The sequence below is a fragment of the Lichenostomus cassidix genome, chromosome 7, assembly GCF_008360975.1.
Source record: "Lichenostomus cassidix isolate B80296 chromosome 7, HeHo_3.0, whole genome shotgun sequence".
In the NCBI taxonomy this organism is placed as follows: domain Eukaryota; kingdom Metazoa; phylum Chordata; class Aves; order Passeriformes; family Meliphagidae; genus Lichenostomus; species Lichenostomus cassidix.
Genome location: NC_139488.1, coordinates 11890237 through 11961385, shown reverse-complemented (window position 1 = coordinate 11961385; position 71149 = coordinate 11890237). Strand labels below are relative to the sequence as shown.

At 43.1% G+C, this 71149-nt stretch overlaps 2 protein-coding genes across 4 annotated transcripts; one reads left to right on the top strand and one right to left on the bottom strand.

The window, feature by feature from the left end:
• The first annotated feature begins 17169 nt into the window (after positions 1–17169).
• Positions 17170–57754, top strand: CREB1 (cAMP responsive element binding protein 1). Of its 3 annotated transcripts, none has more exons than XM_085066201.1 (8): positions 17172–17625; positions 36489–36610; positions 39957–40103; positions 42067–42167; positions 45013–45155; positions 46556–46738; positions 48165–48315; positions 51260–57754. In XM_085066201.1, the coding sequence occupies exons 2-8, from the start codon at positions 36497–36499 to the stop codon at positions 51402–51404; spliced, it is 984 nt and encodes a 327-aa protein (XP_084922327.1). In that variant the 5' UTR covers positions 17172–17625; positions 36489–36496; the 3' UTR covers positions 51405–57754. The 3 variants fall into 3 exon arrangements, with proteins under 3 accessions (XP_084922330.1, XP_084922327.1, XP_084922329.1); XM_085066203.1 differs by lacking the exon at positions 17172–17625 and adding an exon at positions 28816–28836; XM_085066204.1 differs by lacking the exon at positions 36489–36610 and having other exon boundaries at positions 17170–17625.
• A 3920-nt stretch (positions 57755–61674) lies between these two features.
• Positions 61675–64882, bottom strand: METTL21A (methyltransferase 21A, HSPA lysine). Its single transcript, XM_085066205.1, has 3 exons — positions 64603–64882; positions 63371–63482; positions 61675–62320 (listed from the first exon to the last, which is right to left on the bottom strand). Exons 1-3 carry the CDS (start codon positions 64747–64749, stop codon positions 61923–61925), a joined length of 657 nt encoding a protein of 218 aa, XP_084922331.1. The 5' UTR covers positions 64750–64882; the 3' UTR covers positions 61675–61922.
• Between the last annotated feature and the right edge of the window lie 6267 nt (positions 64883–71149).

Sequence of the window (71149 nt, the reverse complement as noted above, 5' to 3'; positions counted from 1 at the left end):
CCCATGACAGCTTAATCAAAAGAGCACTTCCCCCCAGTCCTGGCAGGTTTCAGGTTGGATGTCATGGGGACAGACTGAGAGAGGAGGACTGACTCCTCTGTGCTGCCCTGTGCCTTCTGGGCACAATTTCCTTGGAAATAAAGCCCCTCTCTACCTCCTCACTGATTTTGGAGCTTCCCAGTGCAGGCAACACCCCATATGCAGGGACCTCTCGCCATCTGGGAGTGCAGGAGGAAGCCCATGGCTGTGTCCACCTCCTGAAGACATTCCTGACAGATGAATGCTCGTTTCCCAGTGCTCCCAAGGGAGCCCTTCTCATCTGGGCTGCTCCAGGGACTGTTTTCCAAGTGATCTATAAGGAATAATTTCTCAGGCTCTTCTCCACCCTGTCGTGTACCTGACAGGCTGTATCAGCTCACACACCACCATGAACAGATCCCGTATTGATGGAGGCATTATCTCCTTGTTGCATCTTTCAGGGAGGATGCCCCACCAGGGTCTAGGGATCGATGGAGATCTGTATTTTGCCAGGGTAAAATTACCTCAGCTCACCAATGAAATGCACAAGGATGCCAAATTACAACTTTCCCTTCTTGCTGTCTGCGATCCGAAGTGGAAAGACAGCTCAAGGTCTGCAGCTTCCCAAGGCATTGAGCAGCACAGGGGTTTGGACAGGAATGTCCCCTATGAGCATCCTCCCTCCAAAATGAGGAGAGTGCTGGGGGCAACAGAGCTAAGCACTGTTGAAAAAGGCTGCTACTGCTTTGTGTCACTTAAAATAAGCACTTTAAATCCATGCCTTCCTCTGAGGCACAGGGAAAGGAAATCCTGCAGAAGCAAGTGCCCCAGCACTGCGTGTACTGCTACAAGAAGTTGCAACAGTCAAAAAAGGCACGTGTGTTTTGAGGTTTGCCTCATTTAACCCAAAACTTTATCTCTTTGAGAGGATGGCGGCAGCCAGGGAGCAGGATGAGGTGTCCACTCACTGTAGAAGCAGGAGTGAAATAGAGTTGAGATGAAGATGTAGCCCATCCTAGAGGAGCACTTGTACCCTCTCATTGCCAGGTTCAGGCACCACCTGGGTTTTCCACCTTCCCCCCATCCCCTGCCATCCCACCCATGAGAGGTGACAGAGAAATCTGAAGGAGTGCTCCATGCAGAACACTGCAGATCTGCAGCAAATTTCCACAAGCCAAGGTGTGATCCCAGATTTATTCAAATTTGAACAATTAAGGCAATTAAAGGCAAAGAAGTGCTTGGGGAAGGGGGGAATCTACTACCAAATAGACTTGCTATTACAGTCTATCAAATTGACACAAAAAGATTAAAAATCTGATTTACATTTAAAAAAAAAAAAAGAAGAAAAGGAATAACAAAAAGACTAGCATTCCCTAAAATAGATAACACATCCTGCTGAGAAAATCACTCCACACATAAAAGAGAAGCAAAGGTGATTACATATAACAAAACTAATCTTCTCTATTGCTTTAATCACCTCAGACCATTTCACCTGCTTATTTGGAAACTGTTAACCCAAGGAAAAAATTATTGTAAGGACGTCCTCATTTCCAGTGCTGTGCTCGAATGGGCTTGCTTTCCTAGACATCCATCCCCCGTGTCTTTAACAACAGCCATTGCTCTGCAAGATAAATGTTTGCTTGAGACTATTCTGTAGTTAATACATATATTCATGACTCAAGCGTAATGCAGCAAGGAAAGAGGGTACCGGGAAGCCATGAGTGACCCACCGGGGCCATGGCAGGAGTCTGTCTGCCCTGCTACTGCCACAGCCAGCAGTAAATTTTGCCCAAATTTTATGGGTGTGTAGTGCAGGGGCCTGGTGGGTGGCCTGGGCACAGGGTGCCCAAAGGTAGCCCTGAATGTTTTCTTCCTAAAATCCTGAATGGCAAGGTCAAACGGAGCTTACCCGGGGCTGTTCACAGAGCTAGTTACATGAGTGTCTGTGGGATGAGCAAGATGAGAGATGATTGTCTCTCCTTTCATGGGGTGCCTTCCACCCCAGCACCTCTGGGATCTCCTTGCATGCCAAAACCACCATTGCTGGGACCTGCAGCTGGTCAGCAGCTCATACCCACACCCTGTCACAGCACAGGAGAGGGGGAGAACTACATGTGGCGAGCGGTGAGAGAGGTTTTAGATTGGCAGAACGGATTTATCATGCCAGGGCCGTCGGCCAGGGTCAGTTTGGAGGAGCAGTGCTTGCATGCCCCCCCATGCCCACCTGTAGGTGTGTGTGACACACAGCAGTGCCCAGGTGAGTGCAGAGCCCCTGTGTGCCCATGGCTGGCCCCCTGCACACGTCACCAACACACAGCCTGCAAGCAGCTGTGGCACAGCTGGCGCTGACCTGGCAGCTGGGAGCCAGAGGCTCACTGCCACACTCCAGGGAGCAGGAAATGGCAGTGACTGGCGCAGGCACAGGGAAAGAGGTAATGGTAAAGCAAATGGGTTTCATGCATTGATGCTCTGCCTCTAGTCGGGGTGAGCTGCAAAGAGCCCCAGCTTTCAGGTGCACATGGTGTATCCAGGCTGTGGCCTCGGCACTGGCAGTGAGAGCAGGAGTGCCTCACCTGGCTGTGGGAACCTTAACACACTGAGTCCACAAAGCTGAACGTGTTTGCCCTCTGCTACACGCGTTTGATTGTCTTGATATTAATTGTATTTGATGCTGGGATGCAACACCTCTTGCTAAATCAGACACAGTACATTAAGTGATGGTTCTTTCTTCGCCCAAGTAGCAGCTTGTGAGATTTTACAGATGGTTCATTGTTATATGTCACAGCTTTGATCCCACTGAAGCCATGGAAGCTCACCGACACAGCAGGTTTTGTGTCAGAGCTAAGTGAGTAAATAAACATGCAGAGAGGAGGCTTCCAAGCAGCAGCAGCCTGGAGTGGCACCGGGTGCTGCTGCTGTCACTGGCAGCTCCGTGTTGTGGCGGTAAATTCTCACAGGTGTCTATAATTCACCCCAAACACCTCACTCATTTTTCTTACAAATGCAGTTTCACCATGATCTGCAAATTCAGGGCTGGCATGAGTGATATGTGTTATCCTGGGATGTCAGCAAGAACAGGTAAAAAAATTTCCTCTCCCAGTTACTGCTTTACAAATCAGTTCAGGCAGGAAATACATGCACTGCCCTTTCAGAGACTCATTACCTCCAACAGCTGGGATATTCAGAAGAGAAGACATCAAGCCTGGGTGCATGGAGGGAATGGGTGAACAGCAAGCATCGTCCTCCCAGCCATAAAGCACAGAAATCGAATTAAATCATGTCAAATTGAGGGACAAAAAGCCAGTTATAGATCCATTTTGCAATGCCAGCTGACATGGCTTCCATTTGTGACTCGTTGAGTGACATTACTTATCCTGAGTGCTTCTCTGGCAATATAAGCTCCTAATGTGAAGACATGTGTAAAAATTACAGTAAAATGAATGAAACCCAGGAAATTATGTAAAGTTTACAGGGTTGCTATTTTTTTACTTTTTTTTTTCTTCCTTTTTTGAGGCCTCCTCTCAATTTCTGCCTTCTAAATAAGGATCTGGGCAATGCATCAGCTGACAGTGCCCTGGAGCAATGAGCTCTTCTGCTTTTGATGCATCTGAGCAACTTGAAACTAATACCAGCATGCACTGTACAGTGAATAGACCGTCATGTTGATGAGGCAAATCCTGCAGCACTTAAAAGCAATCTATGCTGAAGTGTCCCATGTATCTTTGTCTTCAAAGTGCAACACACTTATGAAAATTGCAGATGCTGTGGTGCTATTTGTCTGGAAGGAGACATTACAGGTGACATATGAACCTGATTTCTCAAACAGATGAGGTCTGTGAGAGGATTAAGGAAACATCAATAAATTAAGATGTAGAATAAAGTTCCTGCTGTTTCCTTGGCCTCTCTCTTGTTGGCTTGAGAGTCAAGTGCTCACGACTGCAAACTTGGCAGAGCACCTGGCATCTCTCCTTTGCCTACTGCTATAATACAAGCAGATCTTATGCCATGACTCCCCCTTGATAGAGCAGGCAAAGCCCCAGTCCCCAGTGCCCTTGACTGCCCCAGTGCCCCCTCCTCAGCCCCTCGACCATCAGCCCTTGGCCATCATTGTGCAAGGCATCCAGCATGCAAACGCGGATTTGTTTTGAATTTTGTTCTTTTTCTAGCTGTGCACTGCAAACCCACATGGTGCCCCTTCCTGAAATCCATCGGAGACAGCATGGAGATGTCAGTCTGTCCAGGAGCACAGGTGTGCAGGCAGCTCATGGGTCTGGGGTTACAGCCTGTGTCCCTACATCAAGTGGGGGATCCCTAGGGAAGGCAGTCACCTTAGTTCAAGACCCACATGGAGATTTCTATGTTTCTTCAGTGTCCTTTGTGCATGAAATACGGTTAAATGTAAGGGGGAAAATGTTTCCTTCTCTGCAGTGACCCCAGGAACAATGTAATTAAACCCATATTGCAGCCCCATTGCAGCAGCCCCTCTCACAGCTGTGCTTCCCAAGGAGACAAAACACGGGAAGAGAAACCAAATTCCTGCTGCCATCTTCAGCTCTGCCCTGATAATGCAGTGCAGCAGGGCTGTGCAGGGGCAGCACACTGCTTACCCACAGCCCCAATACTCCTGCAGGCTCACCCTGTCCTGGCTGCTCATGGGAAGACCACCGGGCACCATGTTAGGAGCAGGTGCTGGCTGCCCACCCAGAGAGCTGCACTGGATGGTACCACCCCAAAATCAGCACCCAAGAGATAAACTGTTTGAAGTCCCAAGAAGTGCGTATGTCTCTCATAAAGCATTCACAGTGGCACAGCAAGGCATCAAAATATTTTGCCTTTTCTTCAAAACAGATTTTTTTGGCTGTTGCATTGGATATAAATGGAATTTTTTAGAAAGGGTGAAATAATTGCATGAGGGTCTATACCAGCTAAACAATCTGGACAGATCTGATCTACATCTTTTTTCTGACTTGGTTAGAAATTGTGTGACTCCACAGACTGAGTGGAAAAAAACACACAGTAAGAAAAGACTGGGTTTTTTATGAGCACAAATGCAGGTGGAGAAGGTTAAAGATAGCAAGGCAGATAAAGGGAACAGACATGACCTGGTCTGACTGAGGTTACAGCAGATGCTATCACCAGTAGCCATGTTTGGTTGAAGCAGCTGGCCTGTGCTATCCCCTTGGGACAGCACTGTCCACACAACGAGTTAGGAAGGAGCAAGAGGGGAAGGAGCTTGGCTCTGTCTTTCCCAACTGCAGTGGGAGCAGGGCAGCAGAAGCCAAGCCCCAGAGAGCAGTCTGGGAGCGTGCAGGCTGCACTAGCAGCATGACTCCCACACTGAAGCCAGCTGCAAGCCATTTTCCCCTTTTTCAGCACAGTCTGCTTCAAAGGAACAAGGGACATCTCCAAACTTGGGACATAAAAAAGGAATCAAGGGAAGACAGAAGTATTTCCATTTGTTTCACTGCAGATAATGGGTGGCAGCTACCACTCTGAAGATCAAGTCTTCCACTGCTGAAGACCTCCAGCTGACACATCACCAGTCATTTACAACCCACCATTAAACATATATGGTCATTATAACTCCTTTCTCTGCTATTTGCAGCCTCAGGACTTTTTGCTTAGGCTGCACATAAGTTCTTGTTTGGAAAATTTAAAAGGAGGGAAAAAAATAACAATCTTGATCTCCCAGAAACTGTCTCAGTGCTGGGGAGAGAGATCGTGCTGGCGTCCCAGCAGGGTGGCACACTCAAACAGAATTATCAGAGCAACTCAAGGTACACATATAGCTTCTCATGATAGTGCTCCAAACCACAGATACCTATGTCATCCTACATACTTCTAGGCATGGCACTCCATTATTTCTTGCATTAAACCCATCTTAAACAGGACTCCAAGAGTTTGATGTTGCTTGCAGGTACTCATAGGAAAATTTAATGATTAACCAAACCTTTTTCCAAAGCAGTTTTTCTTCCCTGTAGCAGTAACACCTGTGTTTCTCTAGCTATTAAATATATAATCCCAGAGGCACTACCAACCTTTGTTGATGGGCTCAGCTTTGGCCAGAGGCACATCCATCTTGGAGCCGACTGGCATTGTCTCCATCAAACGTAAGGGAAGCTCCTGGCAGCTTCTCAGAGAAGCCACCCTTGTAGTCCCCCACTACCAAGACCTTGCCATGCAAACCCAGTCTTTCCCTCCCAAAAGCAAGACCAGATCTGCAGGGAAAGGCGATATCCTCTGTTAGACCCTCTGCTGTGGTAAAAGCTGGCAGAGGAGTTTTGGAACCCCTGGTATCCCACAGACCCCTCAGCAGCCACCCCTGCTCTGCAGTGCACAGCAGCATGAAGGAGGGCTTGACCAAAGTCTGCCTGGCTTTTCCAACGGTATTCTTTGTTCAGATCAGAAAAACTGCCTCTCCCTACAAACCTTTCATCACTTGAGATACCTCCCCACAGAGATGACATGGAGAAATGATGGGGAAAGGAATGATCAAAGAACACTATTATCAGGATTTTTGGCAGCTGTGCTATCATTCCAAATGTAGGCATGGCAGACACTGCTCTGGAGCACTGGCAGGCCCGTGGCTGCATATCAGCCCATGCTAAATGAGATGTCCTTAACAAGCAGGGATGCTGCACAAAGACATCAGGGCTGGAAAAAAACAGACTTCCTCCCCAACGGTGTCTGACCCAAGGTAGCTCATGTGAGCTTGCCTAACAGAGCAGACACCATCACCTAGATTTTAACTTGGTTAAGTAACTGGCACGCAGCCCACTACCCTCTGCAGATGAAACCAACCCCAGGTTATCTGGCCTTCACAGCTGTTTAACCTGAGGTTATTCCTCTTGGACTGGGGTTGGCACACTCTGTTAGAGCTCTGGCACTGTGCTTACAGAAACAGCTTGTTTCTGTTCACTAGGAGTTAGTGCTGTAGCATGGTGCTTTCTCTTGCATTTTCAGGCTCCTGTGGCTCCCACATTTCTGCCTTGCAGAGATGTTTGTGTCAGCCAACTCATGGAAATTTGGCACAGAAATGGTACTGTGTTGCATTGTTTTCTCACTCTACAGTTCATGATCCCTCCCGGTCCTCGCAAATCACAGTTACAATTAGGGCTGCCAAGCCTCAAAGACAAAAGCAGCTTTGGGATATTTATCCCACCTTCTTGTTTGACACATAGTTGGTATAGCCCTGAGGGAAGTGACAGTGAAGGCAAGATCAGAGAATGAGAGGAGGATGAAATTCAGAGCTTAGGAACACAAAAACCGCTGTAACTCAGGGCAGGTCTCATGTCCACCATGAGAATCTGTGGTGGGAGATATCAGGAGCAAGGTCAGACCTAACTACAGCTTTGCAAACTACAAAATTACTACTGCATTTCCATTTTGCAGAAATCAAGATTCATCCAGATGAGGTTCAGCAGAAACTCCAAATTGAGGCAAGAAACCCTGGATAGGCAGTGTCCAATTTGTTCACTGTCTGCTAAAAGCATCCATGAATGAAACCAAACTGGATCTTTTCATTGGTTTTACTTGTTTACTTATGCTCCCAAAAGAGCTAAATGTATTTGGCAGATTGAGACAGGTGTGATGGCATAGGGCTAGAGATCACCCATGCCCCAGAGCTAAATAAAAGTGAGGAAATATTCTCTGCTAAGCAACATCAGCTCTCCATGTGCTGCATCCTGATACAGCAGCATCCTTCCCACTGTTCTTCTTAATCTCTTCCTACAGACAGAAACGGGCAGGAGAGTTCCTCTCCCAGAATAACTTACTCTCCATTCAGAGCAGAGTCTTTCCAAGGTGAAGCTATTCAAATTAAACTACAAATCTTCTCATCTAGGGATAACACTCTGCTGCCTTCCCAAACCTGTTCTCATTTTCTTTTGCCATTTTGACACCATTAGCCTTCCACAAGCACTAGCACACACAGAGATAATTCTGTTAATTTTATCGTGCTTGGAAAGGCAGAGAACAGCCTAAACTCAGCCAAATGCTTGGCTTTGACTTTTCCCCATCGTATAATAACCTTTTGTATATAGCTCTGCATGGCAACTCATTTATATCAAATCTTACCAGTTAAGGGAGAGGGGAAAGGGGGGCAATCAATAGTTATCTTGCCAAGGGGATCTGCAGTCAGTAGCCTCCAGTTTTCCTGCATGCAGAGCCAGCTCCTGCCTCGCTGCTGCCCAGCCAGGGTGGTGCTGTGAATCCCATGGCTCCACACCCACAGTCAGGCAGCAGGTACAACCCATGGCTGGACAACCAGGGAGCACCTCACAGCCAGCTGTGCCCTGTGGCTCCCGGGGCACCACCAGCACTGCAGGGCTGCTGGAGACTTGGAAACACAAAGCCTTCATACCCTTGGGGCTTGGGGGAACCACGGAATGGGAGGGTAACAAGCATTTCCACAGCCGTGTGATATGAGCAGGGTCTGTCCAAAATTAAAAAAGGATGACTTGTATATAAGTTGAGGTGAGGAGCTGCTTTTCGGATACTGATTTCTCGTGCAGATTTTCACGCAGACAGCCCCAGGGCCATTTCCCCAGCCCTCAGCAGCGGCTCACTGGGGCTGCCTGCCAGCAGCAGACAAGGCAGGTGCAGCACCAGGAGCCCCCAGGCAGTGCTGAAAATGCTTCTCAGTGTGTTCCCAGCAGTGGCATGTGAGGGTCACTTCAGTGGGACTGAGGGTCATCATCCCAAAGAAAGGGACACCAGGTCAGACAGGGTCCTCGGGGAGTGCTGGAGACCACTTCCCACCTCAGCACTCACCTATGCCCTGAGGAGATCAGCCCCAGAGGGAGACACAGAGGAGAAAGAAAACATTTGTACTGCAATTAACTGACTTAAGATTTTCTAAATTGGTAGATTCCTTCTCTACGCAGTTTTTGCTTCAAGCACAGTGTAGAAAAAAATCGATTTGTTTCTCCCAGTCCAATTCCCTTCTGTCTAATAGGTCTGTTGTAAATGTCAATTTTACTGTCATTTACACTGTGCCCATCTGAGCTATTTTATCAATAGCTAAATAAGAATACTTTAAAGTAATGTGATTTTTTATTTGAATTCCAATTTATGTTCAGATGCTTTGACACAAATCTAGTAAGGAAGGCTCACTATTTTCATAGAACAAATTAAATCGTATGTTATATAGCCACACAAGTAAATATGTTATATCACTGGATAAATAAATACTTGTGATTAGATACAGTATCTCATTCTTACCTACACATAACAGCAAGGCTGATGGAAGTATTGTACAAATCACTGTGCTTTAATAGTTAGCAGTCCATTAAAATGAACCTGAAAGACAATAGGCAAGAACAAGCACACACACACAAAAAGGCGAAACCTAGTTATCTGGACCAAGACTTCCTGCTTGCCGGTTTCCGATTCAAAGCAGCTTAGACTCATTTTTCACTTAAGCCAGTGCCTCTGGGCAGAGAGGTCAGAGCGTAATTAGTTCTGCAGAAGATGTCGGAGATGGATAAAAGGTGATAATGGACCCTGCTGGTGGGATGGATGATGGGGATGGGGATGGGGATGGGGATGGGGATGGACAATGGTGATGGGCTGCCAGAAATAGGGCAGAGTTAAAGCTGCAGAGCCAGAATCAGTATCTGGACAATCCAATAGCCAAAATTGCCCATTTGCAGGGAGTTTGGGAGAGAGCATTGATCTTGGTTCATGTTGTCAGACAATGCTTTCCTCCTGACTGTGGAAGAGAAAATCAGTTCTTTTTAAGCTGATAAACACATCCCAGCTGGGACCCAATTTGTTGTTTGGATATTACAGGCTGAGAGACAGACTGGAGTCCTGGCATGTTTTAAAGAAATTGTGGCTCCCTCATCAGCTAAATTAGTAATAGATAGCACACGCCTGTTATGGAAACCAAAGAGGGCTAATGCTAATCATTCTTTTCTTCCACCCACCCCCTTTTTTGCCTGCATTTTGCTTCAGATCAACCTGCACTACTTTTTAAGTGCTGTCACAGTATTTTTTTTCTAAACAATCTCTCCCTCCTTCCCCTAACTCCTGCAACCTGAGTTTATACTAAGTGGACATGCTAAGAAATGGAGCTGCTGAATGTCCATGGACTTCTGTTTAATCAAGACTGTGAGATAGTGATCCTGAAACCAAACACTACACACAGGCTCTTCTCTTTCTGCCAGCACCAAAATTATTCACCAAATTAGTGTTTGCTAGCTTCTGGAGGGGTGGTATTAATTTTTTTTCAAATTGTGCTAGTTAGTCTAAATAATATTTTCTGTATGATAGGAACTGGCTCAAAACCAGCAGGATGTGCCAATAGAAATGGGGTATTTAACATCAGAGTGATATAGAAAATACCACCCTGAACAGCCACCTCTGAGTTAAAATGTAGGCACTCAGGGCCAAAGCTGAGGGCATTTCCAGGAATTATTGCCTAATTTCCCTTTCTCTTCCCTTTTCACCCTGACAGAATTTACTGTGTTTGGTTTGGTTTCTCATTTCAGCTTTCACTTCCACTGTGTCTCATCCAACAGCTTTTTCCTCCGTGTGCAGCTGATGAAATCCCATTGCCCTCTGAAAGGAAAAGGTCTCCAACTGGTGTGTTACTGGGAAGCCCCAACTCCTCCTCCCTCATGTGTAGGGCCAATGCAGCCCCATGACAGCAATTGCTTCATAGCATTCAGGGTCCTAGGTATACCACAGTGCTAGGTCAGTATCCCATTAATTTTATATTGGCCATGCCTGGTACTTTATTGAATGCTAATTATACCAGTCATAGCTTTTTCTAGCTCTTGAAGCAACAGAAAGATTTTGAGTGTAGCCAGGCCCACAAGCCATGAGGTATGTGATAAAAGGGCTCAATAGACAAAAAAACAGTCACCATTGTTTGGAGAGATACCAGGTATTTACAGCATCTCTAAGCCCCTCCCTGGTCACCATTTCAATTCTCCCTTCTGTGTGACAATCTGTCACATGAAAACACAAGATGCTCTTTAAAGCTTACGTGACCTTTAGAGGTTCAGCCCGAAGCAGTTTTGCTGACATCTGGCACATGAGGGACTTGCCATAAGATAGGATAACAACAACAACCGTGCTTCTGCAGGGCCAGCATCTGTCGATCCCAAGGCAGGGAAAGCAGCACGGAGGAGGGAGGCTGGCAGGTTGTACCTGAGCTGGCACTGCAGTGCTGAGCCTGAGTGACACTTTGCTAAGTCAGAGGGGACAGACATAGAGGCAGAGGAGGCAGCCTGGTGAAAAGGGGGTTTAGTGAGAACACAATTCATCATTTATCTTTGGATAAGGAGTGGGGGTCCCCAGAAGCCTGGGACTACATGAGCTAGGATGTCTCTGCAATGAGAAGACACTGTGTAAAGAATCTGGTCTAAATTTTCAGAACAAAGTAATCCAAATGAGAAATGGTTAAACAGGCCTCAAGCAAAGTGAGAAGAAATTCAGCTTAATGAGTAAGACAAAGAGAAGTGAAGCTATAAAGGGAAGAAAACCATGACTTTCAGGAGGAATTTTTCATTGATTGAACAAAAGCCTAGACTTTTTCCTATTCTGCATGGAGTTATAACAGGGGGCTAGGCTGGGCTTTCTGCAATGTGCTCAAGGAGCCAGAAGATTTGTATTTCTGGCTATCCTTAGAAATCACAGCACACTGTCAAAGTGTCAAAAAGCTGCTTGTGCTTATCTGTTCCCATACTCCTGCCCTTGAAACATCCCCTCTGCTTCTGGGAGAGGTGATATTTGATAATTCAGAAATGGGCTGCTATTTAGCACAGAATGTAACCAAAGCATTCGGAGCTCTGTAATCAATGGCTACACTGGCCAGAGTGGGCAAACCCTGCTGCAGCAGCCTGGGAGCTGGGAAGGTCCTCTGCTCCACACAAGGAAACGTATGGTGGGGAACAGCTCAATCCCTGGCTCAGGGCAGAGGATTTCCCCTCCCTGGCTGCTCCATCAGTGAAAGAGACGTGATGCTGCTCCAGCAGGATGGTGCAGCAGTGGGGCTCCATATTTCAAACAGCAGGGGTTAAGCAAAGTGACCAATTTCCTTGGGCTAATTGAGCATGCAATCTGCCTGCTTGTAAAGCCTGTATTTGGCCAGCAAGATTTATTACTTTTAGCAATGATGAATGTCCCAGAGCAGTAAGGGCAGATCTGAGCTGCAGATCATTAACTTTAAGTGGGATGATGTTGAAAAACCATTTCTATTTTTGGTTACTTTGTTCTGAGTTAACTGTGAATTTAGACCTAGTTCTGTAATAAAGTGCTCAGGGAGTCCAGTGAATCTTGTTCTCTGTGGCAGATACTAAACCTGTAGGGCTTTGTCCGTATCCTGATGAGTAAGCAGTTCTAGCTGATCCTGAGAGGCTATGAAATGATAGAAGACTGCTCTGGATGGGAGCTTGCAGTTAAGCCTCCATCTATCTCAGAAGCAGAAGCCGAAATGGAGGACTGGCATGCCTTTGTCATTGGCTTTCAGAATAACACCTCTTTATTATCTTCATCGTCCTCAGAAAGTCAGCACCAGTTGGGAGCTTGGTCTGTGCTACTGAACGGCCGTGTCCATCACAGGGGTATGTTTGCACCCCCTGCCTTTCGTACATCTGCTTTAAAATCAGTCACTCAGTTTGTCTAAGCTGGAAATTGCAATGCGATACTCTGCACAGTGAAAAGTGCTGGATGCTTTACTGTCTAATGTAACATCTGTCCCCCTTCACATTCATTTTTTGTAAATACTCTGCCTTTCCTTGGGAGAATAGCCATTAGTGCACACAGCTGCAAAGCCCCAGAGCACACCCTGCCTTCTTTTCTCCCCAGCAATACTTGTGCTTAATGTCATATTCGTACAAAACACACTCTCCCTGTTCCTGCACTGCCAGAGCACAGTGGTCCTCTAAAAATTGTCAACGAGTGTTTGATGCTGAGAGATAATTTTATGTTAAATCACTCCCAAAGATCTCTGGGGCCAGTATAAAATACTTTTGTGTTGCTGTCTTTACAGCTGTATGTAGACTGAAAACGCATGTGCATCTGTGTTTCCACTATAAATATTGTCTTTCATGCTATCACCACAGCAGCGTTGCCTGCTCCAGGTGACATCGCGTGCCTTGTGACTGCCACACCACAAACCTTTCTTGATCTCCACATCGCTTGTTAGCCTCTATGAACCCTGGGCCATGGGCACTGAACTGCAGTGCTGTGTGCAAGGAATCCAATGCTCAGAGTAACCAACCTGGAAGCTGCAAAGCTAATGAATTTGCCTCTAAGGCTTAATTGTAAGAAAAGTAATTAATCTTGCTGGGTTTCACTCATCATCAAGCAAACTTCTGCTGATGAAGAAGAAAACTGCTTCTAAGTTAGCCTCTCCCTGTTGGACTTGGTGGGTAATCGGCACATTGTTGCCATCCCATTTTCTATAGATTCCCCAAGAGGCAGCCATGGAAGGAAGGTGTAGTCAATGAGGGAAGGGGGTTTTGCAGCTCAGACTTTCACTCCCTCTCCCAAAGTTCTAAGCTTGCTTAGTGCCCCAGTTTTGCTCAGAAGGGAAGGAGGAACGTGCAAAACAGCTGTTGGAAGGTTCCACTGCATTTGTGTATGTGATGTCCACTCATACAGCCCTGCCACTGAGCCAGTCTGAGTCAAGGATGAATCCCGCTTCCATCCTTTTATGGTTTAAGCCTCTGTGGTGGCACAAGAGATGGAGATACACAACACTGGGTGTAATCTCAAATCCCTTCAGGCATCTGGCCCATAGGAGGCATTTGTTTTAGTTTGCAATGAACTGCTCTCTTGAGCTGTCTGTAATATGAGGAGCCTACACTGGCCAGCAGAGAAGTAGCCACTGCTCAAGATGCCCTGTGCAAACTCATCAGTGAGCTGATGGACTCTCAGAGAAGTGCTGCAGAGCCACCAGGGAGCTGTGAGTGAGAGCAGGACTGGCAGAGAGTTGGATGCCAGACCAGCCCTAAAGGGGCAGCAGGATCAGAGCCACGCTAGGAGCTGTGTAGCTGCGTAAAGGCAGTCCTGGCTGGTCTGGAGGACCACCAGTGGCACTCTCATCACTCAGGCTGAGAGTGTTCCCCAGGTTTCTGATGGGAGCCATATGCTGAGATCTGGTTATTGCACTTCATTTGCCTTTCAAGGAGCAGAATTTATTCCCTTAAAGGTTTATTGCTGTGATTCTTCAGGCTTGCTGCACAGGGGCAAACAATTTAGTTCTGGGAAACATGCATGGGTGGTGAATGTATGTGATTTTTGTCACTTGGGTGAGCAAAAAAAGCTGAGGGAACACAAACATTAACACAAAGGGCAAAGAGAAGGAAGGGAAAAGAGTTAAAGAAATCCATGAGTCAAACAAGAGGCACTCAGATGGCTACATTAGTTCTGCTCATCATAAATATTTTCTCAGACAAAATACTTTACTACTACAAGGAGTACAAAGGCTGAATACTTATACTTTGATCTCAGAATCACTTCTGGAAATGCAGAAGTTTTAGCAAAATGTTCATGTTTTAGATGAATTAAAACATATTTTTAATTACCTAGTTTGATTTATATCTGTACATGATAACAAAATGCAGACAAGATACTTTATTAAACACACATTAAAATATTAGAACTCTGTGCAATGGGGCTAGAGTTCAAATGTCAAAATACTATTTAAAAAAACCCTCTACCTCAGTATCCTGTGAAATGAGAAGGATGTGATGGTAAGACAAGCCTTTTGCACCTCTATTGGTGATTTGGAGTGAGAAGCACTTCCATTCACTGCCAATGAATGGACCAAATCAAGAACACTGATTTTAGATTTCTCGCTTGTCTCAAAAGCTTTAAGTGGAAGAAACATTCTGCTCCCAACAGGAGTTGTAAAAGACCTATTTAGTACATGGAGATTTTCATATCCTAGCAGACTCTCAAAAGGCAAAATAATCTCCAAAAATTATGTCAGCTGTACACAGCAGACAGGAATGGGTATGAGCCAAAGGCATGGCAGAGGTCCAAAACAGCCAGGACAAAAACGGGTGGCAGCCAAGGCTATGCTGCACTGCAACCTCGAAGCTCCTGTCTGCAGGCAGGGCAGAGGGAAAAAGTGTAGTGGAAGCAGAAAATGTGCTGTGGCCCAAGCCATAGTACATGTTGTCAATGAAACAATGTTTTCGCCGTTTAACCTCAGTTACCTTCTTTTCTTTTTAAATGTCAAAGGTAGGGTTCTTTCAGTTTATTTTAAAATAACTGTAATCAACAAAATCTAAGGCAAAGTATAGATGTAATTGCTCCCTGCATCGTGTCTTGCAATTTTTGGTGGAGTTAGATGGAACTCAGCATAGGTAAAATCAGTTCAACCTTTTTGAGAAAACAAGAGCTGAGATGAACTGAACTAAATTGCACACCAGTGATATGTGATGCAGAGCACCTGGCAGTGGTGTCGTGCCAGGCCAGCTGCAAAAATGAACCAGACTGGGAGCTTCAAATCTTGTTATGTAGTGCCATCTTGAGGTCTTGGGAAATGAAAAGCAGCTTTTCTGAGTATGGCTAGTTTTCATTTGCTTGTAGTTGGAGCAGTCTGTTCTTCAGGGTGAATCATAGAGTGCATTCAGCTGTGTTTGTGAACTGGAGAAGATGGGGATGGACTCACTTGGCTGGAGCATCACTGGCTCTTTCTGGGCTCCCTGGTGGCACCAGCTCTTTCAAACACCTTTCCCACAAACAGTTCACTTATCCAGCGTTTAGAACTCCCAGCGACAGACACCATGCTGGCACAGCAGATGAGATTGAGGACCACAGCACATGGCTGCTTCTCTTCTCTGACAAGGCACAAACACACACCTGGTTCTCTGCCCTGCGGTGCCAACTTTTGTCCCTCTTGAGAGGTGGCAAAGCAGGAAGCTGGATCCCCATGCAGGGGTACAGCCCTTTGGGGGCAGGGCTAGCAGGTCCCTCATGGCACCAGTGTTTTGGGGGGATGTGCCTGGTCCTTTGATACCATCTCCCATGGCATACTCCTGGAAAAGCTGGCAGCCCATGATGTGGACAGGTGCACTCTTCACTGGGCTAAGAACTGGCCGGATGGCTGGGCCTGGAAAGTGGTGGTGAATGGTGCTGCATCCAGTCAGGATCCAGTCACTAATGGTGTTCCCCAAGGACAGTGTATTCAATATCTTTATGGATGATATGGATGGGGCGTGGAGTCTGCCATTAGCAAATTAGCAGATGACACCTAGTTGGGTGGGAGTGTTGATCTGCTGGAGGGCAGGAAGGGTCTGCAGAGGAATCTGGACAGGCTGGATCAATGGTGAGATCAATGATGTTCAACAAGATGAAGTGCCAGGTCCTACACTTGCATCACAACAACCCCATGCAGTTCTACAGGTTGGGGCAGAGTGGCTGGAAAGCAGTTCAGCAGAAAAAGACCTGGGGGTGCTGGTCAACAGCTGCTGAACATGAGCCAGTGTGTGCCCAGGTGGCCAGCAAGGCCAACAGCACCTGGCCTGTGTCAGGAATAGCGTGGCCAGCAGGACCAGGGCAGTGACTGTCCCCCTGTACTCGGCACTGGTGAGGCCACACCTTGAGTGCTGTGTCCAGTTCTGGGGCTTTCTATTCAGGGAGAGCATTGAGGTGTGGGAGTGTGGCCAGAGAAAGGAGATGGGAGCTGGTGAAGGGCCTGGAGCACAAGTCTGGCGAGCAGTGGCTGAGGGAGCTGGGGTTTAGCCTGGACAAAAGGAGACTGTAGCCACATGGGGGTGGTCACTTCTCCCAGGCAACTAGTGACAGGACAAGAGGGCACAGTCTTAAGCTGAGCCTGGGGAGGTTTGGACATTAGGAAGAATTTCTTCACAGAAGGAGTAGTGAAATATTGGAATGGGCTGCCCAGGGAGGTGGTGGAGTCAGCGTCCCTGGAGGTGTTTCAGGAATTTGAACATTTAGTGCTATGGCCCAGTCGGCATGGTGGTGTTCAGTCCCCGGTGAGACCCGATGACCTCAGAGGTCTTTCCCACCCTGATCCATTCCGTGAATCTGCACGGAAACAGGCCGGGTGCCCGCGGGGAAGCGGGCGCGCGCTCGGTCACGCGCTCCGGCTCCTCTCGGCCCCTTCCGTGAGCGCTCGCGAGTTTCCGGCAGCCTCGGCCGCGCGCACGGCGGGGCGGGGGCGCGGGGGGGTGAGCGCGCGCTCCCCCCTTCCCCCGCAGCCCCGCTCGGTGCTTCCCGCGCGGGCCGCCCCGGGGCGGAAGCGCCGCTCGCGCCTTCCCGCCGCCCGCTCGGCTCTTTCCGCCTCCCCCTCCGGGGCGCTTCGTTTGTTTCCGCGGCCGCTCGGCTCTTTCCGCGGGGGCCGGCGGCGCGCTCGGCCGTTCCCGCCGCCTGCCGGGCGCTCGGCGCTTTCCGTGAGCGCTCGGCGGTTTCCGTGCGGGGCCGGGCGCGCTCGGCGCTTGCTCCCTGGCTGGCGCTCCTCAGTCGGCCGCTGCCTGCCTGTCGCCGGGCTGGGAGCGCCTGTGTGTGTGAGTGACGCGGCGGAGGTGTAGTTTGACGCGGTGTGTTACGTGGGGGAGAGAATAAAACTGCGGCGAGATCCCAGGCGCGAACGAAAGCAGTGACGGAGCAGCCTGGTAACCGGTAAGAGGAGGACGGCGCCCAGCAAACAGGGGCGGGGGGGAGGGAAGGAAATGGAGCCCGGCGGGGACCAGGGGAGCCGCCGGGCGGCAGGACGCGGGGGCCCGGCCGCGCACCGCCCGCGGGAGGGGCGCCCGCCTTAAAGATGGAGCCGAGCCCTGCAACATCCCCGCCGCCGCCGCGCCGCGAACAAAGGATAATGGCGGATGGGAGCCGGCCCGGCGGCGGCCGCCACGGCCGGGCGGCGGCGGCTCTGCCGGCAGCCAGCGGCGGCGCTCAGCGCGGCGGGGAAGGGGCACCGCGCCCCCCGGCCCCGGGAGGAGGCGGCGGAGGACGACGACGAGGGGGAGCGGCGGCGGGGGGCGGCCGCGCTCCCGCCCGCGCCCCCTCCCCGCCCCGCCGTGTGCGCTCCGGCTCTCGCTGCCCCGCTGCCGCCCCCCGGCCCCGCCGGGCTCCGGGCACCCTCCCGCGGGGCCGCCGCGGCCCCCCGCGCCCGCCGGAGTTCCGCTTGCCCGGCGCCCCGAGCGCGCCGTACGGATAAACAAACAGACTCCCGCCGTGATGGACACGAGTGCGTGGGGCGCTCCCCGGCTCTGTAACGAGAAGCTTTTAATAAAATCTGTGCTCGGCAGCCGGGGCAGCGCTTGGTGTGGTGGCTCGCTGTTGCTCCGTCTCCGGGAGGCCGCGGCGGGCGGCGGTGCCGGTGGTCACCCAACACCGCGCTGCGCTGCGCTCCGCTCCGGGCGGACCCGCGGGCACGGCACTGCCCGAGCCGGCGCGCAGCTCACGTAACAGGGATACAGTTCCCTCTTGCCGCGCTGCTTCTCCCCGCGTAGTATTTTTAACCCAGAGTGAACTTGAGCCAGGCTGCGGCTGGTAAATCTCGGTTTGGGATTTGCTTTTGCCAGTTTTCCACAGACTTGGGTGCTGCACGGCGAACAGGATTTGACCTCTATCCCAGCTTTAGTAGCAAATGTCAGCTCAAACGTCTTTTTCCACCTTACACCAGCCTTGCCTTGCTGCAGCTGTGGGCCTTTTTTCCTGTTTTCTTGCCTAGAATAGAGGACAGTGTGTTGACTTTATTCTACTTTCAAATCCTGGATATCTGCAGTTTTGTGTACAGTAGTAAGTAAAAACAACGTGGCAGACTCAAAAAACTTTTTAAGCAAAGATTGTTACATGTCTTAAATGTATGCAAGGATGAAAAATTTTTAATGGTCATATGACTTTTCTTCATGAAACACTTTTAAAATTTTTGTTTCTTAAATATTGGAATGCCTGCTCACAGTCTGCTTCTGGAATAACACCTGTCTTTTTTCTTTTTTGTGTTTCCTTGGGGTTAGAAACATGTTTCCTGTTTCTTAAATAAAAGACCAGAGACTTCTCAGAAATATAATGTATCACTGTTTAGTCCCATTCTGAGCACCACTAAACACTATTTCAGAATACAGGAATTTTGAGACTCTACTTGCATCCTTTCCTTGTATCAACAAATACGGATTTATACAGTAAAATATGAAGTCACTGGAATAAGTTTTATTCAAAATGGGTATTTGTGACTCACATGTATGCTTCCATGTATATAAATTTCTGTCACTTCCACCACTTCTTTTGAAATGAAGGCCAAAGATGCTCTACATCACTTCACTGAATAATACCATCACGAGAAGAGAGTTTTTAAAGTTTTAATTGATTAATAGACATCTGAGCTGTTGACAGTGATTAAAGAGAGTGTAATTGTTTGTCTATTTCATTCATTCTTGAGTTGATGGAATACACACTACATTTTAAATACAAAAATGGGACAGAAAATCCTTGCTTGTTGTTTTTTTGTAGTTTTAGAAAAACATTTTATTTTATTCTATTTCATAGTAAGAGTGGAAGACTGTCAGATCCATATTTTACAACACAGATCTCCATTTCCTCACCAGCTTTGTGCCCTCACAGGTCAGAGAGCAAGGGGAAGAGAGTGGTGGTTGTATATTTGCTAAGCATCACTTACAGGTGACCTAAAATGCAATAGCTGCATGTAGGAAAGAAGAGAGTAATAATTTGTAAGGTTTTAATTTAATTCATAGAACACCAGTGTTCTGATTGGTACTCTCAGTATGGTGTCCAGATCTGCACTGAACAGTCTGCATCTAATTTTTTTTTTCTCATGGTTTTGGTGATAGGTGTGTCTGCTACTCTGGGTAAAAAAAAATGGAAGAATCAAACAAAAAAACCCAACACAAAAAAACACACCATAGGTCTAAAAGCGGGAGGGGGTTTGCTGAGACAGAAAATTTAGCAACATCTCATTTAGACTGTCAAGTCGTCAATCTGGCTGTTTCTTGGAAACCTGCACCAGCACAGTTATTGCTGTACAAAATCTGTAGATCTTACTCTGTCGAGTAGCTGTTCTGCTGCAGTAAGAAGCAGCCTCTTCTTGCCTAAGTGTAGCTACAGCTCTATAGGTGCATATTTTGATAGCAGACAAGGCCCCAGCTTGGAATTTCTGTTGGCACCATTTTGAAACAAATGGGATATTCACACTCCACCTCTATTTTTGGATCTCTGGAAGCAAGTGGAGATCAGTTACTCATGCCACACTTCTAGAGGTTTTTGTGCAGTGAGAAGGCTGTGTTAGCTTTCTGCCACTAATCTAACTAAAGTTAGTTTCATGGGACGTGACAGCAATCCTCAGCTACAGAAACAACCCTACTCAATTATGTTTGAGCTCTCTAGCACCTTGCCTGCATACAGTTGAAGTTTCATGCCAAGCAGTGATTTTTCTTTTCTCTGAATCAAAAATTGTGTTGCCTCATCTGCAGTCTGTGAGGTTGTATTTCATAGTGATTATGAAAACCTGAGCAGCCTGCTATTAATGATCTACGTACATCTCCCAGCATGAAGGCATTGGTACCTATTTTGCTCTACAAAGCTTTTAGATCCCTTGATTGTACTGCATTTAAAAAGGTGAGTGAGAACAAACACAGCACCTTCTAGTTTTCCAGATTTCTAAAACAGCCTTGCTAGCTGTGCCAAAGGTGAAAATGTGCCAGGCTCTAGTTGGTCTTTCAGGTAAAAAAGCACTTGAAAACAGCCAAGGATTCTCTGCTGCTGTTTTTGTCTGGCAGTGCTGGATTTACAGTATTATGTGTGAAGTGGAAGGAATAGAAAACTCTGTTAGAAGAGCCACTTCAAGGTGAGAGGATAAAGAATTTGGAGGAAGTATGTTCCTGTTTGGATGCATCTGTGTGGTTTACCTAGCATATGTACATAGAAGTTTAAAGCAGCACTGATATTGTTAGGTACAGTGATTTTGAGTAGAGTGCAGAGAGGCACAGGATATTATCCTAAGATGATAAGCATTCCTATTTTTCTCCTGAGAATATTGTGAGATTTGATATTTGTAATAAATCAAGGCCATTAGGTGAAAAATGGAAAAATATTTCCAAAGATATGAGAATCCTGCCAATTGCTCTTCTGGGTTTCGTTACTTCTCAGTTGTTCTCTGACAGGAGACTGCAGTGGCTCCTTGAGACACACTTGGAGGAAGCCTTGCAATTAACTATTTTGAAGCTACCTTAGTGCAGGAAACTAAAATAAAAATCTCTATCCATGATGCTTTTACTCTTTTTGGAGGGGAAGGCTAAAGTGATGTGTAAAAATATCTGATCTTCAAAGTGTTTTCAGTGGTAGCTTGTTTGGTCAATGAGGTTATCAGGCAAACTGCTTTTCCCTGCACATAGAAGAACTAAAGCTGGGTTGTATTTTCCTCTTTAGGCAGAAGCGTTTTCAGGTAGATTTCTAAACTTAGAAAAGAGCAAGTAGCCAAAGAAATCCAGGAATTTTTGAAGCTTATCTACTGGCTGAGGAAACCGTAGTTCCTCATAGCATTTTTTGGTAGTAATACTGGACAAAGCATCTTCCATGTCTTTTCCACTGCAGTAGCACAAATGCTTGGGCTACTGCATGGAGAAATGATCCAGCTGTTTGAGGGGTGTGGAGCCTGGTTCATTTTCACCTGCATCATTCCCTCTCCTGATTGCTGCATGGTTGTACAGTAGCTGTACCAGCATAATCAGGGGAAGGGATGGGGCTGGAATGAGTACAGAGATAAGGGCAGCTCAAGCAGCTGTACCACTAAATGAGAAAATGCAGCCTACATAAAAAAAATTAAATTACTGCTGTGTTTGTAACTCAACTGGATGACATAGATCATGCTGGGGTTTTTCTTGCCACAGAGCTGGATCGTTCATCTAAGTTTAAGTTCTTACATGTGCTAACCATGAGCAAATGAACATGAACAACAGCTGTTCCCAAACTTCAATATCATTTATTCATACTGGTTGTTGTGCTGCTTATTTACTTGGCTTAAACACCTTTTGTGTGGTTTTTTAACAAGTTCTCTATGCACTTTCTTTGTTTTTTATTCTTCACGTTTTATTTTAAGTTCTTCATTGCTTTTCTCTGCTGCTCTTTGCTGCAATATTTTAATAATCTCTTCAGAAACTCTACAACCTCCTGTGACATTTTGGGTCCAGTACTACATGCTCTTTTCTTATAGGTGCTACCCTAAATCTCTCATTGTGTACTGCTGTTCCAGTATCAATTGGATTTTGCTTTCCCTTGCACCTTTCCTGGGGCTTGAATGTCAAATCTCATCTGTAAAATCTCTCTCATCATCTTTTATACCCCATTAAATAATGGATGGGAAGCATTATTTTCTTGCCTTTTTTTTTCTGATGACATGTCATCTGGCTGTGTGTAGCTGGCCAGGCCTCAAAATCCACTTGGTGCCTGTCCATTCCTCCAAGGGGCATGCAATGTGAGCAGGATTTGTAAATTTATACCTATGTAGATTGCAGTTAGTTTTCTTTCTCTTGGGGAAAAAAAAAAAGCCCTGGGTGTTACTGTAGATGTAGAACCCCTCTTTGTGAAACTCATGCAAGTTTTCCTTTTGTGCTGATAGGAAAATACAGGGAGATACAAAGGGAGGGAAGATGTGAAGAAGGTTACTGTGTACTAATGCCACAGTATAGCCAACAGCATACCAGCAAAAGTAGTCTGTTGCTGTGGTTTTGTGTGAGCTGATACAACTGTATGTGGCTCTCAAGAGACAGACATCTTGCTCTCCTCTGCTCCTAGTTGTGTGGTGTTGGACCATCCCTTTACATTGGCTGTAGTGTTGATTGTATGTAAAAAGTAATGAGCCAGTTCTAATCACTAACCCAGGAGAGAACTGTGCGGTTTCAGTAGATTAATTTTCTCCCGCATGAGTGAGCTGAATTGGTTGGTGATTGAGATGCTGTTAGCACAAACACCAGTGCAAATTTGCAGAGCATCTGTAGGGAAAAGAAGGAGAGGGACACAGCTTTCTCCCTTCAGTAGCAGAGAGCTGTGTCAGCAGACCCATCTTGGGGAATGGCAGCATATCCTTGACTTGGAGCAAAAGAAGGAAGAATTGGACTCTGTCCATGCTGATCAGAGCCACATGAGTTTGCCTTTGCAGCTAGGAAAGCTAGAACACAGTAAGTAGAAGAAAAAACAAAACAAAACAAAGCACAAGAGGAAAGTTTCCTTGTTTTAAAACCCTGATGATACCCGCCTCCTTATCAGAGGCAGGTTTCAGTCTTCTCAAGACGTTAGATCAGTGTACCTCTTAGGTCCTTTTCATTATGAGGAGCCCAGTCAGCTGGGGAGAATTATATATAACATGTCTTTAGTGAAGCCTAACTTGAAATGCAGAGTTCCAGAAGGGGTTCAGGTCCAACACTTGGGTGTACATCCTGTGAGCTGGCCCAAGGCACCGGGACAGTGAGCTGACTGTAGTTTCACTGTTGCTACAAACTGATAAATGCCTTGGCCTGTCTTCCAGATTGTGAAATAATTAATGGTGGCTGAAACTACTGGCATGGAAGTTGTAGTGTAAAGTTAACGTGGTGTGTGTAAGTAGTGCACATTACCCTAGGCTGGGAAGAGGAAGAAGTGTGTTACCTGCCACAGATAGCTGCTTTGTCAGTAATGTGGCTGTTTGAAAAACACATCTCTGCCCAATCCTCAGAAAGCTAATATTTATTATATAAAAAATACTCATCCCATTTCCAGCCTCCCACTCTTAAGCAGAGTCATCAGAACAACAGTAATCAAATTACAGAATATAGATGTTTTCTCCAGCATTTTTGTTGGCTTCCCACAGTCTTGTGACACATATACCTGTGATTTGATCTACTTTGCTTTCATTGACAGGCCTGGCTGCAGCAGGGGAGACTCTGCGCTACCTTCCTTGTTATTGTTCCTGTGCCAGTAGCACCAGTACAGCTGCCTGTGAACTGGATCAGAGAGCTGGTCCAGGCTAGAAATTTGTTGTGTTTCCCTTGTGTGTAGTGCAAATTGGTTGCCCAGTCCTATTTACTACACTGCTTCACAGCCAGGTGTAAACATGTATATATAAGAAAGAATTGAGAGGAAAGCAGAGCCTGAGCTGGCAGTGCTGCCAGCAGAAATGCTTGCAGACTGTAGTTGCAGAAAGCGAAATGGAGATTTTGTTTTGTGTGCAACACACTGCTGTAAAATACAGATTCTGTTTCTTTCTCTGGCCCTTTCTTGTTCACAGGTGGCTCCCATTGCTTACTCAGGGTCATTGCTGACCTTCAGCATTACCAGGACATCACACCCCTGTTCCACGGGGAAAGTTATGTTGCCCATAGGTAATGCAGGTCTTAAGCTCCAGTTAAATATTTGAGAAACAAATTACTCTCTGTTTGGAGATTATGGTTTTGCAGAGTAGATCTGCCTGGCAGGCATATGAGAGATCTTTCTCCTTCAAAAGGCTCTCTGGCACTGCCCAGGCAAATTTACGAAATACATGAAAAATAAAGTGGAATCCACTTGGTTGATAACATCAGTCTAAATTATTTTACTACAAAGTTTGACTGTTTCATTTCAGTTGGTTTTTAGAGAGAGGCTGCGTCGTAGATTTATTTTTGGTGTATTAAACAACATAGTCTGATGATGCTTCAAGAGTAGTGCTAATTGACCAAGCAACATAAAACCAGTTGAAAACATAAAACCAGTAAAGTCAGAGCAATTTTAGGATTTAAAAGTACTTCCAAGTCTGAGCTGTGGTTTAAGACCTAGATCTTTAATTTCAATGTTGCAATCAATTTTGTGAATAGAATGCATTCAGAAATTGGACAAGGGCAAGGTTTGCAAGGAAGTGCTGTTTTTCTGGGGCATATTCTCCTCTTGCACTCCAACCTCAGAAAGAATTCAAAGGTTTTTACTTCCTGGATAGCATTGAAGCAAAAAGTATTCTGTACTGCTTGTTAAAAATGAAACAGAGCTATTAAATGATTAAAAAACTATGTTGGTTTTACAAATACAGGTTATTTTAAATTTTTTTCAGACATTTGACTTGATATTTGGTAATTGACAGCTTTGTATTAATAACTCAGTTTTATTTTCAGGTGGCCATTTCTAAAGATACTCTATTAATAAAGCAGTGAAAACATTGGTCTGAAACATCCATTTTGTTGTGTTTTCTTTCTGAACTCATTAGAAGTGTTTTGGTTTTTTTAAACAAGAGTTTCCAATATTTACCAAGTTACATAACTTCATGCTTTTATACTATGGGTTGAACTCTAGAAATCCCACATACGTTCCAAGCATCAAACTGAATGAGTACTGTTTGTTTTAATAGTTTATGCTTGTCAAGTTTGCAGCTTAAATATCTGAAGTGACATTTTTTATGAATTAATGCTTTAGCCGCTGACATTCAGGGGTATGTTAGAAGCATTAGCAACGGAGCTGTCCCTTCTCACCAACAAACAGAATCTCAGCAGACACAAATTCTACCTAAAATTCTCTTGTCAAGTTTAACTGTGCGGCTTATAAATACATGAAACTCCATGCTTGCCCTGAGTTCCCTAACTGATTTGATAGATCTCTATAACAGAACAATATGAAAACAAGTGTGATCTGTGTCACTTTAGGATTCCAGTATCTGACTATTTTCAGTGTACAGTGTTCTGCTGAGGTCACCTACATTATTTAAACTTCAGGCTTTTAAAAAATCATTATTTATTTTTAAAAAATTTATTATTTTTATTATTATTACATAAACAAAACAAATGTATGATGAATTATAGGTATCTAATTTTAACATTTGAGACCATACATAGAACTTTAAATACTGACAGTTGCTCTCCTTCGTTACAGGGTGGAAAACGAAACATTTACTTTATTCATGGGAAAGTCCCCCGAATATCTGGGACTTCCCAGAAGATTTGAGTTTCAGAACATAAATTTACATTCACAGTACTTTAGAATGTCATGTTTAATCAGTATAATCTGTAAGAGCCTTTGGTCCAGTCTTACAGTATTCTATTCTGATAAATTAGATGTGTCTATTAATATTTTCACACTATAAAATTAACAGAGTCTCTGGAAACATTTCTTTGGAATAGAAAGATTACAGGTAATAATAAACGTGTTTATGTGGTTCTCTGGCTTTATCACATTATTCCATTAAATCGTACCTGGTATGTAATTTAAATTAATACAATTAAGAAAACACCTCTGTGGAGGTGATTGCTTTTTCTGTTACAGGTCTGAGATTACTGTGTGTTGTATTCTTGGCCCTTGGGCTTGGAGCACTCAGGTTTACCTACACTGGTATAGGCCTGTGTAATGCTCTGGTTTTTATTTGTTTATTTTTACAAGTTGTTCCTAATCTGCTCAGAGCACCAAAAGAGAGCTGGGCATCCTGTATAGTTTCAAAGTAGCTTCACTTTTTTTCACATAAGCATTTGTCACAGACCCAGTGACTGAGGCTGTGGATTTCTATGGCACATATGTAGAGTGAAGCCTGTGCAGGAGACAGTCAGATTAAATACCCTTGTCCTAACAACATCTTAGTTCTTCACTTTTAGGAGAGTGGCTCTGCTGAGCAATCACTCATCGCTTCTGTAGTTGTTTGCTGAGAACAAGTTTCAGTCATTCCCTCACCTCAGAGATAACCCTTTATTTAATAAAAACGTGTAGAGGCTCACCCTACAGAGTTGCAGGATGCCCCAGGCTTGGGATTGCAACAGTTCTTCCAGCTGATGCCTCAGACGTGGAATGTTTAAAGGTTGCTTGGCCAGCGGACAAAGATCCTTACAACATTTCAAAAGGTTGTCAAAATATGTCATGCAGCATTTAGGTGGTTCTTATTCTGCCAGAATGAATGTGAGGCAGTAAAAGACCATAAACATAGAAATGCATATGGGGGAGAACCAATATAATAATATTCACCTGAATTACTCTGGCAGGTCAGGTGGAAATTTCAAGTTCTGGCAGCTCTACCCAGTGGAAAAAAAGGAACACATGGACCTTTTTAGATGATCTTTGCCTTGCTAACTTGGCATCATTTTCTGCTCTGAACACTCCTTTAATTACTGTAGTGACACAGTCCTCTTTTCTCCCTGTCATTGGGAAAGGAGAAGGTCTCTGACCTCTTGCAGAATTAGCCCTCCTTTCTGTCACTCTGGGCTGCCTTAGCTCTTCTGCTGGAACACCTTCACATGCCAGTGTTGGCTGTGAAAGGAAGTGGCTCAAAATGTTCTGCTGGGTGACCAGCACAGCAGGGTAAACTATTTATTTGGCATATCTAGATATCTGGGTGGTAGGAGAGAGCTGTTTGTAAATGCTCACTGCCAGTCAGGTCCAACGTGCCTCCTTGCAAGGGGTCATGGTGCTGAGCCCAAGCGAAGAGCCCGTGCTGAGGGCAGGGTGTAGTGGCTCGGGCACAGGCCCTCCTTAGCAGAAAAGGTGCTAGTTTATTGTACCCATCTCTGTACTCATGTTACCGAGGGTCAGGCTGCATTAATAGGCTTTTAGATGGATGCTATTCCATCCAGCAAGCTTTCACCCCGGGCAGAGCAGAACTCCTCACTTGTCACAGTACACATGTAATCATGTCATCCTTTTTCAATAAAGCTGCCATCAGCCTGGTGTGCAGTCACAGGTCAGCACCAGAGTTAGAACGGCAAATACAAGAAGTGGCTGACTTCAGGTAGCTGCCCTCAGCTGGGCTGAGGTCAGCTTCAGATCCCATGGAGTCATGGATTCCTACCTTCTCCACCCACAGCTCTTTCAGTCAAAGATAAAATGAGAATTTGATTAGGGCCGGAAATTAAAGCTTGCCATGAGTGGCTGTGCTGATTATTGACTTGCTAGGCCTGTACCAATTGCAATGAGCCCTTTCCTGGAACTGTGGTGTATTCAGCAGGATCATTAGCTCCCCAACAGCATCATGAATCATTTGGTGACTATTATTTTATGTTGCCTTAAAGATGTCTGCCTGCAAATGCTACTGTTCAGATACACTGTTGTGATGGGTTTTATTAAGTAACCAGCAGCTGCACGTGATGAGGTGAGCCACAGTACTTTGAGCAGACACAGGGAGAAGCATGTATTTTATTTTGGCAGTTTCACATGGTTTCATTTTTGTAAAAAGAAAGCTTTTACAGTTGGTAAGAATTGCGAGAAATCTGCACAGGTTGAAAATTAGGTGATTTTTATGTCCTAAAAATAATGTCAGAACATCTGAGAACAGATGGTAAGCTGTAATAAAGTGCAGTCAGTTTGTAAGTAATTGAAATGCATAAATACTATATTGGCAATGAATGTGTTAAGAACTACAAAATTGGTAGAATTCTCAGAAGTCTTTGTGAATAGATTGAATATGTTGGCCAGGACATTCTTTAAAATGTCTTGCTTCTCTAAAATTCAGTTTGCAGATATCTTTGGTGGGGTTTGGATTTTTTATGGCACATATAAAGGTGTTAATAAATAGTTATCACAATTCTTTTCTGCATGTTGAGGATCACAGACTGAGCATGTGAATTAGTCTTTTAATACCCTAAGTGCCTTCAATAGGAGCACAGAGCATTTATAAATAGAACATATTTATGGATTATGTTTTCAATAATAATAATAGTTACCTAATGACTTTGTAACCTTCCTGGGATTTGTTTTGACATTTTGTTTTGTCTAAGTGAAGTCTCACAGTATTTTGGGGGCATTTCTGAATGGGGAGGGGATGAGACAGTGGAGAGTCATTTGTTTGCTTTTCACTGTTATTGCCTCAGGAAATGCTTGCTCTGGTGTCTCCCCTTGGGCACTTCTGCTGGGCTCTGCAGAATTCATGTATTCACATAAGACCTATCCCAACTATTAGATAAGGTTAGTGAAAAGGGGTATGGGGGTTTATATATATATTTACAATTTATTCTGTATTGAACAAGAAAAGGCAGTATAGATTAAACTTGAATTAAATCATGTGTGTGTGCCAAATGCTCGCTGTATGCTTTTGTATTTATTCATGTAATTTCTGATATAAGAAATAATTGCAGTTAATAGCTGTCAGAGTCTCTTTTAAAAAGCTTGAGGGCAGAAATGCTAGATACAGTGCCAAGAGTGTGGAGTCAAATCAGGAAAATACAGCAATGAAGAGTGTTTACGCGACTTTCACTCACACACCTTACCTGTGCCTACTGATTCACCATCTGCCTAGTAAATGTCAGCTTGCTTGAGTTATGGTAACAGAGAACCAAATCTAGAGGCAATTGTTGATTCGGGTGCTCACCACTGTAGCTGTGAGTTTACATTTTTGGTCTTCTGCCTTTGTTTTAAAATCTGCCACTGCATTTTCTTTAGTGAAAGGTTGAGCATGCAACACAAATACTTTCCAATACTGTCATTACTCACATATCTAAGTCAGGTAGGTATGAGAAATTTTCACTGACAAGTTTTGTTGAAAAAGTCATGAGCCAGAAAAGTTTGTTAGTTTTAAGTAATACTCCTGGGTTGCATTTCTTCTATGTTCTGTATGAAAATACTACCTTGTTCACCTCTTTTGCACTGGCTGTTGCAGTATGTATTCGGTCAGCAGAGAGTTTTTAGACACTCTGAGTGTCATATTCACAGGGACAGAGGGTAGAACTACAGATACTACATGCTGTTGTTGGAATGATTCTGCTTTGTGCAAGATATTTTTACAACGAGATTAAATTTTTCTTGTATGTTCAAGATGAAGTACTTTAACTTCAGTGACAAGAAGAATTTTTCCAGCTTTTTATTCTTCAGTTTGCCTGGCAGATTGCTTTATTGCAGATTATTTGCAGAACACAAATAATCTGAAGACTCTTCTCCATTTTTGACATTTTTAGTGGAGTTGGTTGTTGCGCCCATTCTTTTATTTCCACTTCCACTTGGTTTGCCTGGCCTTTGGGCTTCCCTGACCCAGAAGCTGGTGTGATCATCAAACAGCTTTGTGGAGAACTCATTCAGTGGTGTGGTGAAAGGTAGATTTCAGATGAAGCAGCAAACACAGGTTATGTTCACAGTATGACGCACAGACTTGTCACCCAAGGAAGAGGATCGGGGAGCAAATACCCAGGAGCAGTGGCAGTGCCAGCTTGGGATGACAAAGAGGCTGTGGTGTAAATTGCAATTCTTGTGCCAACCCACTATAGTCATTAGTGACAAAGAGAGATAATTATGGGCCTGTCTTGTCCTGTTAAGCATTTATTACTGGTTATTTGAAGTCCCATGTGTTAGCTGTAAATAAAATTATTTTTCTCTGAACATTTTCATTCTGGCAGTCACTGAATGGAGTCCATAAAGTGGCTGTTGAGCTGTGGCTGAAAGGGCTACCACACTGCAGGGTGACAGTGGAAATGTTTACAGATTGCAGGTCAATATTGTCAGTACTTATGCTGGAGATGAGAAAACAATTGTATACCAGAGTGATGTTTGATGATCTTCTCAGTGCTTTCATGGTGGATCTGTGGCTTTATCAAGCCACATGCAGTAAATACAGAATGAGTCAAATTCCTGCAGCTTTGGATACTGGAGCTGTGCTTGCTTCCTGAACAATTGTGCTGGCACACCTACTGTGAATACAGGGCTTGAGAAACAGGCATTGCCTCAGTTTCCCTTTCCTCAGCTGCTCTGGTCCTTCACTGCCTTGAGCAGCTGGGTGGTTGGATCTTTTCCTGGATCAGGAGCCTAATATGGCGGCAGAGTGACCTCTGAAGGTGTTGGGTAAGCAAATGACTGGGTGTAGTACAATCAGGCTCAGAATGGGCATGAGTTTGTTGGGTCTCTGCGCTGCTTCTGGAGGTTGTAGTTTTTCTTCAGAATCTGTATGTATACATTAATAAAATGAATCCAGCAGTCAGAGGAGGATTCTTTACAGTGTGTCACTTGGCAAAGCTGTGCTTGCTGGGGAGCAGGCGTGACAGTACCTCTGAGGCGTGAAGCAAACCGTGTTGCCTGGAGGTGCAGTTATGTCGTATAGCCAGTGACTGTCAGTGTAAGCTTGAACTTCTGACAGGGAATCGCCACCATAATGCTACTAAAGAGAGAAGAGAAAGGCTTGCAGGGAGAGGTGCTGTGTTTTACTGTGCCAGCTGTCCAACTGAAAAACACAGAAAGCTTTGGGGCATCCAGGACTTCTGCAAAAGGGGATGGGAGGTTTTATCTGCTCTGAGAGCCACAGTGTGGTACTTTGGTTCTTGGATTTACTAGCATTTGGGAAGGGACATCCACCTTTTTTTCCTCCAGTCTGCCTTGGGAGATGAAAAGCAGCCTGTCTGCAGAGTAGGAAAGGTCCATGGCTTGTGAGAGCAAGGAAAAAACAAGGAGCAGAGCCTCATCTTTATGTAACATGCTAAAATTCATGGGGGGTAAGTCAGACAGGAGGTAGAAGAAGATGTAGGGAAGTAAAATAGAGCAGGCAGAGCACAGACATATCATGGGGAGGATACTAGAGAGTGAAGAAGATGAGACCTGTGGGAAGACAATTATATTTTATCCTGACTCTGTAGGCAGGTGGGAGGGGAGGTAGCTAACAGCTCGTGCTCTGAATACACAGCAGTGATGCTCACTGTAATTAACAGGGATTACAGGAGTTAGCGTTATCTGTAGCACCTTGTTCAGCATCCTGTCTTTAAGATACTGAAGATCAGTAGATACCTCAAAAGACTACTGGAACCTCCAAAAATTACCTAATCTTCCCCTCTCATGAAAACATTTATTTGAATTTTTAAAGATTAGAGGTCAATTTAAATTCTGACTCATTAGGTTTTTATCTTCCTTTTAGTTCTGCACATTTTTTGGTATGAAAAACCATACTAATTCAGGGTATTCTTGGATATTGTTTTTATCCAAGTGCCTGTCTAACCCATGTTTGAATTGTAATAAATTTCTTATTATCGGTAGCATCATTGATCTATTTATGCAATAAATGAAGTATCAATTTTCATAACTTGTAATAGATTTTTTTGGTTTTTCATTTTTATGATGAATTTGACAGAATTCATCATCAATTTGACAGAATTTGACATCTTTAAGCTTTTCTGGTTTTATAATCAGACAGTGCATGTTTCTAGTTTACTTACCCTGTTAATAATTTAAATATATTTCATAGGTTTTGAAACATTTCTCTCCTTTCTGGGATAAATGATAAAAATCTGTCTTGTCTCTTCATAGAACAGGATTTCATTGCCCTAAATACTTGCTTTCTCTGAACACCCAAATTCCACAGAACCCATTTTTAATATGGGCTCCCAGCCTCTGCACTGTAATCTAGCTTATGTATAGGGTCCAGCTATACATACATAGTAAAGATTACCCTGTTTCTCTGTTGTTGCAGTCTAGCTCTCTAGCTTTTCTTGTCATAAATGCCTGTCAAGCAGAAATCTCAAGTGATCTCTCTGCAGTAGTCCTTAGCTAAGTGCCCTTTCCAGGTTTATGCATCTGAGGAGACAGGTTTATTTGGATTTTTCTGCAGTGTGTGTAGTTCAGTTACATTCTGCGACTGTTTGTTTTTATTAGCATCTGTCTCCTGTGGTCATGGTGTAAATTCAGCTGGGACAGTTACTTATCCTCTGTTGAACTCCTTCCTCCCAGTCTTGATTTAGCTAAAATAAATGACCATGTGTCAGCTGAATATTTCACTGTTTGGCTCTTTGCCTCCAGAGTTTGAGATGATTAGTAAGTATGTTATTAATAAAAAGTATTAGTAAATATAATATTGCCACTTCTGAACTAACAGAGTATGCTGTGTATTACAAAAGTCACAAGCTAAACAATCTCTAACCAGGGAGTCCCATCAGTTTTCTGGTGTTCAGTGTTCATACCCAGGATGTTTTAGACAAGCAGTGTCTGGTTTTCCAACTTTGGTTGTTAATAGCTGTTTTTTTCAGTTAGTTTCATGTAGAATACTTGGTTCAACTATTGGAGTTACGAATCTTTCCTCAAAGTATGTGTGTGTGGGTGTCCTTTCCTCAAGGTGGAAAGTAGCCTGGAAGCAAGGAAAAATGAGAAGTGTGCTCCCTTTGCTCCCATGTGCTGTCCATGGCCTGGAGACTTGTTCCCCACTAGGACACTTTCAGATCACTGTCTCCAGCTGAGAAGTACTGGTGTAGTGGCTGCCAGGGAAATCAGTGCCAGGGAGCAGGGTGGGCCACTGTGAACAGGGCAGGAGGAATAAAAGGAGGGGGTGGCACCCACAAGAACAGAAAGATGCTGGGATACTGGTCAGCAAAACTTGTCTGGACTAGGGATAGAAAAAGCATAGAAAGGAGATGTACAGATCGGTGTTCATTTGTATGCGTGGGGAGGTTAAGGTTTCAAACCACACATATTGTCATCTGTTACACTGTAAATTGCAAGAACTAATACGAATTGACAACCTTAATTTCAGCCATCATGGCCTTACCCATACACACAGTTTACTAAGTGTTTATGTTCTGTGTGCATGGTCCTGTACATCTTGGCGATACTGGTCATACCCAAACTTAGAACCAGGTAGTGACCAGTGTATCTGGAATATGATGCCTTGATGCTCAAAAATCTGATTAATCCTTTTTCTCACAAATCACTGTAAAAGGTAGTCGTGAAGCTGTTAGAATACAAATACTGGGATGTATAGGTGCAAGGAAAATTGAATCAGGGTCCTTAGAACCTGCAAATAACACAAGACTGAGAGCTTCTCAAAAAACTTCAGGTCGTTGTAAACTCACTTGAACTGCATGTGTCAAGATGTAACTCTTGCAGACAGCTTCCTGCATTGCTTGGTGCTTACAGTATGAAATGAGGAAGTTCCTTTTAGGTGTTTGCAATTCACGTTAGGAGTTTGATTTCTGAAATGTTGGTGTTGTAGGGGAGGGAGTATGTCAAACAGTTAATCCTTTTGCTGATTACATATGCAAAAGATGATGCAAGTTGTGGAAGCCAAGCTTGTAAAACCGGAGGATCTTTGCTGAATAGTGTATGAGAGGATTGGAAATTCTTCCTAGGAAAACATTGCATTTATCAGCAGGAATTTGGCAACACATTTACCTTTGTGAATATTGCTAAATACCTGATACTTGCACATTTCATCCATTTCTAATCCCAATTGACTCCATGCTGGAGTCATGATTTCTATCAGCAAACAAAAGCATTATTAGTTTTGCAATATACTTGAATTTGTAGCTGGGGAGTTGTTTTTTAAAATTCTTCGGAGATACTTGGCTGGGAGATGTTGCTGATGTAAAAGATCTGCTCCTGAAATGGTTCCGATGAGGTAGTCTTTTGGCTGGAGTCACCATGATACATGCATAGAATTGTGAAAAAGTCATTGATTTGCTTACCTTGGAAAAATAGTGAAATGGTAATGGAAATGGTAAAAATCCAAAGGAGGCCTACAGTAATCTGGTTTGTAGTTTTCAAAATACAGAATACTCAAAAGAAAAATGGGCATATAGCATGGAGAACTGAGCATTGAAATATAACTTGTCCATTAAAGTTGGGATAGAAAACCACTTAAACTGTTTTAATTGAGTCTTTTAAAGATGTTTGGTAATGTATATTGTTTGGTAATGTATATTACAAATAGTAATAGTGCATGTGTTTTCTTGTGTGCTTTTTGAAATATGAAATGCAACATGGGAAAGACTTGGTATTTTAGGAAAGAACTGAGTTACTGTATTTGCATGGATACAGTCTATTCTTGAAATTCTTATAAAATTATAATATCTAGACTACTTAAAATGCAGTGAGTTTATAATTAATTCTTTCATATCGAGTTTACAAGTATATAGATATGGACAGAGTATTATTTATCTGTGAGCGTGTCAGACTAATACTTGGTAGCACAGAAATCTTGGCAAGAGAGAGAGGCATAACAAAATTAATTTGCTTTTTTTTAATGGTGTGTTTTCTTTTATTGTTTGTTTTTAAGGAAAATCAGGTTTCATTCTTTTCCTTCTTTACTGATGTTGGAACTAAATATTTGATACTTTAACATTTCAGTGTTCACACATACACACAAGCTCATTTGAACAGTCACTTTCAATAGTAAATATTCAGGTTTTGATTTACATACATTGACTTGCTTTCTTTCGTTGTAGTATAGTTACTACTTTGAAATGCTCTTTTATCTTTTCTGGTTTTCATTGGTTACTGTAAGACAGACATTTCATATTGAGGGTTGAAGTGTGACTGGTGTTTTAGGCAGTATAAAAGATATTCTCTCCTGTAACACTGAGGTATAGTTTGCAATGAAATGGAAGTTTCTCTGACTTTGTGTTGAAAATGAAATGTCTGGAGGATGGACACAGTACCACCACCTGTATTGCTGCTTCTAAGTCTTTTCCTCGGGGTGCCAGTTGAGCTGAGGAAGGAGAGGCATTTCTGCTTCTTTCCACCTTTTTCTGATCTGAGCATGCTTTGCCTCCAGGCCTCTTCCCAAAGCAGAAATGCTGTAGTGGTTGTTTTGGACCAGCTCTGAAGAGAGGTGTGCTGCTCTAGGGTAGCCAGAGGCCTGAACAGGCTGAGCAGCACAGGGTGGTACACAGAATTAGTGTTGTGGCTGTGGAGGTAATACCCATTCTTAATATTTGAGATTCTGAATAATGCAGTAACATTGCTATATAATTTCCTTGTATGTTGAAGTTCTTTTTTATATCAAATATTTTCATATCAGCACTTAAAGAAAAACTGAAAAGTGATTTTCTCAGATCTGTGCAGAATTTAACAGTCATTGCACTCTGCCTACATGCATGGGTTTGGAAGTTATGCAACCTCTTTTTATAGAGTTGTGTGTTCTGGTAATCTAGGTTTGCTCAGTTAGTGCTTAGAAATGTAAGTGCATTAGGAGCTATATGTGATAAAAAGCTTAGGTCATGGCAAACTGCTGTGTACCTCTAAATATAAAAACATTTGCAGTAAGGTTCAAGTAGAAATTGCTTCCATCATTTTTTATACTGGTTTTAAAATTACTGGGTGGAAAATGCTAAGTTGCTGTGATGTAGAGCCATTCTCAGTGTGGTTGTGGAAAGAACTTACGTGGAGATGCTGCATATTTAGTTCAGACAAAGATGACTGAGGACTGAGTGCCCAGCACAGAAACAATTGTTATTGGTTGTCTGCAGACTGCAGCTGGGGGAAAGGGAGGGCTGTTACAGGGCATGTTGTCACCTTGACACTGAGGGAGTGCCCTTCCTGACACACTGATGGGTCTTTATTCCAAATTGCAGAGGTGCTAGGTCATCATAGTGCAATTGCTCAGTTTTTTGGGATGAGCAAAATGCATTTTTTCTGGTCTCATTGTTGGAGGAGACTGGACTTGTTTTTCAGAAACATTATACACGGAAGGATCAACCTGAGGCAGATACCTGGCATGAAAAGAATTTGCCCGAGTACTAATAGTTTGGCAACATTTAATAAGCAAATTAAAACAGTATGTAGTAATGGGAATTCAGCTGCAGTGATTGCTACCAGACCCACCAAGGATAATGGACTTGCATACCAACCCAGACTTACGACAAATATTGTGATTGTAGGTAACTAAATGACCATGGAATCTGGAGCAGAGAACCAGCAGAGTGGAGATGCAGCCGGTACAGAGGCAGAAACCCAACAGATGACAGTACAGGCACAACCACAGATTGCAACGTTAGCCCAGGTATAAAAATCATACGGTGTAATAGTTTTACCTATGGTTAATATTTTTAAGAGGGATAATGTCTGCTCACGGGCCTGAGAGAATATTCCATTGATACCATTCTGAAACAGGTTCGATGTATAGTTCCTTTAATATTTGTCTTCACATTTTTAAAGCAGTAGAGATTTTTAACTTCACAGCAGGCTGTGTTAGTTCTGAAGAACTGTATGTGTGTAAATTGTGTAATGTTAACACAATAATGAATGAAAATATTTCGAGCATTCCTTACCACAACCATACCACTGAAAGGTATTTTTTCAATACATATAATCTACTGTCTTTTTTATATTGACTGGATTGTCTTGCTGTTGTGTTTTCTGTTAAAAACTTGTCTATAGTAGTCAGTTTAATTCTGAAGAAAAAGAACTGAATATACAGGTACATAATGCAGCAAATACAGCATCAGATGGGATTAATATTATAATCAAGTGGAACAATCTGGCAGTTGACAGCTCGTGTTATCCTGTTGTCTCCAGAGTTTCACAGAATTGTTGACAAGTTAGAGAGACAGAAGTAGATCGCTTGTTATTCCCAAATTACTTTGGAGAGACAAGAAATGCAATCCCAGCTACATCTCTGATTTTGGAATCAGGTTTCTTTTGAGAATACACTGACGGTTGGCAGATGCAGCTCCATTGTATAAATGACTACAGAATCTGTTTGGCTCTCTTCTGTAACCATTTAATTTTAAAACTATTTGTAGTCTGCAGAGAACAAACAGGTGGTTTTGATCTCATATTTTATGGAATTGGGTGTCTTTTAAGTGGCACAAGTGTTAAATCACTTCACATTTTATAAATAATTAATGTCTTTTTAAAGTCATTACACCTTTTGGTAGTCCAGAGGTAGTACACTTCCATTCAAGTGATAGTGTAGGGATTGGAGCTGTTAAAATGCACAGGGGGATTTTATTGGGTGAAGCTGTAGTGTGAATTTACAAGCCACCAGCTGCCCTGCACCAGCTTGCGTCGTTGGGCAGTTTTCTCACTGTCTAACTTAGGCACAGGATGTAGGTGGTGTGAATAACACTTCAGTGTGAACTGAGTGGAAGTAGTTTATTTCTCTTGCAAAACCAGTAAACTGCTTCTCACTTGATGTGCTTTAAGGTTTAGTCCAGAGAAAAAAGAATGTTTTAAATTTATGTCCTAACATACTAACCTCCAGGGAGCTGAACTTAAAAGTATGTAGGGGGTAGAATGCACTTTACTCAGACATAATTACCCCAGAACTTGAATGAGATTTTTTTCCAAGTAAGAAAATGCTATACAGGTATGGTTAAAATCCATGTGAACCACCATATTGTCATTCACTACATTATTTGCACCTTAGCTTTTCCCCAGCCTGTACATAGTTTGTGGAGGTGATACAACAGTCTAAACACAATTTCTTGTGTTCTTCACATCAGTGTTACATTACTATGATATTTTTAATACGCGAAGTGGTAGTGTTTGGCATTAGGGAGTGCCCTCAGAAGCCTAGCCAAATCTAAATAACTAATTATATCAATTTAATTTTTTCATTATCTTGTAAGGTCACCCCTCTTGCAAGCTTAGTTTAATTGCTGCATTTTTAGCAAGTTCAGGGTAGTTTTCAGAGTCAAAAGGAAACTCGTCCCAGTTCCACAAGGTATGAGTCAGAGACATCTGCGGAAGTTACACTCTGCTGTGCGCTTAATCCAGCCACAGCAGCCTCCAGTTGATCAGCTTTGCTGTCATTGCCAAGGACTGTTTAGTCAGACGTGCATTATTAAAAAAGGTCACTTGGTAAAGGAGTATAATTTGCCAGAGGAAAGTGTGCTTGTGTCAATCTCAGCCCCAGTTTCTCTCAGATGTGAGTTAAGTGCCACCGTGTAATGCTGCAGCTGCTTTCCTGAAAAAGGAAGGTAAAAGCAAATGCAAATTGGTGGATTAGGGAGAGACAGCTGTGGAGGGGAGAGGTCTACATGTAATTCCCTTTAATTTTGTTGTTAAGCAAGATTTCATTGTAAGTGGTGGATGTTTATGGAAATTCAGAGATCAGCTATTGCAGCTTTTTGAGAACCACGTGTTCATGGGGACAGCAGAGGATTTCCTTCTGTATCCAGTACATAGCAGCCCTTTGAGATTAGGTAGGACAGCAGTGCAGCCCTTTCTTGCACTGCAGCTGTATGGATCAGATTTTTTTAAATGCTGTTGAGCCCTGGAGGATTGTTAGATTTTCCAGACCTCAGTGTCTAGAACAAGGCTGGCTAGTCAGTGACCCGTGACCTGGCTGAGGTCTGGCAGAGCAGCTCAAGCTTGCCTGCAGTCCTTCCCCGAGGATCATGGTGGGTGGGAGGGACACAGATCGAGGGTGGGGTGTGCTGGCACAGCATCCCTGGTGCCCCCAGCCTTGCAGGAGCCCCCAGCCCTGAACATGTCCATTGTGTCACCAGAGAGGTGGGAGTACTGGATGTGCCCCGGGCATTGGCCCATGGAGCAGCCCTGCTGTGTGGCACTTCAGCTGCCCCGAGTAGTTCCTATGGCCTGCCAGGGTGAGAGTGCCCCGTGCAGTGTGAACAGCATTGTGTGGCTGCTGCTGTCCCCAGAGCCAGAGGTGTACTGTGCCGTGCTGAGGTCATCAGAGTACCCCTGTTGGCATAGCTGTAGGTCTGTGTGGAGAAACACAGTTGTGTTTAAAATGTGGGCCATTTTTCCTCACAGAAATAACTCTCGAGACTAGAGTTTGTGTTGACCTGTTACACTGAGCCACAATAACTGCCTAAAAAATACTTATTTCCGCTGCAAACTCATGGGGTTTCTGTCTGAACACAGTTTTCTTCATTTATATGCACTTTGCCAGCTTCTCATATGGTTTAATCTGTAAAAAGTGAAAGGTATGATTCCCTAAAAATGTTAAGTTCTTACATCTGGCAAACTCTTTGCATTCTCTTGAGTGAGAACAAAAATAGCTCCGCTCCCATATGTTTCTGCCTCTGACTCAGCAGTGTCTGTAGGAGTACACCCGAGTCTGAGCAGTATCCAAGTGAAGTAAGTGAAAGGTAATGATTTGTTTGTATCAGGTTACCTCAAAATAGAGGCAGTTGTGTTTTTCTTATTCTTGTCCGTGATTTTACAAATTATGTTTGAGCCTGCAGAAATTCTGCATTAGATTAATTCATGAAGTAGGTCAGGTATTGGGCTTAGGCAGTTCAAGGGATTTTACATTATGCTGCAACATTTGGGTCATCTAACTGGGGTCTAGAAGAGACATAGTTCTTTCACCGAAAAGAATATTGAACTAAGATTTTGCAATAACCTAATTTATGCTCACTGTCTCTTTTTTGCAGGTATCTATGCCAGCAGCACATGCAACATCCTCTGCACCCACGGTGACCTTAGTTCAGCTGCCCAATGGGCAGACGGTTCAGGTGCATGGAGTAATTCAGGCTGCCCAGCCATCAGTTATTCAGTCTCCACAGGTCCAGACAGTTCAGGTACTGACTGAAGAAATTCCTAATATGTGAATTGGGCCTTAGAAATAGGCCTATCATTGCACTGGTTTTCATGTATTTGTGTCCTGGGTTGTGGTTTTGCAAATCTGTACAGTATTTGCTACTCTGTGACTTTTTTTTCTGTTCTGTCGTAACCACTTTTCAGTTTTAAACATTGCTGAGTTTCATTTCCCTCTAGAATTTGTTTGGTGAGTTTAACAGCTTTATAGTATTTCTTACAGTATTATTCTACTTTTTCTCTCTACTGTATATCCATACAGCTTTATTGAGTAAGAGTTGATACTACTCTGAAGCAAACAAATGGGTGAACTTTTTTTAATAATAAAATTTTTAATAATTAATGAGGCCTGTATTCTTGGATGAGAGTCTTTGCTACATAGGAAATATTTGGATTGGTTTACAAAACAGGTGTCTGTATGTTACTGGTGCTTAAAATAAACCTGTCAGTCCTTACATAGAAATGGCTTAAAAATGTGCCTGTTGAGTCTTGTGTGCTTTGTAAAGCCTTAGCATTTTCTCTTCTGTAAAGCAAGACAGGTAATACAATATGATGAGATAGCTTGAAGATACAGGAGACAAGTAGTCTGAAATCTTCAAAACCTCTAATTTGCTTTTCATCCACTTGGAAGTTCAATGTTACTGAATGCAGAAATTGTTTGGTGTACAGCAATTACACAGGATAAGGACTGTACATCATTCCTTTGCTGTTAGAACACTGAGCTCAAAAATGTTTAATTTAATTATGTAAATTATGTAAATGTTTAATTTAAATGTAAAATTTAAAAAGTAGGCATTGTGACTTTTTTATACAGATATTTAACTGGGTATTATTTTAAAAAATAAGGCAGGCATAATTTAAAACTAGGCCATTCTGATAATAATCTTCATTTTTTCCTTATCAGCTTCAGTGCTGAGTTTATGGCAGGGTCTACCTTCCTCAGCCATTGCAGTCAAAAGTTTAGAGTTTTAATCTATCAGAGGTGAGCAGTTTTGAGATAAGTGCACAAGTTACTAGCCTGGAGGTGGAAGATAAGAGATTGACAATGAAGCCATGCTTGGAATTCACCTGGTTCAATGCAGATCCATCGTGTTTTGATATTCAGAGGCCAGTAGTTCACAGTCAGTCTTGGACATATTCAGGCCCTCTGTCTGATAACTGTGAGATATGGGTGCCAGCAAGATTTTTAAGCCGTTAGGAATGTTCTCTACAGTGTATAAAATGTCAGGCTGTGAGCTCTGTTTCTCACACAAGCATCATTAGCTTTTGTATATTTGTGATGTGACTATAGTCATTTGGAAGACAGTGTCTTTTTATGTATTGGATGTGGTTTTATATATTTTAGCACATTTTGAATTTTAAATTATTTAAAATATTTTAATATGATACATACAAACATTTTAGCTTTCCTGCATAAACATTTTTTTTAGCATAGATATTCAGAATTGCAGCACTACATTACTTTCTAATATCTTCATGTATGACATCTTCCTGGCAATTTCCCCTCTAAAAGGCAGTCTCTCTTTAACATACCTACCTCGTTATTTATAAATTGATGTTTCATCAGTATTTTATTCTTTGTTCCCAAACATTTCTGCTATCTTAATTTGGTTTAATTATTCTCTCTGTAAATTTTATTTAAAAATCTTCGTTACGTTGCAGTGGATGAAAACAAAACCTCATGGAAGGCAAAAGCTGTATGATATATTATTGTTTATGTTTTCTTATTGGAGTATTTAAATTGTAAAGAACATTCTGGTAGGTAGATCACTGACTGTGGTCATCCTTTCCTGGATATGTTACTAAGCAGTAACTTTCTATTCATTTTATAGATAGAAGTACTGTAGAATACTTTCATTGTGGTGTTTTTCACAGGATGTCAACATTTCCTTAAAATAAAGACTTTGGAACTGTCCTGTTAAATTTGATTGCTGTTCTTATTTACAGATCTCCACTATAGCAGAAAGTGAAGATTCACAGGAATCCGTAGACAGTGTCACAGACTCACAGAAACGAAGAGAAATTCTTTCCAGACGACCCTCCTACAGGTATGGAGGTTAAAGCAGAAGCATCTTGCTTGATGGATGGGTGCCTTCACATGGAGATACAAACAGTGGGATTGGATAGTTATTTTTAGATTTACCATTTAACTGAAATCTCTCTTCTGCAATGTCTTTGAATTGGAATATGGTATCTGTCCATGGAATAGGATGTAAAGAGATGAGCAAGTAGAAGGAGGAGGAAGAAATCTCAGCAGTTACACTCACTTAAGACACAAGTGAGCTGAGACTATGCTAATTGCCACTTTTCAGAAAATTGAGGTATCATTGTGCTAGATGCCTTAGAAATAGCTTTAATGAATATTTAATACACAAAATACACTGAAGCTTTGTAAAAAGTGACTTCTGTGTAATTTGTATTCTCCAAGAAAAACCAACTCTGCTGGTTTTCATTATTGTTGAAATGCTAGCAGCAATCAAATTCCTTTCTCCCATGAGACTTGGGAATATGTGATGTTCCATAGCTCAGAGAGAATTTCTGCTTGAGCAAAGTCGTTTGTGTTTAAAGTTTAAGTCAGTATATGAGTTGAATGTAGTGAAAGGCATCTAGTGTCTCTGTTTGTCATGGCAAATACCTCTGGCAAAACCAACTCAGGTTTTCCTTCCCATGCTGTTAGTCATGTTACTTTATTAATTAAGCCTTCCTACAGCTTTTTGTGTCGGCACTAAATCCCACTTTCATTCTTAAAACATGCTAAGTAGCATTAAGGAACAGCTCTGGAGTTCAGTAGGTTTTAAGTGACCTGTGGATTCCTGCTGCTTTAGAAAATTCAGATGCTCCTTTTTTTCTTTATGAACATAGCCTTAGAAATAGGAGCTTGACTATAGGTCTGAGCATATCTCAGCCATGATACTTTAATAGCATTTGGGAGTTTATTCTCTACCTTGTCCAGCAGCCTTTCAAGGCTATTCTGCTGAAGATAGTGAAAAATCACTGCTGAAGATAGTGAAAAATCACTGCTGAAGATCCCTAGCCATAATAGATCTGGGAAAATATTTTTATTTGTGAGGAGCAGTGTTAACTTCAAGGCTGCCACAGACTCCTTTCAGTCTGCTTCTGCAGCAAGACACTTGATTTTACTATATATGGAAGAGTGGCTGTATATGGTGAGAAAACAGAGCTAAGTAAACAAGCAGCAAAACTGAGAAGAGTGCTTGTGCGTGCTGAGTCCTCATTGAGATGGACTCCTTTGCATGCACTGATGCCACAGCACAGCCTCTATCTTCAAACCAGATCATGGTGACTCAGCAGCACTTGGTAGTTGTAAAACTTGTATATGCAGCTTAGACTGTGGGCTGGCATTGGTTATGTCAGAAAGGCTGACCCAGACCACTGCTGTCTTTAGTACTTCCCAGCTGGCGTTATTCAGCCTGCTGTAACTGACCCCAGAAACAAGATAGGTGCTGATATGTTCACAGAATTGAAAGCTATACCTCTTCCACAGAAACTCCTCTGTGATTCTGCTATAAAGTGCATCATGTATTCCGCATGCCAGTTCATAGCTCCTGTATTTGTAAAGCTGCCACCTTACCTTTTGGCTTAAATCCATCTTTATGGTGGCAAAGGCAGGTTTTAACCACCATGTCATAATGATACAAGATTAAAAAATTATTTTTTTATCTCCTTGGATTTTGTTCTTAATCATCTCTGCTTTCTCCATATTTTTTTATCTGTTTCATTCATTAGTTTCTGGTCTAACACCTCGATTGCAAACTCTTTGGATGGGTATTTTTTATTTGTCCAAGTGGTTCTTGTCACAGTGTTGTGCAATACTGGGGTTCTTGCATGCACACAAAGTCAAAATAACAAAAGCAAAGCTCTGTTGGTCAAGCTGCTTAGCAAAATGGCTGCTCACCCCACATAGCTTCATACAGATGTTCTGGCTCCCACAGCCTTAGGAGGCTTGTATAAGAAATTAGTGTTGTCTTGGAAGTTGGGGTCTACAGCTGTGTTTGCTTCATCCCACTGTGACTTCTAGTGCCAATCCACTGGAAAACAAAGAATTACAAACAATACTGCCCTTTACCTAAGGGCATTACATTTACCTAAGGGCATTTCCAGCATTTTGCAGTGACATAGTGAATATGCCAGCAGTGAAAAAGGCTTGACAATCCTCCAAGGAAGGACAGACAGTGTTTGATCTCCAGGATGCAAATAGCAATGACTGCTGTGGTCAGTCTGCAGTTACATCCAGTGGGACCTGTAGCAATGGTGTTTTATAAGTTTTGACTTTGGATAATTAGCTCATGGAAATACTGAAACAATCTGTCCTTTCCTTTACCCATAAACTTTCTCAGGCAGGGCACCTGTGAACATAACTGCAAGACTGTTCCCAAGCACTGGGTATTGTCTCCCAGGCAGGTGTTATAGTATGATCTGGTTGCTCTCAGTCAGCATTCCTGCTATCTCCTTGGTACTCAGCCCTCTGGCTGAGGTGTTTATAGTCTTTGAAATGGAGCAGTTCCCCCAGTGTAAGTGAGGAGACAGGTTCTGACTTTTTTTTTTCAAGTGTTTGTATAGCTAAAAGCAGGAAACAAATAAAAATGGATGAGAGAAACACACTCTTAAGAAAAAGGGAAGGTTGTGATAGCTGTACCATGGGTTTTGAGAAGCACAGCTGTTCTGTGCCAGCTCCCTTGCCTATCAGTGCTTGGTATTTTGAGCAATCCTTTCCAATAGAATTTTGAAGATAGTGTGTGGTTTTCATTCTGCACTCATATTTTCCTTGCTGTCTTGCTGCACTTCACAGTTTTCCCCAGCACTGTGTATCAGATAGAATATTTTTCTCCCCCATTTTTTATTAAAATCTTTACAACACACTGTCTTTGCCAGAAAAATTTTGAATGACTTGTCCTCAGACGCCCCAGGAGTGCCAAGGATTGAAGAAGAGAAGTCTGAAGAGGAAACAGCAGCACCTGCCATCGCCACTGTTACGGTGCCAACTCCCATTTACCAAACCAGCAGTGGGCAGTACAGTATGTAGTTTGAATTTCTCAGTGGTGCTAGTAAGTGGTAATGAGAAGATGAGCAACTATTATTTCTATAACTGTTTGGATAGGTCAAAGCAGGAGGTGAAAAAAAGATAATCAGGCCTTTTAAACACATTTCTATTGTAAGTATTTGAAAGGCTCAATTAACTTTCTGGGATTGCTTGCCACTTGGTGCAGCTAATGCATCCTGAAGCAAAACAGGAACTAACCATAATGCTATTACAAACTTCTTCACTTCAGGAACTAGAAGGAGAAATTGAGAAGTTTATTTTTTTGTTGGCAGATTATTAACACTCGTTCACAAAACTGTAACCTCGTAATTAGAAAAAAAACTACAGTCTGCTATTGCATTTTCAGAAAGTCTTGAAAAAATAAGAATGTCAACAACCTTAATATATGTCATAAGTATGTATTTCTATGTTTTTTTTATTTATTAGATTTTATATAGTGCTTTGACTTGAAGGATTGAGGATATGGCAGTAAAGATAAAGATGCATGCTGTCTCACACAAACACATACAGCATTAAACATACAAAAGGGAGAAAGAACTACATTTTTACATCTGTCTCTTCAAATCTCTTTAAAATTCTGTATCTCTGTTTACTCCTTAGTCCATTTGCCTTGTACCCTGCTTAATTTTATTGAAACAGATGTGGTTAATTCTGATTCCTAATATAAATTTAAAATAACTGCTTCTGCAGACACTTAAGATTTTGGTATGTCTGTATATAGGAACACAGTGAAATTCTGTGTAGTCACAAAAAAGGGGATGTCCCAGTATACCTGTCCCAGTATGACAGGATTGAGGGAAAGAAAGATAAAAAGACCAGCAAAGTTAAGACTGCCTGAACCAAACTGTACCTTCATGAATGAAAAAACAGCTAGGAAGGGTCTGAGGAAGTTGTAGAGAAGTGGGGATACAATCAGAAGAAAAAAATGCCAAAACAAGAAGAAAGTGAAACACAAGATGGATAGCACTAGCAGCAGAAGAGACTGAAGGACATAAAAGACAGAAGATGAGGGGAGTTTCAGATGAGAAGTAAGGACTGAGAAAAAGACCTAAACCAACCAAGAAGGAAATCTTAACTAGCAAGTTAAAAAGTATTCCCTGGGGGAAGATTGTAGCTCCTTTGTGTGATGCTGTTTTATTAGAAAAACCAACTTCTATTTTAGGCGGTGGGTTTTGGTCCTCACAAAAATTTGAAAACTTAACTTTCAAAGGATGATTTTTGTGATGTGTGCTGAAGCCATGTGTTTGATTTGGGGGTGGGTAAGGGTTCAAGGGATTTAGCTCGGATCAGTATTCCTCCATACCTAGGCTTAAGACTGTAAGTTGGTGAGTAAATTAGTGTCTTAAATGCGAGCTTGATTTTTTTTGTCTGCAGTTGCTATCACCCAAGGAGGAGCAATACAGTTGTCTAACAATGGCACAGATGGAGTACAAGGTCTCCAGACATTGACGATGACTAATGCAGCTGCAACCCAACCTGGCACCACCATCTTACAATATGCACAGACCACAGATGGACAGCAGATCCTTGTACCCAGCAACCAGGTTGTTGTACAAGGTGAGAAACTTCACAGCCAGGCACTCTGTATAACGTTTTCTCCATGCAAATATAAGTTGCCAACCTAACTTCTTCAAATGTGTCAGGAAACAGAATTAACACTTTTGGCACACATGAGTCTACAAAATTATTGAAATTCTGGACAAAGCAATTTGTCACATTTTGTTGAAGCCTTCCCCTTTAGGTTGGTAAAATTGTGGATATTTGAGGTTTAATATATTTATTTTTACTTTTCCATGCTGTCTTTCTTCCTGCATTTTATCTGCACAAATTTTTTCATATGTTCTACAAAAACTAATACCACTTTAGAGTTCTGAGTTCTCCCATATCTGCAATGATAGGAAACTTAAAGCAAAGCATGAAAGATAAGAGAGAAGGTTGCTTGATTCTTTCTAAAAAGACCCTTCAATTTATTAATAATTTTTCCCCATTTTTAATTGCAAGTCATAATTTCTTCCTGTTGTGACTTTTGTAACTATTCACTGACTCAATCATCAGTGAGTCTTGGAGTCATAGAACAATTTAGGAGAGTGCCTTAAGTGATCATTTGATCTAGCTCTCAACTGAGCTACTTTAGCTTAGAATAAGTTGTGGGGTGCTATTGTATTAAAATACATATTTTGGTTTATTGAAAATTGAGGGGTATTAAAAATTTTTTATAGAAAATAACAGTACCCCTGCTTCCATGATTGTAAAGTAGTTGATGTGAAAGTTATCCAGTGAAGATTTCACCATGCATCAATAAAAATGCAGAGCAGAGAAGAGTATTATTGTTGCATTGATCTTCGAGTTTTTGTGTTCTTAAGGACAAATTATTTATTTAGGTAGTGTTATGGTTATTTATGAGGTCAGACAAAATAAATACACTCCTAGATTACAGTAAATAGAAGAAAGCCAAAACCTTGTTCATTCTAGAAAAGCAATAGAGTGCACTGTCCCTCTCTTGTGGGAGTAAATGCTACGTTTTCACACCTTTTTTCTGCTCCAGATGCTTACACATGCTGTTCCTCCTTTTGCAGATAGACATTTGGAGCATTGTTAGAAATAGTGTTGACCCCATCCATCTCTAGAACTGCTAGAACTGCCCAAAAACCAGAGAAGTAAAAAGAAATGTACCAAGGGAGAAAGAAGCACAGCTATACAGCAAGACAAATCAAGTTATCAAGCACAAGTGAAGACTTTCTTAACAGGAATGCCCAAAGGCCTGTATATATTATAGGTATATATAGCGTAATAAACTAAGCTTGAGGTAGCAGTGATGACCCAGATGATGGCTGTCCCTCCTGAGCTGTGGCCCAGGGCGCACAGCTAGAGGGATGACTGGGTTAGAGAGGTGACTGCATTAGAGAGATGAGTAGGTGCTCTCCACAGCATGTGTGACAGCGCTGTCACCAGACTGATGTCATGTTGCCGTGTGTCCCTGTAGCTGCCTCAGGAGACGTGCAGACCTACCAGATCCGCACCGCCCCGACCAGCACCATTGCACCAGGAGTGGTCATGGCGTCCTCTCCAGCACTTCCCACCCAGCCGGCAGAAGAGGCTGCGCGGAAGAGAGAAGTGCGTCTAATGAAGAACAGGCACGTACACTTAGAGCACCTTTTCCTTCCCAGTCAGCTCTGCCTAGGCCTAGAGTGTCAAGCACTAACAGTCCTGATCTTTCTCAGTCATGTTACGAAATGCTGTGTGAAGAATTAGCCTTTATTTAAAGGTGCAAAGCAAAGATGCACATCTGCTAATGCCACGTGTTGTGACCGTGCAACCTTGAGTAAAGTGTCAGACTCATTCTGTAGGTGTGTGAATTTCGTTGTTGCAATAAGGAGAAAAGTAATTGGTGAGTTACTTGTACAACTGCAGATACGCTGTTATAAACACCAGTGTGAGTTTGGGTTTTTTTGAGTTACTATATTCATGTAGTTTCATTTCTTGGATTCTTTTCCTTAGCTTTCTGCATGCATTCTTGCTGCTGACCCACCTGTGCTCTTTGTGAGTACTTTCTTGATTGTCTTAATTGTTCTTTTAGTTGTTTTGGGTTTTCTGCTCCAGGGACAGACAGGCTTAAGCAAAGACTACATGAGCAGCTGTTGCTTTTGATTGAAGCCTTGTGGAGCCAGTAGTGGCAGCAGAGGGGCTAAAATGAAGATAGACATGTCGTGATCCTGTAGGATTCAATGTGTGAGGAGGAACAGCTAAGCGTACAGAGGTGGGAGCTGTTTGAGGTAGCAAAGGAGGGGAGCAGTAGAGAGAAGTTGAGCATGTTGCTCCTGAAGTCTGTTGCTGTGGCAGTGGGAAGGGGTGGGCCTGAACTAACACATCACACCAAGCGTGGACTCTTATCCACAGGCCACAGATTGGAATCTGTGTGTTACACTGTGACACTGGGAACACAGTGCTTCCCACCCTTCTGAGCAAGGGAAGCCCCCTGAAAGCCTTGTTAACTTCATCTGTCAGTCTGAAAAAACTGATGTTGTACAGTTTCATTTATCTTCTGTAGGTTGCTGTGCTGTGAACACAACAGAAACTTACTTCCAGTGCTTATACGAGGGGCTTTAATGAAGTAAATAATGCTGAACAGCAGAGTTCACTTTTTTAAAAGGTTTTTGTACAGACTGTCACCCATCTCCCTTTTTATATATTTTTCTCATACCAGTGAATAGTAGATACCACCCTTTCAGGCTCAGCATTTGAGAAAAATTTAATTAGAATCACAGAATACCCTCATTTAGTCAGCAGTCTTATTCCAGTAAAAGAAGGCTTTTGTGTTTGTGTAAGCCAAGAAAAACAATGGAGAATTACCCCCACTTAAGTTAAATTGACAGCTTTTGCAACAGTATCATGTTGCGTGTGGTGCTTTTAGCCTGTCTGCTTAATAGATATTTGCAAATCTAAGCTCCATAGCAAAGTGGCGAAAAGAGACGTAGAGGCAGATGGTAAGGTGGTACTTAGTGGAGGATTATAGTGTAAATATTCATAGATATTATTGTGCAAATTTTCTGTATAAATTTTACATTTTTAAAGCTCTCTTGTAATTGTATAAATCTGGCTGTTCATAATGAACAACTAGTACACACAGACCTTGAGTTTGCTTAACATACACAGCCTAAGCTGGAAAAAAATCACAGAAAGAAAACGTTGTCACCCAAGGAGACTTGATAGTAGTTTGCACTGGGAGGCACTTCCTGATCCAATAGTACTTAATCTTTTGGTAGCAGCCAGAAATTACTTAGCTTCTGAATGTTACACATGGCTTACTGAAGCACTGCAAGCATGTGAAATTGTATTTGTAGGAGTGACAAATGGATACCTGAGTCCTTTCAGGGCTTAAGGACTATGTTTTCTTCATCCTGTCTTGCTTGTGGAGCTGAACTTCAAAAATTTACTTTAGAGGTTTCTTATTCAGTTAGGTCCTGGAATGCATTCTTTTTTTACAGTTACTATTTATCTAATGAGGGAAGGAACTGGATTTGGATTTGCCCTCTCATTTCCCAGAACACTGACTGTCTCACCAGTCTCTGTAGTGTTTTCAGTGAAGGGACTCACAGACTCTTATTTTTGAAGTTGTTCTGCTTTGCACCTAAAGGTTCAGGGCAAGTAAGTATGTCTGTTTCCATGTGTCTGCAGAGTGCTGCTTGGACAAGTTGCACTGCAGGAGGAGAGCCCTCTGCCTGGGCTCCCATCTGCCTGTGGCATTTAGCCTTGTGCTTACTTTGCATGTTGGTGCCATTATGTTGCTGTGCAGGGTAGCTTCTGCCTTGGTGTTCCTGCCTTCAGGATGCTCAGCAGCACATTAATACCTTTCAGGTGTTTTTCACTAGTATTCTCGGTATGTTACCAAGTTTACTTATAGGCAGCTCAGTCTTTACAAGCAAGACTTAGGAGTTTGACTGTCCCGAGGTCTTTTTCAGCACATTACCACTGCTGTGTTTTTGGCATAGCTGACAGGGACTAAAGAATTATATGGTTCCTAGTGACTGTTCATTTTGTGATATTTTTACTTGAGTCATTAATATTATCATTGCAGTGATGCAGACATCATAATTAAAATGAAAGCATTGCTCAAGAGCAAGTACAAGAATGCTCTAAACACAGCACTTTTTTGCACCAGTTGAACATCTTGTTGGATTGCAGCAAAGGGAAAAGTTAAAGACTATAAAAAGAATAACATGTGATAATAAAAGCAGTTAAATTATTGCAGCAGCATTTGACTCAGCCTAAAGGCTCTAATGTAAATCCTGCAAGTAAAATTTTATCACTCACTAGGATCCTTTTCTCAAAGAAACAGAATTCTAGTCGTGGTGTGTTACTGGGATCTGTATGTTGAAATTATATGTGGATCTTAAGTGTGCATGATTTGTGAGGAGCAATTGTTATGAACTCAGTGTTTTTTCCTCACTTGCATTTCTTAACAATACCTCCATGTTCTGAAAATGGCAGTAGTAGGTAAAGGTTTGACCTGAAAGCAGTTAAGTAGCCCATGTCTGCAAATGATTGTTCTGGATTTGAATGGTCTTTTTTGCTTTGCAGAGAGGCAGCACGTGAATGTCGCAGGAAGAAAAAGGAGTATGTGAAATGTCTAGAAAATCGAGTGGCTGTGCTTGAAAACCAAAACAAGACACTGATTGAGGAGTTGAAAGCACTTAAGGACCTTTACTGCCACAAATCAGATTAATTTTGGATTCTCATTTTCACTTGTCCAGGTGGGATAGAGACTGGTTCTGGCTGTACCCAGAAAGACAAAGTAAACTTTTTATTTTCTAAACATTTCTTTTTTTCTATGCGCAAAACTGCCTGAAGCAACTACAGAATATACTTCATCAGTGCTTTGCATCAAACTGTGAATGTTCAAGTACTTGCCTCCACTTCTCCCCTTACAAGATGTATTTCATCATCAATCTCAGCGTGAAGAAGAACAGGCTTCTTTCTCATCTCCCGATCTTCTTCAAGGAGTAACAGTGATCACTTGGGAAGTTACTGTGGGGAGGGTCCTTTTGTAAAGATGTCAAGAACTTGTGCTGAGCTCTTTCCATTGCCTTAGAGACAGAACCACCCCAGCCTCTTGGTCCAGAGAACTGTGGGCCACGTAGGTGGAGCATGCATGGTACATTGAAGAAGCAATGGTTGCCAAATTGGTTTCACAATTATTTTCGTGATGAACTATACAAATACACGGCTAAGCAGCATGCCAAATGAAGGGCGCTTCACTGTCATGTTCTTGGTGTGGAGATAACAGACCTTTTTCAAGCTAGCCCAGGAGGGAGTTTGATTTGTAATCTGTATTAAGCCCTCCTGGACTAGTAGAACCTTCTCCATACCTCAGAAACAAATGCATTGAAATGAGCTTCACTGGTCAGTTGTTGCTTCTCATAGCTTACGTGTGCAAGTGTGTTCAGCACTCTGAATACACAGAAAAGAGACACCAGCTTGATAGGATATAGTTTGGGCAATGATACTTGAATGGGAAAGAAAAGAATAAAAAAAAGAAGCAATAGTGACGTTCTGAAAACAGTCCCATAGTAAGCAAGGGTAACACATGAAAGCATTACCTATTAGTATGCAGAATAACTAAGCAGTTGAAGCATGGCCAGCTCCACTTAAGTATTCCGTGATGACAGTATGGTCTGTGTCCCAAGTCCTCTCAAGTAATGAGGTTGTTTTTATTTCCCTACCACTGTCTTATGCAATGGAAATTATCATACTCAATGGAAATATCAGCCTGGTTTGCTAAAATAATTTTCAAACTTTGAGGCTGCCTTCCATACATAAATTAAGTTGCAGTATGACAACTTCTAGGACAACCTCAAATACTGAACAGGACTTCAAACACAAATATTCCAACTCCTGCATCACAAGGGGCAATACAGGTTATTTGAATGTGGCCAGGTTAGCCAAACTCTTAATTTATTTGGGGTATTTTTTCATGGAAAGGGTCAGATTTACTGAGTAATCTAGTCCTGCAACCAAAATTACTCACGTGCCTCAGATGTTTGCAAGATCAGGTTTTTTTCTGTGCACTGAGGAATTGTGATCTTTCCCAGATCTATGACGTTAAAAAAGGTAGTTCATGTTTAAAAAAACTGTGTACTAAGCATTAGGTCTTCAGACGAATCATGCTCAAAAGGAACCAAAAAAGAACATCAAGAAGCTGTCAAAAAGAAGGTGTCAAAAAGAATCATGTGCAGTTTGTGTACTGGCCCTCTGAAGCCAGTCTCTTGCTATGTGAACTTGGGTCATTTGATGGAGTAAGTTTACCTTGGGCTTCTGGTTAAACTTTTATGTATAGAAACATACGGATAAGGCTCTGGTCTATACTAATGCCTTGCCTAGCAGAGTATTAGCTAATGTTTTTTCCCATTCACTCTATCTGTTTTTAAGATAAATTTCACACACAAGCTTCTAAAAGGTTATACAATCAGTGTGATGTTACAAGAAAAATATTTGGAAGACTCCGGCAGTTGCGTCTCAAACACCTAAGCAGTATTAAAAGTTCTAGATTTTTCGTTTGAGAGGGCATTCAGTTTCCAAGAGACTTACTCTAAAAGGAGCAGGGTTAAACTTACAGCATTACTGTTAAATCTAGAGTTACCAAGAATTTCAAATAACGCTTGTATTTCAAGAAGAACAGAAGTATCAGAAATGTGAAATAATTAACTTTCACAAGTTTTGTGGGGGTTTATAAATGGTCTATTTTTATCTGCCACAGAGAGTTAATCTTTGTGTTTTTATTTAATGGGAGATGAATCTATTAGTTTAGCAATGCAGATTTAAAGAAGACCCTAAGTTCTCAGCAACGCTTTTATAAAAATGATCTGATTCTTAAAATCAGCAAATACAAATACATAAAACGGTTACATTTTCTAGAATTAGTACTGAAGTAAAAATGTTGATAATGCAGGAATCATTCTTGTAAAACATGAAGCTCATGGTGGCCTCATTTGCAATTACACTGAATGGTTTCTCCAGGTTTGAGAAACAGAAAAGGCAGTATATGCCCATATTAAGGCTGTTTTTTTGTGGAACATCAGTGTGCAAAAATGTGAGGTTTTGCTGTGAACCTGAGCGAGGCGAGCTGGGCTCTGAGAGCTGTGTCTGGTGGGTAACACTGTCTAGAGCTTGCTGATAACCACTGGGCACAAAACCTGGGAGCTGAATGGGCATGGGAGCCTAAAACAGTGCCCAGGTGGGGTTCTCCTAAAACAGAGTTGGTGCAAATTTGTGTGGCAGTGAGAGGAGAACTGTGTTACCAGTTTGTCTGTGTGTGGTCTGCAAGTGGCCTGTAGTGGTTTTAGCCTAGACTTCATTAGCAAATAAAGTTTCGCTAAGATGAAGAATGTAATTTGAAGTACATAGGGGTCTACAAGAATCTTTATTTTTATTTATGCTGCACTGAGGATTTAGGGACGTGAATTTATTTAATGAAAATTGTAAATGACAATAATAAAAAATGTATTAGACCAAGTACAGGGCTGGCTAGGCTACCCATACATGCTTTACTACTCATATTGACCCAAAAAGGGAAAGATGATGACACAGGAATCCATTCCTATGTTATTTACCAAGTAGTGAGGTTGGGGTAATAAGCTTCTATGAACTAAGGCCATTTGGAAGTAGGATGGAAATTATGCTGACAAGGGGGAGGGAGGATTAGTTTTATATCTCACAGTTGTGAGTTTTCAAGAACTGATAGCCTGTTTTACCTGAAGAGAGGGTTAGAAAGGGCTAGATCCATTATGTTCATAATAAACAAGAATTGGTTTGAAATATAATTTTTGTAATGTCATTATTTTGCAAAACAACAGCACCAGTCAGGCAGTTAAGATATTGTCAAAGGTGCTCTTTTAATTTAGATATTCTTGGAAAATACATATGTATAATATATGTACATATATATATATATATACACACAGTATATAATCTACAGCTCTGAGAGCTTTTAAGTCAGGAATGCTGAGTATTATAGTATATGGAGGTCAGAAAAAAAATTTTTACTTTTCTGTGAGTGTCTGGGTGTGTGTGGATGTATGTGTGTGTGTGTGTGTGTGAAAGCTCCCCCCCACCCCAGTAGCTCTGGGTTGCGTTACTCTAGCGCTTATTACTGATTTGTTTTCTGCTGTTTCTCAGTTACCCATTTTCAAGAATTTTATTTCATCTTTCGTGGCTTTTGTGAGGTTTGTTTTTTATTGATGAAGATTTCTGAAACTACGTAAACAGTTGTTTTACAACCACCACCACCCAGAGTAATTCACTTTTGTGCTTTTTCTCTTTGGCAGCTATATATCAAAGGCAAAACATTTGGAAAGGTTGTTAAGGTGTTATTTTCTAAAGGAACCACTGGTAAGACTTCTGTTTTCCTCCTGGGGTAGTGGCGATGCATTTTTACCTAGCAGCAATTTCACCAGCACTGGGTAGTTGCCGGCACTGTTGCTTGTATCCGAAAGCACAATTTTAGCCTGTCATGCTCGTCAGGACTGCTCAGACACCTCTAGTTCTGGCTAGCCTGGAGTTGCCATTTCCATTGTAGATCACTGTTTTCTCTGGTACTTGTACATTGGTCAGAAAATTGGTGGGGTGTTTGGAATCATTAACAGGCTCAGGAAAAAAAAATATGTAATAAGGAAAAACAGCCCTGATAGTTTCTGACCTAAATTGGTACCCCAGGTTGTTTTTTTAAAATCTGGGCTTCCAGTAATCTGCAGCAGCAAGTAGTCATCTGTTAGTGAAAACTGGCCCCTGCTTTTTTATTTTGGTTTTTTTTCATTTATGACAGTGCATTTTGTGGGTTAAAGACAAGTCTCCCCATCAAAGCAAGTTCAATATCAGTGGTTGCAAATCTATGTCGATTCATAGAGGATTTAATTGATTTTCTAAGACCTTGTTTTTATTGTAATTTTTTCACCCTGAAGCCTGATTAGTGATGTAACATTTGCCAATGATACAACCAAAAGGTCATGTATTTATTTTTGTTACACTATGTTCTTTGTAAATGTTCAATTAAAATGTGCACTTTTTAAAAAAAAATTAAAACAAAAAAACAAAAGCAAAAAAACCCCAACAAAACACAGAAAACAAAAAAATTTAAATCAATTGGGTTTGCTTGAGAAGCTTTCTGGCATAATTGTTGTAATCCTGCTGCCTGCACACAATTCACTCCTCTCCACAGCAGTTGACTCCTTTGCTGATTTAACTTGCAGATTGGTACCTGGTGCCCAGCAGGCATTGCTTCAGAAGGGCAGGAGAGCTGAAGGGGCAAGAATCAAGCATGTGGTGTCTCAACAGTATGTAGAGGATGGATGTGAAATTATATTTTTAGAGTAGAACTAGTTCAGTGATCCCATGTGGGAAAGGGAGGTTAATTTGGAAGGAAAGCGAAACTATTTTTCAGACACTTTATTCCCCTTAATTTGAGATTTGTCTGCAGATTTTACAAGCTGCATTCCAAGAAAAAAAATTGAAAGGCTTTCCAGTAATTTGACACCAGGAAGTAAAGGTACATTGACACTGTCATTGTGCTTGAAAAGAAGAGCACAACCACCTTTCTTTTGCAGAAATGATGATAATTTAACTATAACCCTGAAGTCTGTCACTGTGAGCAGGTTTTTAAAAGCATACAGTACATTGATGGTTCTCTGTTGTCTGCCTGGGAACTCGTTTTCCTGAGCCGTGTCATTTGCTAACTGTAAAAGACATTGATTTTACAGAAACCTGAATGTATCCTGAAGCTTATTTGGTCTGGAAGGAGGCAGACTGGTGAAGAGAGGGTGCTGAAATCCACCTACTGTGTGCTTGTGACAGGTTCAGGTCTGTGGATAGATACAGCTTAAGTTTGTACATCTTTGGGGAAAAGGGACCAGATCGAGGTGGTGAAGAGGGTTTACATTTCAAGTGTTTTGCCTTGGGATGTGTTTGTTAAATGTATATAAGCTGTGGCCTGCAAAGAGATGTGCTTGGGCTAGTTTGCATAGCACAATGGAAGAGTGACCTGTTTGCTTTCTGGCACTGCAGGGGCAGGTTTGTGACTGCTCTGTGGTGAGTTCAGGGCTTGCTTTTAGCAGGAGAGGCAGGAGCACTCAGCTGTCCCTGGGAGCTGTGTGCTGGCAGGGACAGGGCCAGGGACAGGCTGGAATGCCCCGTGGTTGGCACACTCCATAAGCTGAGCGTTCACTGCACTCATGACTTGAGCAGTCGGTTCACTCAGCCTCAGCTACATATTTCTCTAAATTAGGGGATAGCTGAGTGAGAGCATGAGGAAGGCAGGCCTTGAGCCAGTTACTTATCTGGAAATGGCCACTCTAGAGAACTAAGGATGTTCGGGTGCTCTCCACAAATTGTGTTTTATCCAGGTGCCACTCCATTTTTTTTGTGTTTAATTACATTTATTTATATTAAAACATTGATTTTAAAAAGTTCTACAACTTCAGGTTTGTGTGAGATTTGAAACTGTGCTGCAATGGACTTCTTGGGATGGGAACAGGGCAAGAAGAGGTGCTATTTGCAGCCAACCCCTCCACGGACTTCCACCCTCATCCACAGATTGGTTGTTCACTTCAAAAATGAGTTGTTTCTACTCTGGATTTATAATTTGAAATTGTTTTGAAACAATGTTTTTCAGGGAAGCTTCCAGAGTGAGGGTTATTATTCTCCCTTTGTAGTGTAAGCTGGAAAGAGTATGTTCACCTCATCTGCATTTCTGATTCTTTACCCAAACCATGTCAGCACAGAACAGGGTATTTGAGCTTGACTCCCACAGACTTGTGGAAGTTAAAAGGCTAAATGAAAATTCATTATTGGGGGAAAACAAACTCTTTTTTACATCTCCCCAAAAATCTAGAAACATCCCTGTTGTATTGTGTTCTTTTTTTTTTTCTTTTTTTTTTCCTTTTTTTTTTGTGCTTTATCTGTGTTTAAAAAAATTGTACTGGGTTATAATGCATTTTATTAACACTATGTACATATTAGCTGCTTTGTGTTTCAGAATGGTAGTAATTGCTTTGTATATTAAAGTGATTCTTGTGAATTTGTGAATTATTGTCATAAAGAAGTGCTTTTTCTTACTGTAACCTTTGTGGTATAAACTGTCATAACTCCCTTTTTACACAAACATTTATGTGCAGTCACATAAACATGCTTTAAAAAATGCTACAAAGTCTCTTTTTTGAGCAGGGTGTTCCATTTACACTGATTTAGTGGCAAATGGTAGCTAGAGGAATATGGGAAAAGGCATATTTTGAGCAGCCTATGGTGTCCTCTCAATTTGTGGCCTACTCTAAGTATTCATGGGGTATTCTCCCCAACGAGAATGCTTTTTTAATCTTTTAGATTAGTCAGAGGTTAAGTCCTGAAAAATAAAGTTTCTCTTCCTCCCGATATTTTTAAAGCTGCTTTCCAATATCCATTCTGGTGGCAGTTCTGTTGTTTAATTATGTCTGAAAGACTTACACCTTTCACAGTTTAAATATGCTGCATGTCTCTCTTTTAAGCATTCCTGTAAACCATGTACTACTGATCTTAATAACAACAGAAACAGAAGGCAGCAAACACTGCAAGGATCGCAACCCTATTACGTAATCCGCGAGGCTGGATCCAAACACTGGGATGAGAGCCAGGAGAACAAATTCAGCACTGAGGTAAACACACCTCCAGTGAAATCAAGGGAGGCAGTAAGGTCAGCTCATTACAGCTGGGATTTTGTAGTTTTCATAATGCCACTCACATTCTTGCTCAGAAAAATCTATAGTAGTGAGGGAGAATCCCGAATGGGGGTTTGTCCCTGAGGAAAAAAATGCAGTTTGGCTTGAATTTTGCACTGATAAAACTGGGTAACACAGATCCTTGTGCAGTCAGCTGGTAGACCTGACTCTTTTGACACTGCTGTACCTTGAAGCTCTTAGTCCATAAGATGCAGAGCTGAGTCTCTTACTGTGTATCTTAATATCAATCAAACATTGCTTTAGTTGCAATGACTACTTCAGAGAAGTTTGTTCCTTGCAAAATGACATGTTTCAGGGATGATTTCTGAGTCTCACAGCATGGTCATGTGCTATCTGCTCACTCTCCTGTGGCTTGGACCCACTCCCTGGAGTGAGTGAATTTCTCAAGACACTATTTGTGTATTGCCTTACTACTCAGGGACCCATGCCCAAACATCCTTCGGAGAGATGAGCTCAGATCACCTGTTAGAAAACAGGACCAGTGCAATGGAACCACCCAAAGGCGAGTGGGATTCTCTGGTGCTGGGATGAACAGGGTGACAGAAAGTGCTTGGGCAGGGTCTTGGCATAATTGCCAAACAGCTGCTGAGGCATTGTCATGCATCCTCTCATACTAGAGCAGGAGCTCACGTGGGACCCAGGGGCTAGGACACCAGAGTTTGCAGGTGGCACTGCAGAGGGCTGCTCTCTCTCCTCACTCACCAGCAGTTGTATCTGTGCTGCTTCTGTCCTCATCTAGCATGATTCACTCGCAGCCTGACTCACTCCTGACCTCTCCTTGAAGGTAAGTGTGACGGGAATACAAAAAGCTTGTGGGACAGCAGAAGGCAGTGCTCTCTGCATGGTGCACATGGGTGTGAGCACTGCCCGGGGGAATGGACTGTGGGTTTCAGCTGAGTTACATTCTCACTGTTGATGCCTGCCCTAAACACTGTACTTTAAATGCAACCACAACTGACTTGCACGTGGTTGTGGCCTAACTGCAGTAGTCTGGATCTGTTCTCCTAAATCTAACCGGACCTGTATCCCAGTAGCACTCAGAGGAGAAGGTGTCCCCTTCGGGGGTGCCACTTGCCGGGCTGGGGAGGGGCCACCAAGAACTCAGCTCTGCAGGTCGGGGCAAGGCACTTACCTGAGCTGCCAGTGCATTCTCATGCTTTTCTCCACAATTACTTATGGGCAGTAGCATTGCTTCAGCCTTCAAACACTCCCTTGGGTTTGCATATTGCTGCTGTGTTACAGCAGCACAGCAAAAGAAGCCAAGCCTGGTCTCTACTGGCACATGCCTACTCCGGCAGGATGGCTGTGGGCTGTAACAGCAGCAGTGGGAAATCTGACACTGAAAACAATTGGAGATGGAATTAAACTGATTTGTTTTCAAAGTATAAAACTGTTTCTATAGTCAGAGCAAGGCCTGGGGCAAAGCCCCCTGCTTAGAAGTGTGTAGGGTGTAGGTTGGTGCATCAGGTTTTATTCTGTGCTTTATTCTGTGCTACTTAAGCAGGCTTTTTAGCATGTTCCTGCTATGGCAACAGTGCAAGCTGCTATGGCTGTCAGTACTGCAAGCTCCAGCCTCTTGCGAGCGCCAAGCGCTGCCAGGCTTTTCCCACAGGAAAGTTCCCTGGGGCACTCACAAGCCCAGGCACCAGCACATTGCTTTCTGCCAGCTCCAGCCCGAGGGGAGCCTGAGGTACAGACAAGCCTAATGCCTAATCCCCTATGAGCTTGGAGACAAGGAAACACCAGTGGGGAGGAAAAGGGAGAGGAGAGAACTTACAGCCACACTCAAAACTGGAGCCAGAGAGAGTGGGGAGAGATCATAATCTTTTCAACCATTGCTCACCCAGCTGATAGGACAGAATAAGCTACGTCTGACACATTGGAGCTCATCTCATGATCTGTTTTCAATTAGAGGTGCTGTCTTCCTTCCCCGACTTCAGTTTCAGGCTGTGAATTCCCAGCCAGCTGCCTAAGTACTGTTTTAGTGACACCATGTGGCTTCTGAGGATACTGTTATAGCAAGTGTTTCAGAGCAGCAACTCCCAGACTGAGTCCAAAGCCAAGCCAGGAACTTTGCTGAAAACATGCAAGAGACGTGCCAGGAATGAAGCACAAACCTTAATGGTAAATGTGTCATTTCCACAGTACAGTCAGCCCCACTTCTAGACCACCAACCAGGAAGTATGATGGGAGCAGAAGTGTCATAAAGTTCCAAAATGTCCATGGCCCAAAGCAGCTGCTGCTGTTTGCTGTTGCCAGTGCCAAAGACATGCACATGCTCAAAGTCTGAGCCTGACCTGAGGCTTTTTGCGTTTAAGTTTAAAGCAAAGGAAGTTCCACATCCACACAGAAAAAAAAGGTAGTAAAGCAATTCCTGCATTTAGAGGTGTAGCTGTCTTCTGTTAGCCCATTGTTTTCATCAGTTTCATCCTTCCACCACTAGAAAGAGAAGGAAGCCTGCTGCTGGTGCAAGCTGGACTCAGATCTTGTGGGATAAACACACAGATGTGTTTTACAAGCTCAAGGTACGATATCTGTTATTTAGAACAGTGTCTCAACTACCACTGTGCACTGAAAGCACACTGAAATACAGACAATGTCCCAAGGTTCCAAGTAATGCAAGAGTAAGTACTTCCCCTGCTACAAAGACTTTACAGAGCATCCTCCTTTCCCAAATAGCAGCTCTCAGAGTCAGAAGGAGCACAAAGGCACAAAGTAGAACATTATCTATCTAGTGGTACTTTGAGAGTCAAGGACTGATTAGATATTTTAAGAACAGTTTGAGTCTCCTTGTTGCACTTACCCAGCTGGCACGTGTGCATGTGTATCTCCTCCAAGGAGCCTTGATCTGTGTGAGGGAGGCTTGTTAGGGACAACTCATAAACCACAACTGCCCCTCCGGATCTTGTTCTTTGTTTCACTGTGCCTCTTCAATGCAGCAGTGACAGCAATAGAACAACTTTATAGCATCCGCCTTTGTTTCTTTTTGCCCCGTAAGTGGTCTCTTTTACCACAACTTCTAAGATGCAGAAGTCCTGAAGAGTTAAAGCATTTAGAGCTGGAGCTTTAGTTTTTATTTCATCCACTCTTACTTTTTTAGAGTTAAGGAATTGATAAAAAGAAAAAAACCCACTGTAATCTATTTAAGTTTCCCCCAGCAGTTGTGTGGTTTGATTTCAAACAACAGACCTTTTGATATAATAATTTTGATGCTGGAGATTTCTGCGCCTTAAATCAGTTTCAAAACTTACATTTAATAAAAAGACAGTGGAACACCCTACACAACTCTATACAGAAATGAAGTAGAGGTTCAGTATGTAGAACAGAAGTACAACCCTTGCTGTATTAGAACATGTGATCAGACAAGACCATCAGAACAAGAAGTGAAATAACAACTGCAACTTCATGCTTAGGAACGAGTGTATTGAGTAGAAACAAAGGGGAGAATTGAACAGCATCAGTGGCTTATTAACAAAGCAGAGTCAAAAGTCATCCTTGCGACTACCCCTCTGTGCTTTGTAGATATGAACATCCTTACTGGAATCATAATGGACTTCATATACAGAGAAACGGTCTCTCAGCATTTTCAAGAACTTGAGATCCCGGTCATAGCGGATACGACAGGAAAGAAGAATCACAGTTTGGTCTGAGCACAGGTGCTCCAGTGTCTGAAGCAGTTCTGCAAATGTTTCTTCCAGATAAACAATGTCTGCACCCAGGATGAAGTCAAATGCTCCCGGAGGGAAGTTATCCAGGTCTTTTCCCCATGTCAGCTCCTTCACCACAGCTCTGGGACGTAGTTCAGGGGGCAAGTTTGCCTGCACGTTTGATTCCAGGAACTCCAGTGCTGCCGCCCTGTCTGTGATGGTAACACGGGCACCTAAGGGGGACAGGAGGACATGGCTCATCAGTCTGTGCCCCTCAATACAGCACGTGGAACACAATGCTCAAACTCCAGCAGGCTCCTTAGTTCTTGTTAAACATTAACAGCTCCCCTGAGCAGCCTGATTAAAAACAAACAAGAGAACAAAACAAGCAAGACCCCCATCTACAGACATCCTACTCTTCATCATTACTTAAGAATATAAAGTGTACTCTATGTGAAGATTAAGTCTGGTAGGGAAAAAAAATATGTTTTCTGGTGCTCTTTTTTAATGCATGAAAGTCAAGGAGTTACTTTTGGCCTTTCCACATGTGACAGAAGAATAAATTACAGCAGTTGTTACAATTAACCTGCTCCAATTCCATGTTTTTCTGTAGGAGAGAGGCAGCTAGAAAGCCTCTTTCGCAGGTCAGACAAAAGTTAAGCCTGTGTGATTTTTCATGGCATAACTATATTTTGTTAAATTGTTTTGTTTCTATTATTTCAATAGACACCTTTAACAGCTACAAGAGCTTTGAATTACAAAGTTAACCTGGGAGAGGTAGCACAGATTTAACATACTACCCAGCTCCTGTTTCAGCCACAGACAGATCACTGGCAAATCCCTTCATTTCTCCATGCCCTGGCTTCCCTGTCTGCAAGATGGGCTAATGCAAGGCTTATGCAAGCTCAGAGAGTGGTTTCTGTCTGTAGCTTTATCTGCATCCCAGGACAAGTGGAAGACAGGAAGTGCAGCATTTGTTCCCTGGGGAGGAATAGCTGCAGAGCTGAAAGCTGCCGAGCTGCCTGCCATGGTAACAGGCGTCAGCCTGAACAGGGTCCCGCCATAAAGTAAACTGCAGTGGCACCATCACTGCAACAAATATCTCAGCAGGCCCTCAAGGCTAACAAGGAAGGAAGATGACTCAGAGAAGAACCATCACAGTTCACATATGCAGCTTTGGTCCTCACTTCCATAGCAGGCATGTACATGTAAAAGTTGTAAATGGCATAACTGTACATTACAGTTGTAAATGGCTTTCAACAAGACAACAAAAAAGCCCTTACCTAGTAACGTGACCACTATTCCCAGCAATCCAGTTCCAGCTCCCAGCTCGATCACAGACCGATCCCTGAGATCAATGCCTTCCATCTCCAGATAAGCACACAGGACAACAGCCTAAGCCAAGAGACAAGGGCAATTAATCACAGGGCTCATTTCAGTCATACCCTGAGCACAGGGTTTCTGGTTTAACCTGAAAATTGAGTCAGGTGCTTCAGATCTGCAGCAAGACTTTGTTAAGCCCTTCTCTGCTTCCTGTGTGCACATGTAGTCTTTTTATGCATTTTATGGAAGACTTACTGGCAAGAGGAAAAAAGAACCACAGAGGTTACAACTTGGATGTGGTAACTGCTCCATGAATCCCCAAACATAACAGGAGGTAGAAAGAGTTGTGTTTGGAGAGGAAAAGCTAAGGGACTGTCAAACACTAGTGAATGAACACGGTATTGCAAAAGTCCAGAATAAGGTTTCATAGTATCTTGTATTTCAAAAACCTTCTGCACAACACTGGCATGCTGTCAGGAAGGACACGGGAAAGTAAAGTAGTAACACTTCTAGCTGGTTGTATCTAGCATGTTACATGTTATATAGATCTTGGTAAGGACCTCTCCCCACAGCAAGTTCTGTCAAAGTTGATGTCCAGAAAGGTGAGCAGCCCTGTACACCAATTCATTTAAGAAGTTTGCTAAAAATGCTACGCTTATTCTCTTAAACTAGAAATAAAAGTGCAATGTGTGTGTACACTGAGATCCAAACCAATGGGAAGCCCTTGGATTCCTACAGTGATGCTGTGAGTGACTGCCCTGCAGCCTTGGACCCACAACAAACCCCTGGGTTTTGGACGGTTCTTATCGCCAAGATAAAGTCTATCACCAGTCCTGCTTGAGGCTACAAGCAGTAGGCTACATGCTGTGCTCTGAAGGGTGCCAAGCTAACATCACCAGCCACTGTAAAGAAAGAGGTGAGACTTATCCAGAATATTTCCTACATTAGGCACTGGCCGTGAAGTGTTTAGGTGAGTTTTCCCTTGCGGTCCTGCAGGAGGATCTCTTATGGGGGAAGAGGGAAAAGCAAAGCAGAATTCAGTATTTTCTTTTCTAACATTAAAAAAAAAAAATTAAAAGCCTTCCCTATATAGTTCAACGTTAAATAATTTTCTACGGTGAATGTGAAAACTCGGCAAGAGTCACAGGAAGGCACCGAGCGCAGAAAGCCTCCGCTAGCCACAAACACCTACCGCGTCCCAGACCACGGCCGCCACCCCCAGCCGCCGCCAGTCCTGCTGCAGGCGGATGGTGCGGCTGGCGAAGCGGAAGGTGGCCGAAGGGCTGTGCAGCTGCCGCGCTGCCCAGCCGCCTCCCTCCTCGTAAGGCACCAAGGCCATCCCGCCGCCGGCCGCCGCAGCCCCAGGCCCCGGCTCTTCGCGCCTTCGGCCGCCGGCTGGGCCCTGCCCGAGCTCCGCGCCGCTCCGCACGGCGGGCAGCGAACGGCCCGGGACGGCCGCGGGCACAGCCCCGATCCTCGCCCGGGCCCGGCCCTCCCGCTCCGCCCGCGCCGCAGCCCCGCAGCCGCCGCACAGCGCCCGGCCCGGCCCCCGGCGCTGCAGCCAGGGGCGGGCGCGGCCTCTCCGCACCGCCCGAGCGGGACGGCGGCGCTCAGCGGCCGCGCCGGGGTGCTGACATCCCGGCTACGGAGGGCTGGGCTGGGCTGGAAGGTCACCGGAGCGGCGGGAGCGGGGCCCAAGGCGGCAGGCGAGGCTGTCCCGGGGCGGTGGCGGGCCCGGCAGCGCGGGGAAGGGGAAGGGCCGAGCCCACGCCCGAAGGCGGGAGGGCCCGGGCGGCCCGCAGGGAGAGGCCGCGCTCTGCATCCTGCGGGAGGCTGGGCCCGGAGCGGCTCCTCGCCTGCTCACAGCCCCTGCCACGCGAAAAGGTGCTGGGGAAAGGCCCCACGCCCTGTGGGACATTGTTAGCTGTCGCCACAGCCTCCATGGTGCTAGCCTCTGGCTTTTGCGTCGGGGGTGTTTGAAGTCAGTGCGCAGGAAAGGCCTTTGTCCAGCCCACCAGCCTCGTCCTCCGTTACTGGAGAACGCGGAGAGCATTATCTCTGCAGTGCTCCTCACAGACTGGAAAAGGCCCCTCTGTCGCTGCCTAACCAGCGCAGGAACACAGCAGTTGTGCATGTCTCTGTCGAGCACTGCCCAAGGCAGCACAGCCAGAGCTGCTCTCGGCTGGCAGTGTGGTGGAAACGCTGCTCGGCGCTGTGTGAGCATGGGCTTCTCTTCACCTTTGGCTCCATTTAATCTCTTGTTTGGCAAAACAACACAGTGCTCCTCTCCTGTGCTACTTGAACTAGCTCCAAAGACTCCTAAAGGCCATGGGAGAGCCGGCAGCTCTCCTGCTCTGGCTGCTGGAGGCACTGCTGCGGGTCCCACACAGAACGGCGTGGTGCCTACAGCCACACTGCTCAGCCCTGAGAGGAGCACGGGGCAGCAAGGGCAGCGGACACATCTTCTCTGCCCCTCTAGTGGCTCTGTGCCCTGACAGCTCCCGGTGACACCACCGGTGGGGCAAGGCCGGCCCCTCCAAGCTGGGGACAGAGTAACCAGCTCCGGAATACATCCCTTCTCTTTCCCACAGGGACCAGCAAATCTCTCTGGCAGACAAAGGCAAATGTGGTTACATCGAAAAGCTGTCACTTTCAACAGTGGGTCAAGATTCATGAAAACCTGTGGAGGATCATTATAGTTTGCACAGGGGGTGCAAAAAATAAAGCTTTTTTTTAGGGTTCTGCTACTGTAGGAGAATGGAACCCAAAATTTTACTCGCCCCAAACCAGTCCATACTTGCCTTGTGGCAACTCAGACCTCTTCCCATAAACATGCCAGAACAGGTGTGATGATTCAGTTTTCTGTGGTTTTATGTCCTAAAGTGCTGGTCCCTTGCCACTATTCCTGCTTTTGAGGGTTTGAAATTGCTTGTGCTATTATCTTGATTATTTTTTAAATTATTTATATAGGCAGTGTGGGAAAAGCAATGAGAGTGATTACAGTGGAAAATGAGAACTCTGTTTGAACGAGTTTTTGAGTCACTTACACTGTGCTTAAACTACACCATGAGGCAAATAGAGGGGAAACTCCCAAACGGCACAAAGCTTTCACCTCTACCTCCTGAACCACTTGCCGACCCTGGGTTCTCCAACCAAAATGTAAAGGAGTGTGGCAGGCCTCCAGTGCTCCCAGCTGCCTCCTTTCTGTCCCCAGATGAGTTTTCTTCCCCTGCAGTATTTCATAAGATCAAGTGTCTAGCAGAATAGCAACTAGAGTAAAAAAAGACTGCATGTGGAAATGTATTGTTCCCAAAGATGATAATGCAGTGAGTGCTTTTATCCCAATAATGTGATTTTGTTAGTCAGATATCCCTGAATATCTCTGGAGTGCAGCAGGTTTTCTACCAATCCTGCCATGCTTGCCAGAAGTATTTACCCTTCTTCCCTGATAAAGTTACTCTGGCACTGACTTCCATGAGCCTTAGACAGGAGATCAGAAACTATTTTATGGATCATAACTGGATAGTGAAGCTATCAAAGGAGAAGCAAGTCCACTAGAAGGTTAGTAAGGGCCCTGATTCCACATATTTATTCTGAGCCTATATTTGCCTTGTCTTCCCCTTTCCATATCCATTTTCTAAGAAGATGAAGTACCTGGGTATTATAGTGACAGAGAGGGACACTTGGTTTTTTTCTACCTTTCCTGACAGTAAAAGAATAAGGAAAACACAACAACACAGACTTATGGCTCAAACAGATGCCTAGAGCTGAAATGCTTTTCTCCCAGCAGGCCTAAAGCTCAGCACAGCAGTGAAGTGGTGAAAATGTAGCCTGGTTTGTCTTTTGAGCACTGCAGAGGGCTGTAAGGACACCTGAGCTGCAGGCAATCTTGCAAAGTAGGAAAGAGCTGATTTTAAGGTAAGCAAGAATGATGTAAAGTGTGAAGAAACACCGATTAAAGTCCATTCTTACCTCATTCAACTACTTGATAGAGCAGGCATAACATAGCAAATTATGAGTAAATCCTGCCACCTCAGATTTGGGTAAGCTGCTCGGGGTAATTAAGAAAAAGTATTTAAGTGCAATGGTCCTTGTAATACTTAAAAGATCAAAGAACAAAGCAGGTAAGATAGAAATGAGTACAAATTATTTTGAATCTGTACCAATATAACACTCTCTCTGAAATCTTCTCTTTGCTGCTTAGTATGTAAAATCCTCTCTTAGAAATGAATGTGACAGTTCTTGTGATACTTCTGCAGACACTGTGGATGCACTGCATGTCTGCGCATGGATTTTGGAGACATCCGTAATGGGAAAATACTGCATCTCTCACACAGTCTCTGGTTACCAAGGCAAAGGCAGGTATAAATAGAAACAATCTGATTTTTTTTTTTAACTCTATCTAGAAACCTGTGTTGTTGATAACCCTCTGACAGCAACGCCTTATTCCAAATGGTTCTGTTCTACATTTGTGTGGAAACTTCTGGTTTAAGCCTTTCCTATCTAAGTAAACAGCAGCTACTTCTGGTTGTCATTCCACTGAAATATGAAAATTGAGTTGGAAGTAAAGTTTGGACAAATATCTGTTTTGCTAAGAGCTTTCATCAATCAAATGAACAAGAGCTAACACAAAGCTTGGAGGAAAACCCAGAAAAGAAAGTGGTCTTTCTCCCTAAATATCACTGTAAGTGGCCATTCAAATGCCTAGCACTGAAATGATTTAACATGTTTTGCATTTTCATCTTCACCAGTAGAAGAATCTTCCAGATTCTCCACACCAATAAAATAGATGGGGTGGTGAATCACTTGCTGTTCAGTACAAAGGAATAAAGCAGAGATTAATTTGGTTGATGACAGCTTGCAGTTGCAGAATCAAGCCTCTTGAAGTGATTTGGATCCTTTGAAACCGATGGAATGAAAGAACTTAAGTTTCTGCAGAAACTGGTAGGTTATCAGTAGACCTTACAACTTTCTGCTTCTACAAAATCCTTGCAAAAAGTGTGAAATATTGAAATAAATGCATGATGTGATCTAGTGTGTAATTTCCTTTACACACAGAGTTACATTAAACAGTGGAAGTAATGATCAAAAATATGAAGATGTATCATTTTGTAAGTGCTTGAGCTGAAACACAGGAAGTTTCTGGAACCTCTGAAGAGGGAATTGTTCCCATCAGTAATATTACATTCATGCCTTCAACCTTGCATCTTGATAAACTCACACATAATCACCACGTTTATTAAAGTGTCTTGTTACAGAAATATCACTTAGCTTTTAGTAGAATTATATGACTGAGCTCTCAAAGGCCTTGCAGGTCTGAAAGCTGACATTGTTCTGAAGTTTTAATTAAAGACCAAAAAGCAAACAGGGTAAGCTCTTCTTCAGAACCAACCACTGGATTTCCAGCTGCATTTCATTTGCTGGAAACCTCCTCCCAGATGTTCGCAGACCTACAGCCTTACCCACATCTCCAGCTGCTGAACTTCCAGGCCCACGAGATGCCACGTGTCAGGTCTTGGGATGGAAGAGTCCATAACCCACAGAGCAAGACTGACACATGAGCAGTGGGTGCACCCTGGGAAAGGCTGCTCCAGCACTGCCCCCGGGAGCATAGGGCTGTGGTGGGGAAGTGGAGCAGACATGGGGCAGGGAAAATACTGCAAAAACCTCCATTTTGTGGGGTCTGAGTATGATCTAGAGGCTTAACATTAGGTTGCCAAATTTATGATGTGCTCTATAGGTGCAACTGGAGAGGAAATTACAGTGCAAGCAATGCACTGTACTATTTTAAAACTAGTTAACAATTAATTTTAAACTATTTAAAAACAATTATATGGGCAGGCAGACAACAGCTATAGCATTCATATAGATGCAGAGGCATCTGCCTCAATGCAGATGTTACCCTTTTAAAAGAAGCAAGAGTCCAAGCATATGAAAAATGTGGGCAGTTTTAGTGTTATTTCTAATGGTATTGTCAGCGTTCCTCTTTGTGAGTCCTTGGAAAGAAAATCCTTCAGACAATGGAGAAGATGGAAGAATTGAGTCTAAGCAATTTCAGGTACCTTAAAACTATCAGAGAGGGCCCCTTAGCACCACCTTCCAGGCTTTGGTGGCCCAAAGTTGGAATTAAAACTGCAGAAGTTTACCCTAAACAAACTTGCTGCAGGACTTACACATGCACAGTTAGACTTTCCTGAATAAACTCACTATTCATGTTAATGTTTGTGTTAAAATACTGAAAAGCCTTTTCCTTTTTCTTCTCCACGTAAGAAATTTGTATCCATAAGCTGCAGTAACAGCTATTTCTAATACTTGATAAATTAAAGTGGTGGTTCTGCCAGCCCAAAGTACAGTTTTTCAGGCCTTCATTTTGGCTGCAGCACATCTCAAATTTTCTTCTCAGGTACTAAGCCTCCATTAGCTCTAACTTAGTCTTTGATAACTGTCAAGCTGGTTTTATTTTACCTTAAGACAAAATGAAGGTAGGAGCAGAAAAGTGAAGCAAGATAAAGAAAGGTTTACTCCTACATGCTTGTGCTGTTGGTATCCCTGCAGCGATCCAGATGCTCGCATGCCAGCCAAGCAGCCTCTGCATTGCCTGTAATGACACCTTAGATTGCAGCAAAGGCAAAAGGAGGGATTTAATCAATGATAGCAGCACTGCAGTCTGTCCTTATGCTATGAAACACAGGCTCCCCAGCTCTGGTTTGCTTGTATGCACCGCTAGTCAATGTATTACAGGACATTTAATAGTGTGTGAAACTTTAGGGCTACAAAAAATCCACCTTGTGTGTTCTGAATAACCTCACTGGTTACTCTTCTCCCCAAGCATTGGAATATTCTATTTCTCTAACTACTGTTTTGCTCCGGGATTTTTCCCTTAAATGGCTGTAGTCTTATGTTACTTGTCAGCTTCAAAAGACATCACACATGCAACATTTTTGTCCTGTCAGCTGGTAGTGGTTTTCAAAACAGGATGCCTATTTTTCCCCCCATTATTTGCAAGTGAGACACAGAAGTCTGAGCTTTTGTTTTCAGTTGGCTATACAGGTTCAACCTGGTGATTCATTCTTCCTGCAGCTACATTTCCAGGAAAAGACAAAGCCCTGGCTCTTCTCCAAGTTATCCAAGTAAAATCAGAAAGCACTCTTTCTCCCACAGATGGGACACTTTCTAAGAAGGGAGAAATTGAACAAAACACATCCCAGAGGTAGTGTCACCACCACCCTGCTGACAGGCAAGGAGGTGCATGGCCTTGGAAAGGCCTGTGTAGTACCAAGTCAGGGTGAAGATAATAGCAGAGTTTACCGGATTTAAGATTCTTGGCCCTGTGAAGCACAACCAAGTGTGTGCAAGGAGCCATTCTCCATTTCTGGGACTGATGGTGACTGTGAAGCTGGATGGCTTACAGAAAATCCTGCAATTTCATTTCAAGCCTTTTAGAAGACTCTCATCTTCTTGTTGCAGTTGGTATGGACAAGAACATACACTTGGAGTTGGGAATTTTTCAAGAGTTATTACTCATAGACAAGCTGGTAACTTTGGTTTCAGACATCTCCTCGTAGGAATACTGCTGCTCACAGATGAAGAGAAGCCTGGTTTTTCATCATGAAGCAAAGGACTACAGGGTTGTGTGGTTGTGAATGCAAGTGCTGAGATTTCAGAGAGGGTGTTAAATAAAATCTGCACAACTCTGCCCACAAGGAGCCATCACAGGAAATGTAAAGACTTGTCTGAGA

Coding starts and splice junctions, on each gene's coding strand:
- CREB1 (XM_085066201.1), top strand. CDS start 36,497: ATGACCATGGAATCTGGAGCAGAGAACCAGCAGAGTGGAGATGCAGCC. Junction 42,168..45,012: donor TCCAGACGACCCTCCTACAG/GTATGGAGGTTA, acceptor TGTCTTTGCCAG/AAAAATTTTGAATGACTTGT. Junction 45,156..46,555: donor AACCAGCAGTGGGCAGTACA/GTATGTAGTTTG, acceptor TTTTGTCTGCAG/TTGCTATCACCCAAGGAGGA.
- METTL21A (XM_085066205.1), bottom strand. CDS start 64,749: ATGGCCTTGGTGCCTTACGAGGAGGGAGGCGGCTGGGCAGCGCGGCAG. Junction 63,483..64,602: donor CGGCCGTGGTCTGGGACGCG/GTAGGTGTTTGT, acceptor CTCTTGGCTTAG/GCTGTTGTCCTGTGTGCTTA. Junction 62,321..63,370: donor AATAGTGGTCACGTTACTAG/GTAAGGGCTTTT, acceptor TGTCCCCCTTAG/GTGCCCGTGTTACCATCACA.